We start from the raw sequence: 72,089 nt of genomic DNA, 5'->3' as shown, positions 1-72,089 counted from the left end.
GCCCCCTCATTTTACAGGCAAGGGAACTAAAAGGAGCTAAATGACTTGCCAGAATTTGAACCAGACCTTTCTGACACTAAGTTCAGCACTCTATTCATAACACCAAATGATTTAAACTTTCTCTAAGTTTCTCCATTTGAAAAATGAGAATAAAACTATCTGCTTTACCTACCTTGTGAGGATTAAATGAGATAACATGTGAAAGCACTAAACAAATATAAAACATATAACATAAGGCATTGTGTTCACCTATAACCTTCCAGATTCTAGATAAAACTGGGTAGAAAAGGAAAATTTATAATTGCCACAGTAACAATCTCTAATTAAGGGGTTCTTAACCTTTTTGTGTTTTGAACATTTTGGCAGTCGAGTGAAGTCTACGGAACCCTTTTCAGGATCGTGTTTTTAAAAGCATAAACTACAAAGAATTACAAAATAAAGAAATTGTCTTGAAAGGTTTTGTTTTTTTTAAAGTTCACAAACCCCAGATTAAGAATTCCCACATGAGGGGGCAGCTAGGTGGTGCAGTGGATAGAGCACAGGCCCTGGAGTCAGGAGTACCTGGGTTCAAATTCGACCTCAGACACTTAATACTTACTAGCTGTGTGACCCTGGGCAAGTCACTTAACCCCAATTGCCTCACTAAAAAAAAATAATAATAATAAAAGAATTCCCACATGAGCATGAATCTTATGGTTGGTCATTTCATTGGTCAATTTTTTCTTTCAAAGTTGCTTTTGTTTACAATACGTTGAATACAATGTATTCTGGTTCTGTTCCCTTCACTCTGCCATCAGTATGCACAAATCTTGCCACATTTTATAGGTACACTTGGGAAACAAATTTGCGATGGTGAGGTGGGCCTGGAGTTCAACAGAGAGAATAAGGTTCACGGGCTCATAGATTTAGTGTTAAAAAGGGACGTTAGAGGTCATCTAATGCAACACTGCATTTTACAGATGAAGAAACTGACGTCCAGAGAGGAAAATGATTGGTACAATGTCATAGATGTAACAGGTAGTAGCTGGCATAAGCAAAATTTGAATTTAGTTCCAAGGCTCTAGATCCACACCTCTTTCTGAGCTGTATCACTATTAGGTTGTGCATTGGATAAAAGGTCAGGAGCTGGACTCAGGAAAATGTGAGTTCAAATTTGACACATACATATACTAGCTGTATGACACTGGGCAAGTTATTTAACCTATCTGCCCTGTTTGTTCATCCGTAAAATAAAGATAATAACAGCATCTACCTCCCAGGGTTGCTGTGAGGATAAAATGAGATAATCTATGTGTAAAGTGCTTCGCAAACCTTAAAGCACTATATAAGTGCTAGCTTGCTAGCTAGTTAGCCAGCCAGAGGAATCATCTGCATGGAAATGATAATTAAATCCATGGGAGCTGAAATCAGGAAAACCTTCCCAAAGGACTTACCACCCAAGCAAAGCCTGAATGAAGCTACAGAGCCTGCACCGGTATGGGTGAGATCATTTGGAACCAGAGGCCTTAGAGCTGAAAGGGCCCCTGGGTATCGGGTTCAAACTGTCAAAAGCTCAAGTGCACAGAATGACCTGCCACGCTCACACGGGTTTCAGGAAGGAACCCCACCCCACCACCCCCGCTCGGACCCTAACTCCAGATTCTGCACAAGTCTTGCCACCTAGCTTTCGAGCCCTCCCTTGGCAAGATCATCCCTGGGGGTGTCCACCCTCGGGCGCAAGTCTGAGGGCCCTTCGTTGGCCGAGGCTCGGCTCCCGCGGGGGCTGGAGAAGCAGCCCGCAGCGCTCCTGCGCCACCCCGCCCTTCCGCCCCTCCTCCTCGCTCCCTCGCCCCACACTGCAGTCCTGCTTTTTTTTCCCCTAGCTCTTGTCCTCAGCTGAACCCGAGGACCACCCCCCCCCACCCCCCAGCTCTAAGTAGCGCGCCCTCGAGAAGTGACGTCACCCGGCGGCGTCAGACGTGAAGCGCAACAGGTCTCTGCGTTTCCCCGTCGTGAGGGCGGTGGCGTGTGTGCGTAAGCCAGTCTAAGTACAGGGAAGCCGAGAGGGGCGGGGTGAAGAGGAGGATGGAAGGAAGGGGAACTTCAGACGCGCGCGCTCGGGTGCGCGCTCCGGCTCGTCCGCGCGCCGGAAACAGCCGCTTGGCTACGGAAGTCGGGGCGGGTTGGGGGGGCGGGGAGGGGGGAGGGAGGTAGAGATGGGGGGGGGGCGGCGGCGGTTCGCGATGAAGAGCGGGAGCGCGTGAGCGAGCGGGGGAGGGGGGGTGGGAGGGAGGCTGGGGGGGGGGACCGGAGCACGAGCCGCAGGGGCGGAGGGAGGGGGGCGCGAGCGAGCGCGGCGGGCGGCGGTGGTGGCGGCGGCGGCGCGAGAGCAGTGGGGCCCGGCAGCGGCGGCGGCTGAGACGGCGGCGGCGGCGGCGGAGGGAGAGAAGATGGCGGATGGCGACAGCGGCAGCGAGCGAGGGGGCAGCGGGAGCGGCAGCGGCGGGGGTGGCGGGCCCGGCGGCGGCGGTGGTGGTGGCGGCGGCTTCCAGCCCCTGTCCCGCGGGGGTGGCGAGCAGGAGACCCAGGAGCTGGCCTCAAAGCGGCTGGACATCCAGAACAAGCGCTTCTACTTGGACGTGAAGCAGAATGCCAAGGGCCGCTTCCTGAAGATCGCCGAGGTGGGAGCGGGCGGCTCCAAAAGTCGCCTCACACTTTCCATGGCTGTGGCCGCCGAGTTCCGAGACTACCTGGGCGACTTCATCGAGCACTACGCGCAGCTGGGGCCCAGCAGCCCCGAGCAGATCGCGGCGGCCGCGGCGGCGGCAGGGGCTGAGGACGGCGGCGGGCCCCGGCGGGCGCTTAAGAGCGAGTTCCTCGTGCGGGAGAACCGCAAATACTACCTGGACCTCAAGGAGAACCAGCGCGGCCGCTTCCTGCGCATCCGCCAGACCATCAACCGCGGGCCCGGCGCGGGCGGTGGCTTCGGCGGCGGAGGCGGGCCAGGGCCCGGGGGAGGCCTGCCGAGCGGCCAGACCATCGCGCTGCCCGCGCAGGGCCTCATCGAGTTCCGAGACGCGCTCGCCAAGCTCATTGACGACTACGGTGGCGACGACGACGAGCTGGGCGGCGGCCCGGGCTACGGGGAGCTGCCCGAAGGCACGTCCATAACGGTGGACTCTAAGCGCTTCTTCTTCGACGTGGGCTGCAACAAGTACGGCGTGTTCCTGCGGGTGAGCGAGGTGAAGCCGTCCTACCGCAACGCCATCACCGTGCCCTTCAAGGCGTGGGGCAAGTTCGGGGGCGCCTTCTGCCGCTACGCCGACGAGATGAAGGAGATCCAGGAGAGGCAGCGCGACAAGCTGTACGAGCGCCGGGGCGGTGCCGGGGACGAGTCCGAGGGCGAGGATGTGGATGATGACTGAAGCTGGGGCAGCCTCCCCCACTCCAGCACCCCGACCCCGCTCCAAACCGTAAGCCCCCTCCCAGAAATCCCCCCTCCCCGCCGGAATGCTCCCCTTCCCACTCACCCCATTTAGCCGGGGCCTGGGAAAGGGGAGGGCCCTAGAGAAACAAACCAACAAGAAATAACAAGCAATGCTAATTAAAGAAATAACCACCAGGAAACTCGCGGACAACTAGAAGAGAGCGGCAAGTTCAAAGGAAATGACACGAGAGGTGAGGAGAAAGCACCTCTTCACCTGAGAGAAATAGCCTCAAATCCCCCCCCCCCCATTCTCCCCTTCGCCCACCTGAACTATCTAAACCTCATCCAAGATTACATCCTCACTCGCCTTTGACCTGGAGGTAGAAACACGTTTTGAATTGCCCAGAGCACCCACCCAAGGATATTTGGTTTTGAGTTGTGTTGTTCCTGGACTGCTTAAATCGGTTCTATAAATTCCCATTGGCCCCTCTGATTCAGTGTTGAATCCTTTCACTTTCTTTGAAACCAGCATCTTGGTGTCTAAATCTTTGCTAAGTCCATGAAGATAAGGAAGAGAGGCTGTTGCAAGTTACACATTTCCGGAGGTGCAGGTCCATAAAGGGAAATAAAAATTTTAAAATACATGCTAATCATGGACTCACTGGGCAAAAAAAGAAAATTCAAAAATTCTTGGGGGAATATGAAAACAAATTTGAATTTTAAAATAAGGTTTTGGAGGGAACCTGGACCAATGTCTATTGTCTTTTTCTTTGCAGAATTTCCTTCCTCCTCTTCCCTCCTTCCCCAAGCAAACTGATGGAGATATCAGTGTTTGAACTGGAATCCATTACTAAAATAGTTTTAAAGTTGGCAAGGTTTCTGAAGATTTTAATGGACATTTTTGTATTGGGGTGGGGGGTTGCATAAGAAGAAATCAGGCATAAAGCACAAGGAAAACTGTTTGAGTGGATTGGTTGCTACTCACTAAAGTTCTTCCCCTTCTCTCCAAATATGGAGGTTATTATAAAGAAATGGCTTAGGTATGAAGAAATGAGAGCCAGGTTTCTTATGGCTCCAAAAAGCATAAGCCTGTGAATAGTAGATAATTCAGCAATTCCATCCAATAGCTGACTGGATTTTAAACCATAACTTGCATGGGATCAGCAAAAGGAAACATGTGGCTACAAGCCTGAGCTTTGAAAGAATGACTGACATCCATACAAAAGTTGGAAATTAACAAAACTGAAGCCTCCATTTACCTTCAGTTTAATCTGTGGACTTGTTCAAATAACAACATCCTCAGGTCCAGAATTTCCAGCATCAGTTATTCTTTTACAAGAATTTTTAAAGGAGAACTTGATCCATTTTTATCAGTACCTCACAATCAAAGTTGGCACATGATGGATGAATGATTCAGAAGCAGCAGGCACTATGGAAGCTGAAATCCATCAATAAAAGGAGCTAAAGAGAAAATGAATAAGCTGACTATACCCTGGAAGCTTTTTTTATACCATCTTGAAATTTCAACATAAGCTGGCTTCTGCCAGTTCATCTTAGCTGTCTTTCAAGAATAAAAGTTGGGGTTTTCAAGGATCACCTCTTCTATATTTTAAATGGATTCTCTCTATAAATGGTTTTTAACTAATCAAGTCAGTCCTACCCCCCCCTACAAAAAAGGTATTTCTAGAAATGTTAATGTATCCTAGGTAACTTTGAACTGAATGGGATCTAAACTGTTCATTCCAAAGTTTTCAGGTATTACTTGTGCAAACACCTTCTCACACAGGAGGCAGGTAACCCCCACCTCCACAATCTTCTTAGTATTTTTTAACTGCATGCCTGCCCTTTATTTGAGCTGCCTTTTTAATTTATTGCATACCCTTTTTATTACCTTATTTTGGTATTACTCAATCTATACTATCTTTTTGTTTTGTATTTATTGGAAAATAAGGAATATACAAAAGGTCATTCTTATGCATTTGTGGCTGAGAGGGAGGAAGAAGATATTTTACATAAAATTTTGGCTGTTTAAAAGAATTAGATTATCCAGAATACTGATAATCACAGGTTAGAGTACAAGAGCCACAAACATGTACTTAAACCCTTTTAAAACAAATTCTCTTCTCCCATCATACACAATAGACTTTTTAAAAAGATTTTTTAAAAAACAGTTTTTGTTTTTTAATTTTTCTCCGTTGCAAAGAATGTTTCCTAAATTGTATGGGAGCAATAGTATTTTTTGATGTTTTAATTACATCTGTATTCTTGTACTGTATTTTGTACTACAAGGCAGCTGTTTTCAATAATGTCCTGCTGTATTTACCTTTGTATTTTGTTTGAGTGTGTTCAGTTCTTTGCTGCGGAGAACAAGTCCCAAAATAATGTTTGAATAGAACAGCTTTAGGGTTGCAGAAAACTGCTTTAAATAATTTCAACAATTTGAGGCAGCAGTGAAAATTAAGGTTGCAGCCATTCGTGTATATTGCTGTAACTTTTTCATTTTCAAACCATATACAATTTTTGTATAGACCAACTTGTTTTGTTGCTTCATTGGTGATCGTGTTGCTCAGCTGCTGTGAGCCAATTCGATTTTGCAAAGGTGCAGTACCTCTCCTTTTCAAGGGGTTGGGTTTTTTGTTTTGTTTTTCTTTGTTTTTTTTTTTTTTTGGCTGAATTGCAGTAACTAGCCTTGCCTTTCTACTCTGTAGAATTGACGAGGTCTTCACAATCCTTTACCCGTGGCTATTAAGCTATAATTAGCTGCATAGGAAGTATGTGGAAGTGGACAGAGGCATATATAGAGTGTATGCCAAGAACACTACCATATACGGCATCAGCTTTGGTAACCAGAGAAATTTTCTCTTAGTCATTAGACCATATAACAGTGATGTATCGTGCAAAAAATCTTTAGTAATCAATTTGAGAATCCTCCAAAAATAGGAGCAAAGAATGCATAAGCTATGTGTTGGAAGAAGTAATTTATATTAAAACTGTGACCTGCCTGGATAAGACTAGTTAAATGTCACCATGGTGGGTTTTTAAGTCTTAACCAATCTTGAGGATTTGATTTTCCCCAAAGGGGGTGGTTCATGGCCTTTCTTCCTAATGAAGGAAGATTGGAATCCATTCTAGCAACAGAAGGGTTATGGGTTAATTGTCCACTGATCGTCATTCCTGTCCCTTGGGACAATAGAAATCTGCAAAATATCGGGACTATACTTTTGGAAATTTTTTGCTGTTAGATGTGGCTGTATTAGCTGAGAAGGTACTTCAAAAGATCATGCATAAATATTAGCTTGTTAAAGTCTACAATCTTTGTTTTAAATCTAGTTGGAAAGAAAGCAGCATTGTACAAACTACAGGGTAGGAAACAAACCTCGTTGTTTTGTTACTATTGCTGTGAGCAGTGGCCTTTTTTACTTCATCGGGCATCTCAGTATTCACACATTCAGAATACCCAATCCTATTTGACAATCCTCCTAAAGCTACTTTTCAAATGATTGATGAAAGGTTTGTTACTCATACTACTGTTTTCTCAGCTTGTTTTCACTGTGGAGTTCCTGCAACTTAAAAGAATTAGAAACAAAATATTAGCAACAGAAGCAAAAGAATAAGAATCTGTAAATATGTCCCTATATTCTAGATTTCTATTGTCCTTATTCATCATTTAGCCAGTGGAATGACAATTCCAGTCTGCAAACATGTCAATGCATCTGCTGTACAAAAAAAGTAAGTCTGTATGGCACCAAAAAAAAAAAAAAAACCAAACCAAAAAACCAGACACCCTGTGTAAATATTTAAGGCATGTAGGTGGCATAAGTGACAGTAGCTATACTATACACATAGCTACTTGTCAATTCAGTTTTTATAATTAATTCAGAATGATTCTGAGGGTCTGTGGATTTAAGCAGTCTTTAAAACCTCCTGCTTTGTTTGTTACCTTTGGATCACTTTGCAGCAAATTTACAGGTCTTTTAAGAGATACGGGCTTCAGTTTCCTCCCCAAAAAACCAAACTACAAATGTTTATCCTGTTTTTTATTTGAAAATGTGCAGGGTAATGGGCAAAAAAGGCTGGTTACAATAATGCCCTCATATTGAGTGGTCTGTTAATGACTGCACACTTCAGGCATTGTAATAGCTGAAGATGACTTGTTAAATGTGATCTTTCCCCAATGTTACAAAGATGTAGAATGATCTACACAAGGTATTAAAAAGTGACTATTAATTTCCATCTACCTTGCTCTTCAGAGAGTGTCAGTTAATGAATTTTGGGGGAAGCTTGAGTGTATGTATAGCTCATGCACATAAGTATTCTTAACTAAGTTTTGTTATTTTTAACCAGATTATGGTACTTTATCAAATGCACAACTAATCTCTCAGTAGATATTCATTTGAAAATAGTGTGGCCTTGATCAGTGAGAAGGGGAAAAGACTTGTTTTTTGCCTATGTAAAAATGACTCATTTGCTGGGAGTCATAATTCTCTAATATTTTTGTGGTAGGTCTCCTTTTGATCAGGAACAAAATAAAATGTTTTTGTGTTCATTTAGGTATTAATTAAATTCAATTGTCTGTTGTGTTTAGGGACTATCAGAATTGTTCTGATGAATATCAAAGTGACTGCTTTGATGTCCAATCTCAGGTTTTAAAACATAGTGGTGTAAAATCCCACTGGTTACTGGCAAAACAATTTTACTTTAAAATACCTTAAAGCTCACATATATCGGGCCTGTTCAGACAGCAGAGCCTCCATCTTGTTGCTCTTTTCCCACTTTCTACTGGAGTTTGATACTTCCATGGCTTGGAAAGTATCAAGAAATTTTTGCATTGTATATTTCCATTTTGACCCTTGTATATTTTCTCAAAGGCAAAGCACTTTTGGTCACGTAAATACATAGATTATTTGTTTTATGTGGACCGTGGCTTCTCAGGCTCCCCTAATTCTGCTTATTAAAATGATTGTTCAGACTCTATGTAAGTGGAAATCTTTGCTAATGTTTAGAAAGTTTGTATTGGTCCTGAAAGCATCTGCTAGCTTCCAGTGAATGCAGTAATAGCCAATGCTGTGTTCATAACTTAATAAGTTACTTTCCCTTGAGCCTTAAGGTAACTCTTTTTTTGCTGTCAGTAGCAGCATTAAAGTTGTTGCTCTGTAGAAAATGAGACTATCAGTTGTCAGGGTTGATTTTTAAGAGTACTGTAAGTCAATTAGCTGTCTTCCTGATAAGTTAGTTAATGCTTCCTTCAAATAATTGTGTGGAGTTGTTTGGTTTTTATTTTTAAAGAAGGGGGTGGGGGGGAAGCACACTTAACTTAAAGCCTGACTAAAGGGGAAAAATTATATCACCTTTTGGGTTTGTTAGCCCCAGAGAAGAAGTAAAAATACCAAATTATAATTGCTTTATATTTTGACCGAGGTTGGGGGTGTGGGGGTGGTGTCTAAAATCCTAGTACCCTAAAATTGGACTCCTGAATGTTCTTGGGATCATCTAAAAACTTATGTTTTGGGGTGTGGTGTTCTAACACCCACCTTCCTTAATCTTTCGCACCAGACTCAGTTTTATTAAGAGGTTTAAATGACTCAATTTCCACAAAATGAAGTTTGATTCCTAAAACTCAAAATTAAAGTTGCAACATGAAGAATTTTACACTTCTAATTCCCAGATTTTGTCTGTGCCCCTTGTCTAAAGGCCTATACTAATTTTATTGTAGATTTCACAAAGAAATGGTAGAGAACAAAGGCAAGAGGCTTGTATTTATAGTTATCTTTTCTTCAAACCAAAAATAGCTTTCTTAGCCATTTATCTAGAACTATATTGCTCTTTAAAAAATAAATTCCATAATTCAACTAGCTCAATTATTTAAGGCCTGATTTTCCTGTTGGCAGGCTTTGCTAGGCCTTTACTTCTCTCTTCCAGCCTTTTGGTTATTTGACTGCTTCATTAGTGCCTCCACCAGAGGGTGGATGGAGGAAGGAAAAGGAGGGGAAAACTTAAATCTGTTCACTTTATCCTATTAGTGATTCTAGTAGGACTGGTGAAAGAATGGTGAAGCTTTTAGATAAAACAAGGTTTTTGCATAATCAGTTTTATTTTTCCTATTATTCCTGACATCTGTTGACATGAAAGGTTCATTTTGCCTTTTAAGTGGAATCTCACCCAAATGTTAACATTTAGTAGTATAAAGTGGAAGAAGTAGAAAGAGATGTTCAATACAAAATTGAGTAGTAGCTTTTTAAAAAAGGTTTCTAAAAAATTTTTCTCCAGGCTCTACCACATCCCTTTTGCTAAACAGGCTAACTCTTCAAAGAAAAATACAGCCTTTCTCACTGAATTATAACAATTTCTAAGGCAAAAAACCACAAACCTGGGGAGTAATGTATTTCTTTCCTTTCTCTTTCATAAGTGCAGCTTAGGTGGAACCTACTATCCTAAAGAGGAATCTGGGGAGAAATTTATATGAACACATGTGTGTCATAGGACATGGGGGAGGGGGTTCATTTTTAACTTAAAGGTCATCAAGCACCCATCTTTCTCCTAGCTACTTCTCACCCCTTTGTGATAGAAGTTCCCTTTGAAGTACTGAGAGTATTCCTTCCTGAACCTGGAATCTATTCTATCCTTGAAAAGCTAAATAGAATTCCTGAGTCAAAGCAGGGTGTAAATCTTGTCACTTGCCCTGAATGTTATGTTAGCAATAGAATGTGAGTTATTTTTAAATGGAATGGCCAGCATTAATAATAACATTTAGTGTTATGCTTCTTAGGCTGTTCTCTTACTGTCCTTTCTGGGCTGTCTGTAGAAATGACTTTTTCATGGTTATTTAAGAAAATATTTCTTCTGAGTAATTCCCAGATAGCATACTTTACCATTCTAGTAAAACTGCCAGCCACATCTGCCAGTGGCTAATGTACTACATGCCTCCTCCCCTAGAATAGCTTCTTAAATCCAACCCTAGGGTTGTTGCTCTGCCAACACAGAATCTGTAGAAGTAATCTGAATGAGCTAAATCCAAATTTAAAAGTTCGTTGGAGCAGGAGACAGCTTCTTGATTAGGATGTACTTGTGTGTTTAAATGGGCAGCAACTAAAAGGGATATGATTTTGAAATTTAAATGTCTTAGATCCATATGTAAATATCCACATGCTTGTGCATTGTAAACAGGTGTGTATTCATATGTATGAAATTACAGAACTGGTTTCTGCTTCATGAGAAACACAATACCTTTAATTTTATAAGATTTCCCCCACAACCTTATATGTATGTATATAGAACACTAAACTTGTAGTGATAGGATCAATTTGGGAATATCTGCTGAGAGACCAAAAAGTTCATTTTTTAAGTACCTTGGTTAAAGAATAAAGATTATTCCTTGTTTATTTAAAAAAAAAAGAAATGCACTTTAACAAGCAAACAGCTGCATGGTGAAACTCAAACAGATACATTAAGTGCAGCACCCATTCAAAATCTCCCTGAAAACAATTCAAAAGCAGAGTCAGAGCTGGCTGTAGGTCTTGCTGCCTAAGAGAGTGAAGCTCAGACTCTTATCCTTTGTGAGGTGAGCAGGGCTGCTTTTAAAGAGCAATGTGAATACAGCCAGGAGCTACAGACAGGTCTGTAAAAGGGCAGGTCCTGGATTTACCACTAGCTAACTAGCAAAACCAACCAGAAAAAAAAAAAGGTCTAAAAATTCATGCTAGTGAGCACTCCTTACAATAGCAGATTTTTGCAAATGGAGTTTTACAAGTCTATATTTAAAAAATTGTATGTTTGTAACAAATAAAGTATGCGGAAAAGTGAATGACAATTTTGTGCTGATGTCTTTGTGATTTAAGAAGTACCCTGGGATAGGCCAGGTGACCTACTAGCTGTTATCTTACTTTTAGACAGGTATTGTTGGAAGTGGGTGGGTGTGGACTTGATAGAAGATATAATCCAGATTGGAACCAAATGTCTGCCTATGCTGACCCTTTAGTATAATCTTTTGGTGTAGTCTTTTTTGTTTGCTGAAAAACCCAAGTTTAGGAAGTAGCAATGAAGCAAACCGGAAAAAGCAAATTCAAATTTAGGCTTACATCTCAGGTGTTCAGGAATAACAGGCCATCTAATTTTCCCCAAATTTTAGCTCTAGCCAGGATTATCTCATCTTTTTATCCTCTAAACTCATTTGGTTCTTATCCTGTCATTTTTTTAAAAAATGTATGTCTTCTATATTTTCGGCACATTTCTAAATCTCCCACACCACTACCCTTTGAATTATCCTCTTGTAACAGATTTTTTTTTTTAAAGGAAGGAAAACAGTTAAGTAAAACCAGCTGGCATGATAGTATATGTAATATTCCTTCCCCATAGCTCACTTGTGTAATTTAGGGAGGTGAGTTTCCTCAGTTCTTTGAATCCAAGCTTGTTCATGATTACACATCATTTTTGCATTTTTTTCCTTTCCAATCATGTTTTCATTGTGAATAGTTTTTCTGGTTCTATTTTACTCTGCATCAATTCCTATCTTCCTGTGTTTCTCACTATTCACCTATTTTCAGAGGTGTCTCAGGAGACCAAAGTGTTTTATGACCCTTAAGTTCATAGGCATTATGTTAGCTGCTGCTTCTGGTTGCCTAGGTCAGCTTCCCTCAGGAAAGTTTCAATTTTGGGAGTGGAGAGCACTTACTCTTTGTCACACTTTGATTTCCTATGCATAATGAGTCTACCTAAACCCAAGAGTTTAAATAACAGGATATGGGTAAGAAGGGTGTTAGCTGAGCTGGGATCCCACATTTGACCATCATTGCACACCCCCCTCCTGCCATGATTTGAGTTGATGGCAACATTCTACAAGGTGTTATTGTGAAGAGAGAAAATAAACCAATACTACACCAAGGTAAGACTGCTACTTACCACATTAAGACAGAAAAAACTCTGTCCAGGAATGAAGTCAATAAGCACTTATTGTTTACAAGCCCTTGCTTAGGGGGCAGCTAGGTGGTGCAGTGGATAAAGCACCAGCCCTGGATTCAGGAGGACCTGAGTTCAAATCCAGCCTCAGACAATTGACACTTACTAGCTGTGTGACTCTGGGCAAGTCACTTAACCCTCATTGCTCCACAAAAAAAAATAATACAAGCCATCTTTGCCTCCTGAAAGTACCTTCACATTGTGACTTTCTTGTGCCCAAGTTACCCAAACTGTTACTATATTCATTTTCTGGCTCAATCTCAAGATAAATTTCCTATTTAGCACTGAGATGGAGATGGTAGGGTTGAGTTCCATTCCATAAGCATTTATTAAGGACTTATGGCCCAAACAGGGAACTCAGCTTTCAAATAAAACATTCACCACCTTTAGAGTTTATTTTATTTTATTTGGGGGGGGGGGTTGAGGCAATTGAGGTTAAGTGACTTGCCCAGGGTCACACAGCTAGTAAGTGTTAAGTGTCTGAGGCCAAATTTGAACTCGGGTCCTCCTGACTCCTGGGCCGGTGCTTTATCCACTGGGCCACCTAGCTGCCCCTCACCTTTAGAGTTTAATCCTGTTTGGAGATGGACAGGGAGGTTACGTGTACACACACTGAGTGGCCAACTGGAGGAATAAAAGATTTCTTATAGGAATTGGTATTTGAATCTTGATGGGAGCTAGACATTCTAAGAGGAGATATGGGCAACAGCATTGGTGTTGGGAGGTTGAATGCTGGCTTACAGAGAACATCAAGGAGGCCAGTTTGGCTGGAAGAGTGAGAAGAAATGTGAAATTGCCCCACAGCGAGGTTGGAGCCAGACTAAAAGCTTTAAATGCCACCTGTGTTATCTTAGGGCTAAGAGCCACTGAAGCTTCTTGGCCAGAGGAGTAGCATGGTCAGGTGTCCTTAAATTAGGAGATTAACTGATAACCTTATGTGGGGGTGGGGTGGGGTATAGATATTCAGGACTGTCTTCATCAGAATCATCACGATTCCTCTGTAGCATTTTTAAATGTCTCCAAACATTTACCCTTGGTGCAACACCTGTGTTGAGTCTCAACATGCTTCTTGGACCATTCATCTTACTATGAATAATAAGCTCTGTAGTAGACTTCTGTAAGAAGCTGATGCAGCCAAGATTAATTTAGCCAATGGTTCTTGGGGCAGGGAGCATCAGTGTATAAATTATCTTGGTTCTTCTGGTTGCTTCAGACTCTGTAAGAAAAGTAGCTGCTAAAAAGGAAAAAAAAAAAAAAGGCGGGGGGAGGCAGCAAGGTGGCACAGTGGATAGAGCACCGTCTCTGGATTCAGGAGGACCTGAGTTTCAAATCTGGGCTCAGACACTTGACACTAGCTGTGTGACCCTGGGCAAGTCACTTAATCATTACTCAGCAAAAAAAAAAAAAAGCTGCTTCCTGAATTAAAGTTTTTGAGGGAAAGCAGTCAAGATCTAGAGAAGTAAAAGAGCCTTGACTTCTTTTAGAAGTTAAAACTTGGGGGACAGCTAGGTGGCACAGTGGATAAAGCACTGGCCTTGGATTCAGGAGTAGCTGAGTTAAAATCCCGCCTCAGACACTTGACACTTACTAGCTGTGTGACTCTGGGCAAGTCACTTAACCCTCATTGCCCTGCAAAAAAAAAAAAAAAAAAAGTTAAAACTTATCCAGCCAGAAGGGAACTGCTAAGTTTATAATGATGCCATAGTAATTGATTCTCAGATATGCATCTCTTATACAGAGCTATATTAATGTGATGGGAATAAAACCAGATGTTACCTCTAATGAGATGGTCCGCAAGGTCCATGAACTTTTTTTTTTTAAAGTATATTCTAGGGCAGCTAGGTGGCGCAGTGGATAGAGCACCGGGCCTGGATTCAGGAGTACCTGAGTTCAAATCCAGCCTCAGACATTTAAAACTTACTAGCTGTGTGACCCTGGGCAAGTCACTTAAACCCAATTGCCCTGCAAAAAAAAAAAAAGTATATTCTAATAACTTTCAACAATTGGGGTTTTTTTGTAATCCCAGCTAGCTAGCATTAATATGACAATTAAGAGAGAATCTTGACAGTGAATTTTATTCATTCTCTACTACTCAAATAGCCAATATCTATTATATTGGTTTGGGAATGGTGAAAAAGTGTTGGACTTGGAACCTGAAGAGATACAAGTTCAAATCCCACTTTAAATATCTGCTATCTGTTTGGGCATATCAGTTGACCTCCCTGAGTCTCAGCTTCTTTCTCTGTAAAATGGGGTACTTACCTTACAAGGATGTTTGGAGATCAAATGATAATATACATAAAATGTTTTGCAAACCTTAAACTGCTTTACAAATGTTGGCTATTATTCTTAGGAAGAATGTTACAAATTAGGTAATAGTAGCTAGTATTAAGAACTAAAATTTATGAAGCACTTTATATAATGTTAATTCATTTGATTTTCTTTTCAGAACTACCCTGGGAGGTCGGTGTTATTATTATCCCCATTTTACAGATTGGGAAACTAAAGCACAGAAAAGTTAAATAGTGACTTGTTCAGGGTCACACAGCTAGCAATTCATTGTTAAGGATTGAAACTCTGCCCTTGCTGAACCCCAAGTCTTGCATTTATCCACTATACTTGGATGAGAAGCTACTAAGGGAATTAGAGAAGTATAAATAAATATCATGTTTACCTAACAAGACGACCTCAAAAAGAGGAGCATAGTGTATGGGAATTATATCACCAGACCTTGAGTTCTAAACCCAATTGTGCTACCAACTAGCTCTGAGTTCTTAGGAAAATTCTATGGCCATCAATTTCCTTGTCAGGATAAGGAGGTACCCTCTAAAGCCCTTTCTTGCTTCAATATTTTGTGAGAAGTCATCTATTCCAACCCCTTCATTTTACAGATGAGCAAAAAGGCCCAGGGAGAATATTATTGGCCCAAGGTTACACATATAATTTAATGGTAAAGCTGGGATTTGAACCCAGGTCCTCTGACTCTAAATCTGGTGTGCTTTCCACGTGCCATGCTGCCTCCATATGGAAGGAAGTGTTGAGATGTAATGGGCTATTCTCAATGCAACTACAGCTATACCACTGAAAGACAACTGCTAACTCCCCAACCAATTCTTCATGCTAACTATAAAAGTTCCCCAGAATTCATGGTGACCATAATCACAGCAAAGAAAAATGGCTACTTGTAGTTTCTATTCATTTAGTAGTAAAATTATAAAATGATCATTGAACCAAGATCTTTCTCAAGGAACAGTGGAGTAAAATGCTCAAACAAAATGTAATTCCTGTCTTTTGAAAAAATGATGTTTTCTGATATCTTTTAAAGTTGTAAATCTTAGTGATAAAGTTCTTCCTTAGCCACATGGAAACATATTATAAATATGTGGAAGAGGGGGCGGCTAGGTGGCGCAGTGGATAAAGCACCAGCCCTGGATTCAGGAGTACCTGAGTTCAAATCCGGCCTCAGACACTTGACACTTACTAACTGTGTGACCCTGGGCAAGTCACTTAACCCCCGTTGCCCTTAAAAAAAAATATGTGGAAGAAATTACAATATCATCTACCCAGTGGGATACTGAATAAAAACATTCAGTGTCTCTCTAAGACCCTTGCATTTTTATTGGTTTCCCTAGATCTAGAATTCAGTCAGAAGCATCCATCATTTAGGGATCGGTGATTGTTGGCTTTGAGAACTGCTGAGTAAAATCCCTGAGCTCTGCCTTGTCTTATCCAGGCATTCTTGGACCTTCCTTGGCAGGTCCCCAAAGCCACTCTTTTACATTGCTGAAACCCTATGATGCACAAAACAACTTCCATACAAATCATTGGTATACCTGGCCTTAAAAAACAAAACAAAACAGGGCAGCTAGGTAGTGCAGTGGATTTAGGAGGACCTGAGTTCAAATTCAACCTCAGACACTTGACACTTACTAGTTGTATGACCCTGGGCCCCACAAAAAAACAAAAACAAAAACCAAGCAAACCCCCCACAAACAATGGCTAGAGTTGCCCATGGGCCATGACTACAGATGTCCTTTATTCCCCAAATCTCCAAAGGGTGCCCTAGAACAGAAGGGTCAGGACAAGTACCCACTATTGTGACTAGAAGGTTGCCATCTAGTGGTCAACATAAGAATGCCCCCTTCTACCCCCTTCACCCCCACCTTAGCTGCCTTGGCCAACAAATCATAAAGTATTAAGTGCCTACTATGTGCCAGGCACATGTTTGGAGATCATGTGCTAAACAATGGATATACAAAGAAAGAACAAAGACCATCCCTTCTTCCAAAGAGCTCACAGTCTAATGAGGAAGAGAACAGCTTGAGAAAAATCAGTAAACTTTGGGAAGGGTTTGAAGGCAGAAATAGACTTACTTCTTCTGACTCCTGTGGGCTCCCATATATTCAAGAGCCTAGGATGGGTAGGAGGCTAATTTTACAAAAGATAAAAGAAAGAAGTTTCTACTGAGGTAGGACACACTCTAGCTGTCTACCCTCTGCACTTGAAATTCTGTAGACCCAGTCTGTCCAAATTACAGGGAGAAATTTGGGCACCTGAAAAGAAAGGGGGACCAAAGTTCCAGCACTATACTCTTCTTACTACACCATGATGCCTTAGGAAAAAAGAAATGCTCTTTCAATCCCCAAGCATGTAATCTGAGAGGACTCTAAGCAAAGTCCTGGGATTATTAAATGGGATCCAGCAATTCTGCAGAATTTTCACATGGAGATTAAAGAAAAGAGATCAGATGCAGAAAACTGGGGTCATTCTTCTAAGGTCTTTAGAAAAAATAAAAAGCAGGTGGAGAAGCGGGGAATTACAGAGCAAACAAATCTTGATCTTACCCTATCAGGGAGTTCTGTTGTTGTAAGAGGGGTAAAATGTTATATTCTTAGGAGATTTATAAAGGCACTGTCAGTTTTGTTTTTGTGTTTTTTTAAGAATAAGATGGTAGTTTATTTAGGGGCAAGGGAAGGGAAGGGGGGAGGGAAGGGAAACCATGAAAGAAATCTTTGGACTTCTCATGGGGATATAGGTATGGAACAAAGCTCTGAGGTACCAATCTCCTTGAGCAGGAGACCAGTAGGTACTTTTATAGGGGACTGATGGGGGTGTGACCATCTGCCTGTGGAATGTTCCTTTAGTGAGGGAGGACCATTCCCTACTGGTGGTGGTGGCTAGAGGAATTGGGTGAGGGGTGGCTATGGATCTCTCCAGCCATCTCTCTCTTCGGGACACAAAGGCCGCAGCCACACCCAAATTTATCTCCCCTGGGGTAAGGGAGATCAGAATGAAGGGTGGAGGTCCTGAAGCTAGCTCAGTCGATTTGTTACAGCTTATCTCTCTAGGTGTATCTGTCCTCTGGTTTAGTTTCTCAAGGATAAGATTCCTCAGTGTGCCCCAGAGAACTTCTGGGGAACTTTGGGCCCACAACATTTCTTCTGAAACTGCTTCATGCTGACCGGGGGTCAAAGAAATCACGGCGCAAGGCTGGGGGAGGGGGGAGGAGAGAAGTGGAGAAGGCCTGGTCCCAGGTGAGGAGCTCTGAGGTCCAGAGGTGACACTTAGGCACAGGCACTGTCAGTTATAAGTCAAAGTGTAAGACTGTTCTTTGGATGATTGACAATGGTAGCCCTTCTGAGAAGCAAGAATATTAATTTTTCCTATCTTGTACTTAGGGAGTTGATTTTTTGAACCCAAGTATAAACTTTACATTAATTTAAATTCCATATTAATAGACACAAATTTTCTAGCTTATAATTTCTTTTTGAATCTTGTCTGTCCCAAGTTCTAGACCACTCTTCCCTTCCACATGCAAAATTAATTTACCTACCCTACTTCCTATTCATGCAAAATCATGTATTATAATGTGTGATGGTTGTTACATTGAGTGACCCTCCAAGGCTCTATTCCTGGGCCCCTTCATTCTCTTAATAATCTCATTAACTCCCATTGGTCCAATTATCTATATGCAGATCCTACCAAATCTATATATCGAGGCCTAGTATCTCTCCTATCATCTAAAAAAGGTAATAAGGATACTATCTATGCCTTTATCCAAATCAGTGATAAAATCATTATACGTGGCCAAGCACAGATCCCTGGGACACTCAGCTGCAGACTTCTTTTCACAATGACCCTGAACCATTTATGACTATTCTTTGAGTCAGGCCATTCAATGAGTTCCAATATACCTAACCTACATTTCTTCAACTTATCCATTGAGGGCAACCTGAGAAACTTTGGTATATGCTTTGCTAAAATCTAGATAAAGTGTATCTGTAGCATTTACTTGATCTACCAGTTTAAGGGTTACTAAAAAAAGGAAAAAAAACGAGGTTTGTCTGACATGACCAGTTTTTATTGATCAAGCCAACCCTTCAATAAAATGTTTTAGAATTTTGTTAGAACTGAAGTCAAGTGAAGTCACCAGCCTATAGTTTACAGGCTCCATTCTCTTTGCTACTTTGAAAATTGGGACATTTGTCCTTCCTTAATCCTGCTCTCCTTGTTCTTTCAGAAATTACTGACAATGGCTCAATAATCATAGCTACTGGTTCTTTTAGCACTCTGGGATATATTTTGCTTGGGTCTGGTGAATTGAACCCCTTTCCTGCAGTCAAGTCAACTAGCAGTTATTAAGTTCCTACTATGTTCCAGGCACTTGTGCTAAGTACTGGAGAAACTCAAAAAAGGCAAAACAAAACCAATCCTTACTCTCAAGGAGCTCACAATTTAATGGAGGAGACAGACAGCATGCAAAAAACTACATATAAACAAGATAAATTGGGGATCATCTCAGAATGAAGGCACTAAGATTAAGGAGGACAGGAAACAGCTTTTTTTTTTTTTTTAAGTGAGGCAATTGGGCTTAAGTGACTTCCCCAGGGTCACACAGCTAGTAAGTGTCAAGTGTCTGAGGTCAGATTTGAACTCAGGTCCTCCTGACTCCAGGGCTAGTGCCCTATCCACTGCACCACCTAGCTGCCCCAGGAAGCAGCTTCTTGCAGGTGAAACTTTATCTGAGACTTAAAGCAATCTAGGAAAACATTAAAGTGGAGATGAGGAGGGAGTTCCCCGTACGGAGGACAATGGCCAGAGATGGAGAAACATTATCTTGATGAGTGAGTGCAAATTCACTTAGACCACTATAGCTAGATAGGCCCAAATAGACCTTCCTTCACATTCCATCCAGATGTCCAACTGAAACATCTTACCATCTGTTCTGCCACTAGGTATTTTTCCCACCCCATACTTTCCATTTCTTGCTCTGGGTACAGTAATCAAATCAAAACCATTATTGAGTCTGTAAAGAGCATATCAATCAACTGCCCTAGAAAGGAGCTCAAGATCTGACTCCACATCAAAACTGCCTTCTCTGGCCACCACTCTACTATATGTGTTGTCTCCCCTTACTAAAATGTAAATGCTAAAAAAAAAATTTTAAATAAAATAAATTAATAAAATGTAAGTGTTCTTTGGGGGTAGGAAGTTTCTCATTTTTGCATTAATATCTCTAGTACCTAGTAAGTACCCATGAGTACCTCCAGTTCTGCTAGCCCAGCACATAGCATTTAAAAGTTTTTTCATTCATTTATTCAGTGAGAGCAAGCAATATGTTTACTTAATATTTCTTCATTCATCTTAGATTTCATTTCCTGTTAGTCATTTTGTTCTGTCCCTTACAGTGTAAAGATCATTCTCTTTGACAAAGAAATACTTCAATAATTAAAGGATATGCCATTTTGTCAGTGTATGTTTTCTCTCCATCCATGATGGTTTCTGAGAGTTGCTCTAGGCCTAAAAATTATCTGGTGGACAAATAAGGGACTAGCCTCTCCAGTCTTAGCGAGGCATAGTCCTAGAACAATAGACAAACACATTGTACCATACCTGTATTTACAGTGTTTCCAAGTTTGAAAGTGAACCTTAGACTCTGCTGTCATAGCCTTTGAGAACAGAATTACCTCAATGCCAAGTAGGGCTTTGAGGGGAAAAAAATCCATCAAAGTAAGAATTGAGTAGTTCTGTCATTCCTCAGCCTCATCTCATGCTGTTTGGGCAGTGATTCTGTTCCTTGTTAAATTAACCAACAAACATTTATTAAAAGGTGGCAAAGTAGATGAGCCATCTCCAGTTGTTCTGATGTATATCTTGCCAGTAGACCTAGATGGCTCCGGAGGAGTGACACTGGTGGAGTGAGCCCTGCCTCACTTAACTCCAACTAAGACTTTTTGAAAACACTGTAAAGATCAAGAATCTGTTTAGATGTGATAATTGATCCTATTAGACCTAATAAGGTTACTATGAAAGAAGAGAAAAAGGAGACCCCAGGACAGAGCCTTGGTGTATACCCACAGTTCAGGAGTATGACATGGATGATGATAAAGGACACATAGGAAGAGAACTGAGAACTGTGTAATGAAAACTTAGGGAGGAGAGAGTATCTTAGGTGGAGAAGCTGCTCAACAGTGTCAAATAAGAAATAAGGATGAGAAGTAGATTTGGCTATTAAGAGGTCATTGGTGATTTTGATGAGAAGAGTTTCAGTCAAGTGATGAGGTTGGAAACCAAATTGCAACATCTAAATCACAAAAGAACCAATGGACAAGAATGAGATGCCAGATCAACCTCATTTCCTTTCTAACTAAACAATAACGGGGCTCTAAAGATCACAATGTGGTAGGCAAACTATGTTGCAGTAGTCCTAGGGAAGAAGTGGACTTGTCAGAACTGAACTTCAGCATTCAAAAGAATTACTATGAGTATATTACTTACACCTCATGAAACAAGCTTGGATGGGTACAGTTTTATTTCATTAGATGAAATTTATATTCCCAAGATTTGGATCTGGTATGATGTGAGAAGATTGGTAAGAAGCCTACTCCAATGACATTAGAAAATTTGCAGAGTTAATCCCTCCACAATTTAAAATGGAATTTGGGATTCTGGTGTTTTGGATAAACTGCACAAAATGTCACCTTCAGGGGCAACTAGGTGGCGCAGTGGATAGAGCACCAACCCTAGATTCAGGAGGACCTGAGTTCAAATCCAGCCTCAGACACAACACTTACTAGCTGTGTGACCCTGGGCAAGTCACTTAACCCTCATTGCCCCACCAAAAAAAAAAAAAAGATTAAAAACAATTTTCACCCTCCAAAAGGGGCCCCACTCCTTGATGAAGGATGCATGTAGGTGGAGAGTAGAAAAGCTAGTCTGAAATTCCTATATGAAACAAGGGCCAAAACTGAGTTTATTATTCCCACTTACCCCCACCCCCCAAACCTACTTTTCCTTCTGGACTCACTATTTCTGCTAGTGAGTAATACTCACGTTTAACTCAGTGTCCCATGTAGGAAAAAACTGGTTTTGAAGTCAGATGATCTAGACTTAAATCCTGGTTCTACCACTTACTATCTGTAGAACCTGGGAAGGTCATTTAACCCCCCTAGGCCTCACTTTCCTTCATCTATAAAATTAGGACATTGAACTAGATGACCTCTAAGATCCCTTCCAGTTCTAAATCTATGATCCTATGATAATTCATCACCTCATAGTTAATTAGTTACCATGTTCCGTCAACTCTATCAGCTGCCCATTAAAGGTTTCCAACTTGATGTCCCGTAGGCATCTTGAACTCTACATGTTTAAAACTAAATTCGTTTTCCCCAAAACCTATCCTTCTTCCCTGTTTCTATTGAGGACACTACCATTCTTCCATTCACCCAGGTTTGAAACCTCATTCTCTGCTCTTCCCTTTCCCCTACACCATACATCCCAAGTCTTGATGATTCTACCTCAACATCTCTCACACCTATACCCTTATCTTGACACTCAAATCATAACAACTCAAATCAATCACAGCCTTATCATCTCTCACCTGGACTACTGCAATACCCTCCTAATTGGTCTCCCAGCCTTAAGTCTCTCTCCAATCCATGCTTCACATAGCAAAGTGATATCCCTAAAGCACAGGTCTGACCATGGAGCTGTCCAGCTCAAAAAGTTCCAGTGATTTCACATTGCCTCTAGAATCAAATATATATTACTCTGATAGCATTTAAACCCCTTCAAAACATGTTCCCAATCTACTTTTCCAGGATTATATATTATTCCCTTTCATAAATTGTTTGGCCCAAACTGGCTTTCTTTCTATTCTTCACACAGGATGCTGCATTTCCTATCTCTGTACCTTTCCCCATGTTGCCCCTCATGCTGGAATGTACTGTTCTCACCTTTGCTTTTAAGAATTCCTAGTTCCATTGTACACAGTATCATCAACATTGAGTGTTGATCTACTGTGATGGACTATATTCTTCTCACCAATGCAATGGTACAGAAGAGTTCCAGGGAACTCATGATAGAAGAGGATCTCCAAATCCAAGAAAAAAAAAAAAAGAACTGTGGAGTATAGATGCTGAATGAACCATGCTATTTCTTTTGTTTTTGGTACTGTTGTTTTTTCTATTTTGAGGTTTTTCATCATTGCTCTGATTTTTCTCTTATAACATGACTAATGCAAAAATAGGATTAATGTTATTATGTGTATATGTGTGTGTGTATATATATATATATATATATATATATATATATATATATATATAAAAACCTATATCAGATTACCTGCTGTCTAGGGGAGGGAGGAGGGAGGGGAGGGAGGGAGAAAAATCTGAAATTGGAAAGCTTGTATAAACAAAAGTTGAGAACTATCTTTACATGTAACAGAAAATAAATTGATTAATTAATTTTTTTAAAAAAAGAATTCCTAGTTCCCTTAAAAGCTCAGATCAGAAATCAGATCTAAATAATTGGAAAAAATATCAATTGCTCATGGATAGGACAAGCTAGTATAATAAAAATGCCAATCCTACCTAAATTAATTTACTTATTCAGTGCCATACCAATCAGACTGCCTAAAAATTATTTTATAGAGCTAGAAAAAGTAATAACAAAATTAATCTGAAAGAACAAAGGACCAAGAATATCAAGGGAACTAATGGGGAAAAATGCACAGGAAGGTGGGCTAGTCATACCAAATATGAAGCTATACTATAAAGCAGCAGTCATCAAAACTATTTGGTACTGACTAAGAAATAGCATGGTGAATGAATGGAATAAGTTAGGCACAGGGGACAATAGTTAATGACTATAGTAGTCTATTGTTTGATAAACCCAAAAGATAGCAGCTTCTGGGATAAGAACTCACAATCTGACAAAAACTGCTGGGAAAACTGGAAGATAGTATGTCAGAAACTAGGCAGAGATCAACATCTTACATTGTATACCAAAATAAGGTCAAAATGGATACATGATTTAGACATAAAGGGTGATACCATAGGTAAATTAGTTGGGGAAGGAATAGTTTATTTCTCAGATCTATGGAAAGGAGAAAAATTTATGACCAAACAAGAGATAGAGAATATTATGAAATGCAGAATGGATGATTTTGATTACATTAAATTAAAATGGTTTTGTACAAACAGAAGCAATGCAGCCAAAATTATAAGAGAAGCAGAAAGCTGGGAAACAATTTTTACAGCCAGTGTTTCTGATATAGGCCTCATTTCTAAAATATACAGGGAGGGACAGCTGGGTGGCACAGTGGATAAAGCACTGGCTCTGGATTCAAGAGGACTTGAGTTCAAATCTGGCCTCAGACACTTGACACTTAGTAGCTATGTGACCCTGGGCAAGTCACTTAACCCTCATTGCCCCCAAAACAAACAAAAAAATAAAATAAAATATACAGGGAACTAAATCAAATTTATAATATAAATCAATCTCCAATTGAGAAATGGTCAAAAGATATGAACAGGCAATTTTCAGATGAAGAAATCAAAGCTAATGCTCTATATCACTATTGATTAGAGAAATGCAAATTAAAACAATTCTAATGTACCACCTCACACCTATCAGATTGGCTAATATGACAAAAAAGGAAAATAATAAATATTGAAGAAGCTGTGGAAAAATTGGAACACTAATGTGTTATTGGTGGAGTTGTGAACTGATCTAACCATTCTGGAGAGCAAAATTCCTAGTAGGTCAGCATCTTGGATGTTCTCCCCAGGCAAACATTCATTTTTCCTTCATTTTTTTTTAAAGTTCTTAATAGCTATTGTATTTTCAATAGCATTTTTAAAAATTTTCCAATTACATATAAAGATGGTGTACTACATTCATTTTTCTAAGATTTTGAGTTCCAAATTTTTCTCCCTCTTTCCCTTCTCTTCCTCACCCCAAGACAGCAAGCAATCTCATATAGGTTATACAGTACAAACATCAAACATTCATTTTTCATCATGAGTTTTGTTATAACCCATAATCAACAATCAGGGTTTTAAATGTTAGAACAGGGGGCAGCTAGGTGGTGCAGTGGATAAAGTACTGCCCCTGGATTCAGGAGTACCTGAGTTCAATTCCGGCCTCAGACACTTGACACTTACTAGCTGTGTGACCCTGGGCAAGTCACTTAACCCTCATTGCCCTGCTACCAAAAAAAAAAGTTAGAATAGAAAGTATTAAGACCTCTGTTCCCCCAAATACTCTTTCCTAGTTTCTGAGATTCTATCCATATCACCCGAAACAAGTTAACAGACCAATTCTCAAATTGACTATTTGATATTTTATTGCAGTGAGGTGGCACAGTGGATAGAGTGCTAAGCCTGGAGTCAGGAAGACCTAAGTTCAAATTTGACTTCAGACGCTTACTAGTTGTCTGACCTGGAGCAAATCACTTAATTCTGTTTGCCTCAGTTTCCTTATCTGTACAATGAGCTGGAGAAGGAAATGGCAAACTACTCCAGTACCTTTGCCAAGAAAATCCCAAATGGGGATCTGAAGAGTCAGACATGACTGAAATGACTAAATAACAACAAAACTGCATAAGCATAGCATAGTATAGCATAGAGGGCTGGCCTCAGAGTCAAGAAGACCTGAATCCAAGTCCTACCTCAAAAACATACTGGCTCTATTCCCTTGGCTATTGTCCAAAATTATTATGTTGCAGAGAAGGGCCTGATCATGGCAGGCAAAGTTCTTCACAAGAAGCTCCCTAAGAACACAGGTCTTGGGGCAGCTAGATGTCGCAGTGGATAGAGCACTGGCCCTGGAGTCAGGAGGACCTGAGTTCAAATCCGGTCTCAGACACTTAACACTTACTAGCTGTGTGACCCTGGGCAAGTCACTTAACCCCAATTGCCTCACTAAAAAATTAAAAAATTAAAATAAAAAAAAAAGAACACGGGTCTTAAAATTTAGATGAATCTTCTATGCCTTAATTTTCCCATTTATAAAAAATGTGGTGGTTTTTAAATACATATCCTTGGGGGCAGCTAGGTGGCGCAGTGGATAAAGCACAGGTCCTGGATTCAGGAGTACCTGAGTTCAAATCCGGCCTCAGACACTTAACACTTACTTAGCTGTGTGACCCTGGGCAAGTCACTTAACCCCAATTGCCTCACTGAAAAAAAAAAAGAAAGAAATATAGTCAAAGGTTTTTCGACATAAAGACTTGTCTTACAATTATATACATAGTCTAGAAGGAAAATGGGTGCACACTCAGAGAGCGTATGTAGCAAAGGAGTAACTCACAGGTCCTAGCGGGATGGAGATCCTTTTCTCCTTCTCTGGCTTTTTTCTCTTCAAAGCACTCCCAAAGCTTAGAAGACTATTGAAGCAGTTGCTAGCATGTCCTTGCTGGAATCATCTTCTCTGATATATACATAAGCCCAGATATAGATCCAATTCTTTCAACTAGTCCCAATACATTTCATCAATTCATTTCATCCAAGTGAAATTCATTCCTTCTGGTTTACATGTTTGATTGACTGATTCACATCCAGGAATTTTTCACACTTCATTTATACATTTGATTGATTGCTTCTGTAAGTCAAAAAGGCTTCTGACCAGATCAAAGTATTAGAGGTTGGATGTTGTGAAATAAATATCCCTTACCTAAATATATACAAAATAAGTATTTCCAAGAAAGGACGCATGGCTTAGTGCAGAGAGCTGACTTTGGAGCCAGAAAGACCTCAGTTCAGGTCCCACCTCAGTCACTCAGCCTCTCAGTGTTATAGGCAACTTTATACATTTATAAGGTACTTGGAATGTACCAACTTCCATTAGAATAAGGAATTCCCTATGCCAGTGAAGTCTTGTATCTGTGTTTCTTCTAAGAAAGGCTGTATAGAAGGGGAGCTATGCCTTGAAAATAATTTCTGTAGGCAGAGATGGAAAGTATCTGTTTGAGACATGGACTAATAACAATAGCCAGCATTTATATAGCACTAAGGTTTGCAAGGCACTTTATATTTTATTTAACCTCACAACAACCTTGGGAGGTAGGTGCTATTATTATCCCCATTTTACAGATAAGAATACTAAGGCAGACAGGTTAAGAAACTTGTCCAGTAACTTGTCCAAGGGGAATGCTAGCAAGTTTTTGAGGCTGGATTTGAACTCAGGTAATTCTGACCGAGATCCAGCACTTTATACACTCTGCAAATGGATGAACAGGGGAGAGAGGCAAGAGATAATGTAAATTAGTAGCTACATACTATGTGAAGGGTAATGCTGAAACAATCCTGAAATGGAAGCTAAGTCAGACTACTGAAAGTGTTAAATGCCAAGCCAAAGTGTTTCTATTTTATTCTTATAAACATTTTCAGTATGGGACTGACATAGTTAAAATTGTAAATTAAAAAGATTTATCAACTGTGTGAAAGATACACACTGGAGAAGAGAGAAATTGAAGGCAGGGAGGCCAATTAGTAGCTCATTATGATTATCCAAGCAAAAAAAATGTGGGAAAGAATACATACAATAACAATTATGTAAATTGAAAATTTAAATAACAAAGCTCAGATCAAAAACAATAGAAAAAGTTGGAAAGGGCAACCTCTATTTTATGTTGTCTTACTTAACTATTTTGGGGGAATTATACTCCTGTGTGGATTTTTGCCAGGAGGGAATTTTGTGTCAAAATAAAATGTATACATATTTGTAAAAATATATTAGTAAGGAGGGTCTGAAAGGTTGTGGAAGTGTGAGTAGAGATGTAGGGATGAAAGGAAGGGAGAGATACTGTAGAGTTAAAACCAACAGGACTTAGCTACTTATTAGATCAGTGAGGGAGGAAAAAAGTAAAAGATGTCATTCAACATTTGAAAAAATGTTGGTACCAACTACCCCAAACAGGGAAATTGGGAGGAAAGGCATATTGTTGTTGGTTTTTTTTCCATAAAAATATTTTATTATTTTCCAGTTACATGTAGAGATAGTTTTCAACATTTGTTTTTATAAGATTTCTAGTTTCAAATTTTTCTCCCTCCCTCCCCACTCCTCAAGACAGCAAGCAATCTGATATAGGTTATATACATACAATCCCATTAAACATATTTCTGCATTAGTCATGCTGTGAAAGAAGAATCAGAGCAAAAGGGAAAAACAAAAAAAAAGAAAAACAAAAAAATAGAAATAGTATGGTTCAATCTGCATCTAGATTCCACAGTTCTTTTTTTTCTGGATTTGGAAAGCATTTTCCATCATGAGTTCTTTGGAACTATCTTGGACCATCATATTGCTGAGAAGAGTCAAGTCTATCACAGTTGATCAACACATAATGTTGTTGATACTGTGTACAATGTTCTCCTGGTTCTGCTCATCTCACTCAGCATCAGTTCATGCAAGTCTTTCCAGGTTTCTCTTAAATTTGCCTGTTCATTGTTTCTTTCTTTTTTTTTTTTTTTTTAGTGAGGCAATCGGGGTTAAGTGACTTGCCCAGGGTCACACAGCTAGTTAAGTATTAAGTGTCTGAGGCCAGATTTGAACTCAGGTACTCCTGACTCCAGGACCGGTGCTCTATGCACTGCACCATCTAGCTGCCCCTGTTCATTGTTTCTTACAGCACAACAATATTCCATTATATTCATATACCACAACTTGTTCAGCCATTCCCCAATTGATGGGCATCCCCTCAATTTCCAATTCCTTGCCACCACAAAAAGAAGAGTTATATTTTTGTACATGTGGGTGCTTTTCTCTTTTTTATGATCTCTTTGGGAAAAAGACCTAATAGTGGTATTGCTGGGTCAAAGGGTATGCACAGCTTTATAGACCTTTGGGCATAGTTCCAAACTGCTCTCCCGAATGGTTGGATCAGTTCACAGCTCCACCAACAATGCATTAGTGTTCCAATTTTTCCACAGCTTCTCCAACATTTATTATTTTCCATTTTTGTCATATTAGCCAATCTGATAGGTGTCAGGTGGTACCTCAGAGTTGCTTTAATTTGCATTCCTTTAGCAGTTTCTTTAGAGCATTTTTTCATATGGCAATAGATAGTTTTGATTTCTTCACCAAAAAACTACCTGTTCATATCCTTTGACCATTTCTCAATTGGGGAATGACTTGCATTATTATAAATGTGATTTAGTTCCCAATATATTTTAGAAATGAGGCCTTTATCAGAAATAGGGGGCAGCTAGGTGGCACAGTAGATAAAGCACCAGCCCTGGATTCAGGGGTACCTGAGTTCAAATCCAGCCTCAGACACCTGACACTTACTAGCTGTGTGACCCTGGGCAAGTCACAACCCTCATTGCCTCAGAAAAAAAAACAAACAGAAATATTGGCTATAAAAACTGTTTCCCAGCTTTCTGCCTCCCTTCTAATTTTGGATGCATTGCTTCTGTTTGTACAAAACCTTTTTAATTTAATGTAATCAAAATCATCTATTTTGCATTTCATAATATTCTCTATCTCTTGTTTGGTCATAAACTGTTCTCCTAGGAAAGGCATGTTGAGGAAGTTTTGGACATGTTGAATTTGGAAACCTGGTAAGTCATGGCTGGAATAACCCAGTAGCCAGCTGGTTCTGTGGATACTAATGACAGACTGGTGAAGCAATGTGGTATGACAGAAAGAATTTTATCTAGATTCATAAGTTATCTGGTTTCTAATTATAGCTCTATTACTTAGTAGCCTTTGACCCTGAGCCACTCACTTCATGTCTTTAAGCAGTTTTCAGATTTGTAAAAGGGGTTTAATAGTATTTGCAGCAGTTCCTGGGCACATGGTAAGCACTTAATAAACGCTTGTCGCCTTGACTTAACCTAAGACACAATGAAGCTGTTAAGGAAAGTACTCTGTCGAACTTAAAAGTGTTATTAAAAATGGGCTATCATATGATTTAGGAGTTACCTCTAGGATCAAATACGAGCTCCTTTAAATGGCACTTGAAGGCTTTCCCAATCTGGCTCTAACCTACCTTTCCACTCTTTCACATGCTGTATAGTCTGGTCTAGCCAAATTGACCTTCTTGCCATTTCTCACCAGGGACATTACATCTCCCTCCTATTCTCTGTGCCTTTGCTGGAATTCGAGCCTTCCTCATCTTGGCCTCTTAAGAATCCATCATTTGCTTCAGAGCTTATCCCAAACACCACCTCCTTCCTACACCAGGCCTTTTCAAAACTCCCAATACCTAGGACCTAGTCCGCAGCACGGACTGCCCTCTAAGAATAGACACACATGCTCCGGTCTCACTCTTTCGAACAGAAACTTCTTGGAGCCCTCCTTCCCCGGTGCCTAACACACAGTCGGCGATAAATAAATCCTCATTGAGAGATCTGCAACAGGTGAGAACGGAAGAAAGTGAGGGGAAACTTCGGGAAAAAGACTGGAGGAGCCTGAGAGGGACTGACAGGTCAGAGCAGAGCGCGCGGCCCGCCCGAAGTCGGAGAGGGCGGGTAAGGCCTTGGCCCTGGCTCAATGACCTCAAACCCGGAAGTTTCGGTGGGGGTGGGGTCAAAAGGCCGAGTTAATAGTAAACACTGAAAGCACTTAGGATACCAAGACTCCTGCCGGGACGTTAAGGGGAAACGCTTCTGTTTAGAGAGGAGCCAGACCGGAGTGTGTACCTAAACGCAGGGGGCAATGCGATTCTGGGGGGATGGCTGCGGGAAGAAGGAAAGGAGACCGAGGAGCGCGAGCGGGAGAAGGCGCTGGCGGAGAGAGGAGAGAATTAGGAGGGAGGAGGCCCAAGGGGAAAGAGAGACCGAGAGGTAGAGGGCAGCGAGGGCTGACAGGCCAGTCCCCGGATTCGCGCGGAGCCTCTGGCATCCGAATTTTCCTAGTGCTTTCTTGAGAGGAGCTGAGGAAGGCCTGAATGGAAAGTGGGCTCGACCGCCTTTTCCCTCTCAAACAAGTCAAGGAATAATGGGGGGAGGGGGAAAACCCTGAGAATGAGCGGGAAACCCACAACTGCCTCAATTAGCCTTAGCCATTGGACAGAACCTCAGTCCGTCTGGACAGCCCGCCTCTTTGCTCGCGGGCGCTGTCTTCATTGGCGACCTTCCCACCAGCTCTAACGCCCATTGGCTTGTCCTCTTGTCCGTTCCGCTGTGGCGCTCAGAGGCAGGTGGAAAGTGGCTCCCACTCGCACCGCCCCCGTCCCGCGCACAGATCTGTTGGGTGTTGGGCCGGTAGGCCCCGCCCTCACGCGCCGTGTGCAAAAACAAACAGCCGTTAGCGAGGAGGCGAAGCGAGGCGGAGCCGTGTTAGAAGAGAACGCGCTATTGGGTCGCTGAGAGGGTTCAAACCAGCAAGACGCGCGGGTATTGGTAGGGTGGAGCGCGCGGGGGGAGGCGGCTTATTGTCTGGGGCTCCGGTGGTGGCGGCGGTAGTTACAGCGGCTGGAGCTAGGGATAGTGGCGGCGGCGGCGGCGGCGGCGGCGGCGGGTCGAGACTGCTGTCGGGGTCGGTGCCGAGCGCTCGGGCTGGGGTGAGGCAGATCGGGCGCCGCATCCTAGCGGAGGGAGCGACAACTACGCAGCGTCAGGAACAGCGCCGAGACCATGGTGAGGGCCGGGCTGGGCCGAGCCGGGCCGGAGGCGGGGAGCGGAGCCCAGCGGGGCGGGGCGAGAGCTAGTTGGCGCTTCCCCTCCCCCGGCGGAGGGCCCGGGTGCGTCCGGACGCAGGTGCCGGTGGCAGCTCGGACGGCTCGTGTGGGTTGCAAAGGGAGCCCCTAGAGGGCGGACGGGGGCAACGGAGGGTTTGTACTCGGCTCTCGCCGCACCCAGCGGCCAGGGGACGCGCGCGTTACCTGTTGAGCCTGGAGTTTGCTGAGAGTCCTGCCCGCCGCCTGCGCTGCCCGCTGAACCCCAGCGCCCGGGCCGGGCCGGGCTCCCACCTTGGCCCAGACCACGCCCCCAAGGGAGGGGGCTCTCGGAGCAGCCCCGGGGAAGAGCTAGAGTGCGGCGGGGATGTTAATTATGAGTTGTTTTGAGTGGGTCCCAAGTGCTGGGGACCTTGCACTTTGTTTCCCTCGGTCCCAGAGGTCCCCTGCCAAGCTTTTGAAAAAGGCGCAGACACCCTGTAACTCACGGGTACCTTATCGTCATGATAAGCAATGTGTAGGCTTTTCCCAGCCAAATTCAGTCACTCTGTTTACGTCAGTGGTCAGAATAGTTTTATTTTTAATGAAAAGTGAGGAAATTCAGAATGCGTGCTTATGATAGAGATTTCCAAAAAAAAATTTTTAAAGGAAACTTGGAGTTTGGACAAAGAGAGGACACAAATGCATTTCTTTTCTATTTGCCCGAAATCGAGCGTTTGTTTTGCGGGTGGCAGATAACATCCTTTAAATACTGACTCCCCAAGCTAAACGAACAAAATTGCATTGGATTTATCATCAGAAAGATGCTTATATGCACACTGGTGCTATATGATTGGAGCTTATTCAGTGTCATTAAATTTTTCTTGCCAAAGGCAAGGAAAAAAAAAAGGAGCTGGAAGGACTTGTATGGAAATTGTATGTGTAGTTTTAAAAAGAGAGAGGTGAATCTTTACCACAAAAAACTAAATTGTATTTAAATGATCGTCAAATTGAAAGGATGCTGCTTCAGAAATGAGACCTCACGCTTGTTTTTTTGGTTTTGATTGTTTTTTTGTTTTGTTGTGTTGTGTGTTTTTTTAATGGGGCAATGAGTGTTAAGTGACTTGCCTAGGGTCACACAGCTTACCAAGTGTCTGAGTTCCTATTTGAACTTGGGTCCTCCTGACTCCAGGGCTGGTGCTTTATCCACTACACCACCTAACTGCCCCCAACACGTATATTTTGATGGCTTGATTTTTCAAGAATCTTTTGTAGAAGAAAATATTCTTTTCCTTCTCTCCCCCAAGACTAAAGGTCATGACTTTCTTTTAAAGCCATGTTGCATCACTGTGCATAAATTTCCCATCTTTTGAGTCCAAAAGCCATATATCTTGTCGAGCTTTATGTGGTTTTTTTGTTTGTTTTTTGCAGGGCAATGAGGGTTAAGTGACTTGCCCAGGGTCACACAGCTAGTAAGTGTCAAGTGTCTGAGGCCCCATTTGAACTCAGGTCCTCTAGAATCCAGGGCTGGCACTCTATCCACTGCGCCACCTAGCTGCCCCCAAAATGTTTAATTATGTTTTGTTTTCAGGGCAATGGGGGTTAAGTGACTTGCCCATGGTCACACAGCTACTAAGTGTCAAGTGTCTGAGGCTGGATCTGAACTCAGGTCCTCCTGAATCCAGAGCCGGTGCTTTATCCACTGCACCACCTAGCTGCCCCCCAGTAATATACTTTTTTTTTTCCCCTGAGCAATTGGGGTTAAGTGATTGCCCGGGGTCACACAGCTAGTAAGTGTTAAGTGTCTGAGGCTGGATTTGAACTCAGGTCCTCCTGAATCCAGGGCCAGTGCTCTATCCACTGTGCCACCTAGCTGCCCCATGTCTTTTGTTTTGTTTTGTTTTTGCAGGGCAATGAGGGTTAAGTGACTTGCCCATGGTCACACAGCTACTAAGTGTCAAGTGTCTGAGGCTGAACTCAGTTACTCCTGAATCCAAGGCCAGTGCTTTATCCACTGTGCCACCTAGCTGCCCCCCAGTAATATACTTTTGGACTAGATGATTTTTTTTTTTTAGTGAGGCAATTGGGGTTAAGTGACTTGCCCAGGGTCACACAGCTAGTAAGTGTTAAGTGTCTGAGGCCAGATTTGAACTCAGGTACTCCTGACTCCAGGGCCAGTGCTCTATCCACGGCACCATCTAGCTGCCCCCAGTAATATACTTTTAAACCCAGAAAGTACTTTAGTATAACTCCCCTCATCTTAGATATTTATACTTTATATTGCTATAACACTTAGTTTTCAAAGAACTTTAAAAGATAGACATCAAGGCCCAATTTATGTTTAATCAGACTTACTTAATTAGTTTGGGGTGGTTACCTGCATAAGATCTTTTTATCTACTCTCTAGAGATGTTGAGTATATGGTAATAGTTTATCGATATCAAATGCATTAGTATTGCCAAATAATGAGCACTGTATTGAGTTGTCACACTTGATTTAGGGTATTTTGTTCTAAACAGTGTCATTTTAGGGTCTGAAATTTAAGGGAAAATAATGTTTGTATCAATTTATAACCTGTGCTTTCTTTGGTTGGTATCCTGCCTTCATACTTAGAAGATCATATTCTATTCAGTTTAATATTTGAACTGTTTTATGAAAAAGTTCTTGTATGTATCTTATAGTTGGAATGTAGAACGAACATTCAGAACTAATTGAAAATCATAATTTTATATGATCTTGATAATATAAAACCTCTTAGCCCTTCCAAATTTTTAGGTTGGTATTACTATTTCCTTAACCTAGCTTTTCTCAAAATTTGCACTTGAATTATATTTATTTAAACTAAAATGATTTTTGTATACATTTCCTCCATTAAAGACGACTCAAATAAATGATAATTTAGTTCTTAAGATAAAGAGTTCCCTGTATTATTTTTGCAGCCATAGTAATCAATCTATATAAAAGTGAACAGGGCAGCTAAGTGGTGCAGTGGATAAAGCACTGGTCTTGGCTTCAGGAGGACTTGAGTTCACATCCAGCCTCAGGCACTTGACACTTAACTAGCTATGTGACCCTGGGCAAATTACTTAACCCTCATTGCCCCACCAAAAAAAAAAAAAAGAATTTTTTTAAAAAGTGAACAGATGAGATTATTCTGAGGTTTTTGTAGCTGTTTTGAAATAAAAGTTTTATATTTGATGCAATTTTATATAACTTATTCAACTTTTAATTATAAAAAGTTTATGCAATGATGTGGTAATAACCATTTAAAATAAAAATTTGGGGGCAGCTAGGTGGCACAGTGGATAAAGCACCAGCCCTGGATTCAGGAGTACCTGAGTTCAAATATGGCCTCAGACACTTGACACTTACTAGTTGTATGATCCTGGGCAAGTCACTTAACCCCCATTGCCCCACAAAATAATTAATTAATTTAAAAATTTTTTTTTATTAAAATGAAAATTTGACTTTAAGCAAATTTAGTACTCATGGGTCCTTTTATATTTTGGGTAGTACAACAAACATTAGCATGTGAGAAATTTACTAGATCTGTGTCTCTCCAGAACTGATACTCACTTTTGGAATAAATCAGTACAAAAACTTTATGAACAAACTTGCCCCCCTATTTGCCTGGCACCAGAAAAAGTTAATGGACCTTTTAGAAACTTAGTGATACCTTGCCATCTTAATTGCAAACAAAATAAATGTGGCAACAATAGATGCAGATTCCCTGAAAACACAGGTAAGCACAATTATCCAGGTACCCTGCTATACAACTTAAATTTATATTTTGTTAAATGCATATTTTATGATACAAATTGGGAAGAGAATTTCAAGATCAGTGCATTCCTGTACTTTGACAGTTTAAAATTGATACAGTTTAAGCTGCTCATTTACTTTGTTCCAAGCATCCAAATAATTTTATTACCAGGGCAGTTAGGGTAATTCCTTTTGATTAGAATAGTAAGATTACATTTGTAAGGAAAGATAAAACAGATTTTTTTTTAGTTAAAATGAAATAATGGATTTGGATCACATAAGGAAGGTAAGATAGTGTATCTTGTCCATGAGGTGACCTCAGATATACAGGGCATTATGAAAGTCTTAGTGGGGTTTTAAGCTATTCAAGCATAAAACCCTACTAAGACTTTGAGGACAGTATGTATATATTGCAACTTCCTTTTCACATACTGTATCACTTCAATATTAGCTATGGGGGGGGGCAGCTAGGTGGTGCAGTGGATAGAGCACAGGCCCTGGATTCAGGAGGACCTGAGTTCAAATTTGACCTCAGACACTTGACACTAGCTGTGTGACCCTGACCAAGTCACTTAACCCCAATTGCCTCACCAAAAAAAAAAAAAAAAACAAGCAAAAAAAAAATATTAGCTACGGGATGTCTCCCTGAGGGCACCCTAGTTTAAATTTTAATTAAATGGTGGCACAGGATGGGGGTGTGGAGACAGGGAAGGAACTATCAGAGAAGTTTAAATCTCCCTGAAAGCCAGACAAGGTGATTCAATTTTGGTAAGAAAATATAAATTAATATTTGTGTTTTTAATTGAATCTTATCACAACCTCAGCTTTCGACTCCCAAATGGATATTTCTTTTGCTTATGTTAAGACTGTAAACATTAGTTTATATTAGTATGGGCAGGCAGGATAAGCCAAGCACTGTTTTGACAGATTTTCCTCTCAAGTGCGATGTAGAGACATTTAGTAACTTATATGAAATGAAAATTTTATATACAGGTACAAAGAAAACAATAGAAGGAACATAGGGAATAACTAGTAAGTTTTATATTTGTTGTGTTCATTTTTGAAAGTTTAAATAATTGTGTATATCTTTAAGTTTATTATTTAAAACTAACTTTTTAAAGAAAGTATAAAGAATTCTACAGTTTAAATTTTTATCTTAGGCTTTAAAGTTCTTGAATATCAAACATAACTACTTCAAGTAATATATTGTACCTTTTCTAATTTTGGTACTATTTTGATAATAGTTGTAGAGGTGTTTTTGCCAAGAAACTAGCTTTTAGAATGTTTAATAATAGTGTTTTAGGTTTTGTTTTAAGATTTTTTTTTTTAGTTCTGCAAGTCAATGGGGAACATTAAAACATTTTCTCTATGTAAATTCATAAGCTTAGCAAAACATTCAAAAAAGGACAGATCAATTTATTTTGAAAGTTTTAAGATTTAACCTTATTTTTGTCAAATTTTGTTTTATCACCTTCCTTTTCAAATGTATTTTTCTCCCCACCCACTAAGTTCATCCTTGTAACAAATAATGAAAAGTAAAGAAAGGGCAGGGAAATAACAGGTCAGCAAAAGTAATCAACATATCAAATAAATCTGTGCAGTATTCCATCCCCACCTCTTCGAGAAAGTAAGGGAAATAGTTTGAAGCTTTAACTTAGTTAGTTGTGATTTCATATTATCTAATACAAAGCTTCTTAAAGTGTGGGTCACGGGCAGCTAGGTGGCACAGTGGATAGAGCACTGGCCCTGGAGTCAGGAGTACCTGAGTTCAAATCCGGCCTCAGACACTTAACACTTACTAGCTGTGTGACCCTGGGCAAGTCACTTACCCCCCCAATTGCCTCACTAAAAAAAAAAAGTGTGGGTCACAAAAAAATTGGTAGTAAATGTGGGATTTGTATACCTATTTTATATACCTACATACCCGGAGTCATATAAAAATTTCTCAAGCAAAAAGAGGTCGAGTGGAAAAAGTTTAAGAAGCCCATATCTAATACACCACTAAAAGGGCCATAGAGGACACTGTTTGTTTGTTTTAACAGTATAGAGTAAAACTTCAGGAGTTTTCCCCTTTAAATGTTCAGAAACCGTTCTTTCCAAGTGATCGTTACATTAAAGTATTTTCATTTTTAGGCTGGAGGTAAAGCTGGAAAAGACAGTGGGAAGGCTAAGGCTAAGGCAGTGTCTCGCTCACAAAGAGCTGGACTACAGGTAATGTGTGCAAAATTATTTTTATTTTGAACCAATTTTTCTTTTATATTTATGAGTGGTATAGATATGAAATTTAATAAAGATGCATCTCTAATAAGTGTCTGGTAGACTTTTGGAAAGTCAGGGTTGGAGATTATAGATGTGGGGAGTTATTAGGGTATGGTGGATAAAAAGCATTGGACTTAACTAAATTCTAAATTCTATTCATACCTCAGGCATCAAGTAACATTGTGACCCTGAGAAGTTACTGAACCTCAGTTTCTTCATTTCTAAGATGGGTAATAATAATATTACCTATGTCATACATAGCATTCTTGTAGACACAGATGTCAGTTCATATTATTACCATCATGCATTTAGAAGTAATAATTAAATCCATGGGAAGATGATGAGAGCATATATATAAAAAAGCAGATGGACAAGGATGGTCCCTTGGAGAAGAAACTCACTTTTAGGAAGCAGGAGAAAGAAGATCCAGGGAAAGATACTGGGGCAGCTAGATGGCACAGTGGATAAAGCACTGGCCCTGGATTCGGGAGAACCTGAGTTCAAAGCCAGCCTCTGACACTTGACACTTACTAGCTGTGTGACCCTGGGCAAGTCACTTAACCCTCATTGCCCTGCAAAAAAACAAACAAACAAAAAGATAGATACTAGGAGAGTAGGTCAGAGGAAAGAGGAGAACCAGAGTAGTTAATAAAACCCAGGGAAGAGAATTTCAAGCAACAACAGGGTGTGGTCAGTAGTGCCAAGTGCTGTTTGAAGATCAAGATAGGGAAGTCATTGGGATCTTTTAAAGTTTTGTTTCATCTGGGTGGTAAAAACAGAAGCCACAGTAAGGTATTATGGGTCCTGAGGAAATTGTGCCCACATATCCAAAAGGTCTGACTGAAAAGGAAGAAGATAATACTAAAGCCAAAAAGGCTAATATTCAAGTTGAAGGTTCTTTTTTAGCTAGGAGATATTTGTGCAAAGAACCCGGTAGAGAGGAAAATGTTGAAGATGCTAGAGAAAGCAGAAATACTTTTTAATTGTTATTTTTGTAAAAGTTTTGAACACACACACACACAATTTCAGGAGAGAGTCCATCTGAAATCATGAATCTCCATTTCATAACACTTGGGTTGGGGGGGGGGCTTGTTTGTTGTTGTTTGGAAGTATATAATAAATGACACACATTACTTTTAAAACTGTCCTGCTTGTCTTTTTATCTTTCTGAACTTCTGTTCTCTTCTGAGCAATTTTTAAAATGTTTCAGTTGGCCTCTTGGGGGAAGGGGGATCAAAATTATTATTGCTATTCCCTTCTTTCTCGTCCCATTAAACAACCAAGAGAAAAAATATAAATGAATAAGTAAGTAGCCTTGTGAGAAATAAGCTCAGTCAAGCAAAACAAACTTACACACAGGCCATGTCCAAAAATGTATGTCTCTTTCTGAACCTTGAGTCCTTTTATGTCAGGATGTAGATAACCTATTTTGCCATAGGTCCTGTGGAGATGATTGGTTATTGCACAAATTGGAGTTCTTAAATCTTTCAAAATTGTTTCTTTATAGTGTCCTTGTATAAAATGTTCTCCTTGTTCTACTTACTCATCGTCAGTCCTACCAAGGTTTCCCTCTAGTCAGCTTTCATCATTTATGATGCCATTTCTTGGGGCTCAGTATTGCATTACATTCATATGTTACAGTTTGTTCATCTATTCCTTTCTATTTTGCTTTTTTCCCCTTCTTTTTATTGCAGAAGAGGAAATATTTGAAATTTTTACATATTCATAGCATTTTGAATTTTACAGTGATTTTTTTTTCTCACAGTAACTTTATATAGTAGGTAGTTTTTTGGGGGGGGGGACAATGAGAGTAAAGTGACTTGCACAGGGTCACACAACTAGTGTCAAGTGTCTGAGGCTGGATTTGTATTCAGGTTCTCCTGAATCCAGGGCCAGTGCCTTATCCACTGTGCCACCTAGCTGCCCCTATTTTATAGATTATTTCGGTCCAGTTAGGTTAAGTGATTAGCCTACTATCATGCAACTAGTATCAGGTGCAGGACTCAAACCTAGGTCTTTTTTGAATCCAAGTATAGCATTCTTTCCACTATATGATACTACCTCTTTTCCTTGAAGGAAACGTGTCTAAAAGAAATTGGAAAGAAATGCTGACATGGAGCATTGGTAGAGAAGTTAGCTTTGGAGATGGAGAAGGGACCCTATAAACAAGTAATTACAGGCAGGAATGGCTAATGGGTTCATTCAACCAATGAATCTTGGAGCAGATCCACTCTGAGAACTTTACTTTAAATGAGCTGTATCTCATCATGGGATTAGCTCCTTATAGGCAAGGACTGTTTTTCTTTTTCTTATATCTTCAATGCTTAACACAGAGCCTAGCACATAATAAGTGCTTTAAAAATGCTTATTGACTAATTAATAAGAAAATTACCTGAAAAAGTAAAGGGACTACTCTTCACTGTACTCTAAACCTTGTTTTCTGTCTTTGTCTCTGGCCCCTTGCAAGGGTTCTGTAGTATTCTGATTCCTAGCCTGAGCATCAATCCTTTTTCCTGAGTTCAGAAGCAGTGGGATTTTGTTTGTTTTACTTCTTAAAATAGACTTTTCTTGTATCTAAAGAAAGTAAGATTTAAAAAGAAATGGGACCAGTTGACAGACTGGAATTGACAAGTTATTGAACTTGGAAATCTTATGTTAAAGTATCTTTAAACTATAAGTACCCTGCATAACTTTGCAGACTGACTCCTATTACTATTTAGCTATCATCTAAAACTGACCTTGACCATGTAGCCCATGGAGTTAGAGTGTTTGTTTTGGTTTTTATTTTCAGTTCCACATTCCCTCCCTCTGATCCCTCCTTATCCATTAAGAAGGCAAGAAATACAATATTATACATATGAAGTCATGTAAAGCATTTCCACATCGGCCATGTTGAGGGTAGGGGAGAGAGCAAGAAAAATAAAGTAGGAAAAAAAAATTGCAATCTGCACTCAAAGCTTATAAGTTTGTGATGACATACTATTGTACTATAAGGAATGATGAGCAGGGTGTTCTTGGAAAAACCTGTAAAGATTTACATGAACATTGTCATACAAAGTAAAGTAAGCAGAACCAATATTGTAGAATGATTAACTATGAATGACTTAGCTGTTTTCAGTAAAACAATGGTCCAAGACAATTTCTAAGGATTTAGGGTTAAAAAATGCTATCTACCTCTACAGACAGAACTGATGGACTCTGGATGTAGATCTAAGCATGCTTTTTTTTTTTAACTTTCTTTTTCTTTTTTTGCCTCTTTTCTTTCACAACATGACAAACATAGACATGTTTTGCATGACTACACATGTGTAACCTATATCAAATTGCTTGCCTTCTTAATGGGAAGCTTAGGAGGAAGGAAAGTAAAGGATTTAGACCTCAAGATTTTAAAAAATTAATGTTTAAATTAGTTTTTATATGTAATGGGGGAATAAAATAAATAATTTTTTTAAGAAAGAGTTATCAGTTCTCTCCTTGAAGTTTGATAACACTTTTCATCATGAGTCCTTTGAAACTGATGTGGAACAGAGTGTACAATGTTCTTCTAGTTCTGCTCACTTCACTTTGCATCAGTTCATATAAATCTTTCCAGGTTTGTTTTTTTTTTTTTTGAAACCATCCCCTTCATTATTTCTCACAGCACAGTAATATTCCATCGCAATCAAATACCACACTTGTTCACCCAGCCAATTGATAAGCATCCCCTCAGTTTCCAATTCTTTGCTACCACAGAACTGCTATAAATATTTTTGCACATGTGAGTCCTTTTTTTTTTTTTTTTTAATTTCTTTGGGGTACAGACCTAGTATTGATTTCACTGGTTCAAAGGGTATACACAGTTTTCTAGCCCATTTTGAGTGTAGTTCCAAATTGTTCTCCACAGCTCTTGGACCAGTTCACAACTCTGCCAGTAGAGCATTAGGGTTCCTATTTTTCCACATCCTCTCCAGCATTTGTCATATTTTTTTCTGTCGTTAGCCAATCTGATGGGTGTGAGGTGATACCTCAGAATTATTTTAATTTGCATTTCTCTAATTATTAGTGATTTTTAAAGCATTTTAATATGACTTGATAGCTTTGATTTCTCCTGAAAACTCCATTTATATCTTTTGACTATCAATTAGGGAATGACTTATTTTTTATAAATTTGGCTCCGTTCTCTATTTGAGAAATGAGGTCTCTATTAGAGAAACTTGCTATTAAAAGGAAAAAATCCTATTTCTAATTTTGGCTGCATTGGGTTTTATACAAAATTTTTTAAATTTTATTTAGTCAAAACTATCCCTTTTACTTACTGCAATCTTCTCTATCTCATTTGGTCATGAACTCTTCTCATAACCCTAGATCTGACAGGAAAAATTTTCCATGTTTCCCTAATTTGCTTATGATATCACCCTTTATGTCTAAGTCATCTATTTTGAACTTATTTTGATATCCATGGTGAAATGTTGGCCTGTGCCAGACTACCTTCAAGTTTTCCCAGCAATTTTTGTTCAAAAGTGAGTTATTACCCCAGTCGTTTCGTTTTGTTTCGTTTTTAAAGGAAAAGAACCTAGAGTGGGATTGTATTTGATATACAACTTTGAGTTGCCATCCTTTCCCTGCTTGTTATGGGGGGGGGGGGACCGGACAGCAAGGGTTAAGTGACTTACCCAGGGTCACATAGCTAGTAAGTGTCAAGTGTCTGAGACCGGATTTGAACTCAGGTCCTCCTGAATCCAGGGCCGGTGCTTTATCCACTGCACCACCTAGTTGTCCCCCCTGCACCCCGCTTGTTATTTCTGATAAACTCTTCTTCCCTTGATATAAGGGAAAAGATAGAATATGTGAAAACAGTTCACACTAAAAAGGAGGAAAAATGAGAGGCCATTTATGTGATGACTCTGCTCCACAAAGAAACAATGTGACATAACAGAAAGTACCTTAGATTTAGAATTAGTACAACTGAATTCAAGTCCTGGCTCTTACTACCTGTGTGACCTTGGACAAGTCACTTAAACTCCCTGTACCTTGCTTTCCACATCTCTAAAATTTAGGAGTTTGGGATAGATGATACCCAAGGTCCCTTCCAGATCTACATCTATGATTCCTTTGTGTACTCTCATTAAATATATGTTTTCACTGAAATAGATGGGAAATAAATAGGATAGGAATGCTTGGAAATGGTCACTGTAGAGTGTTAGGGAATCAGCAAGAGATGACATGGTTCTTGAACATCCTGTTGATTGCATTAATTTGTTCATGAATGAATGAAAGTCAACAAATATTTATTGAACACACTCTTGTTTATCTTGTACTCTCCCAAGTGCTGGGGATATAAAGAAAGGCAAAAACTGCCTCTGCCCTAAAGGAGTTTACTATAAAAGATACTTATAGAGTAAGTAGAAGGTAACACCTTGAGGGCAAGACTTTAGCATTGAAAGGATCTGGAAAAGTTTCCTGCAGAAGGTGGCATTAACTCTAATTCTTGAAGAAAGTTAGGGAGTCTTAAGAGGCAGAAATTTGGAAGGGAGAAATGTTGTAAACATGGGGGGACAGCCACTTAAATGGCAGAGAGAAGGGAAATGGGCTCTGTGGAATGAGGAATAGCAAGTTATAGACTTTATAAAGGGAGTAAAGTTTAAGAGTGGAAAGGTAGGGGGGCAGCTAGGTGATGGAGTGGATAGAACACCAGCCCTGGAGTCAGGAGGACCTGAGTTCAAATGTGGCCTCAGACACTTGACACCTACTAGCTTTGTGACTCTGGGCAAGTCACTTAACCCTCATTGCCCCACCCAAAAAAAAGAAGAGTGGAAAGGTAGGGCAAAGTTATGATACATTTTTTGTTTGTTTTTTGGGATAAGCTTCAAGTGTTAAAAGATTTCCATGTATGATCCTGGAGATAAGAAGCTACTGGAGTATATTGAGTAAGGGGGGGACGTTGATATGATCAGACTAATCACTTAGGAAAATCACATCTGGCAGCTGAGTGGAAGATGGATTGGAACAAGGAGAGACTTGAGATGAGGAGACAAAATTAGAAGGCTTTGGAATAGGGGAGATGAAAAAGGCTTAAACTAGAATAGTGACTGTGAGAGAGGGGGATATATAAAATATGTTGTGGAGCTAGAAATGATAGGATTTGGCAGTGAATTGGATATATCAGGTCCGAGTAAGGCGTAAAAGATAGCACCAAGGCAGAAAGAGAGGAGGGTTTTGAGCAAAAGATAATGAGTTCTGTTTTGGAGATCTTAAATGTGAGGTGCCTATAGGACATCTAATTCAAGATACCCACTGGGCAGTTGGTGATTTGGGTAGAATTCAGGAGAGAGGTTAAAGTTTAATATTTTAATCTGGGAATCATCTCCATAGAAATGATGGTTGTGGGGCAGCTAGGTGGCGCAGTGGATAAAGCACCGGCCCTGGATTCAGGAGTACCTGAGTTCAAATCCAGCCTCAGACACTTGACACTTACTAGCTGTGTGACCCTGGGCAAATCACTTAACCCCCATTGCCCCACCAAAAAAAAAAAAAAGGAAAGAAAGAAATGATGGTTGTACCCTTGGAAGCTTATGAGAATTAAATTCAATTTAACAAGAATTTATTGAGCACCTAATAATATATAGGTGCTAAAGATACAAAGACTAAAATGAAAATAATCCCTGCCCTCAGAGATCTTTTAGCCTACTAGGAAAAATAGCATTATTTCACAGATAAGTAAAGACAAAATAATTGGGAGAGAGAAGAAGAGGAGCAACAATTGGAGTGTTTAGGAAGGGCCTTTTAGAGGGGGTTATTTATTTAATGATTAAAGCTTTAAAGGTTCTGCTCTAATAATACTTGCTCCTTAGAACTTTGCCACTTGTTAGTGAAATATGGAGCTCTCTAACATATTAGATTTTTTTTTTTACTTTTCCTATTCTCAGGAAGAAAAAGGTAAGACTTATTCTCTCCTTGTCAGAAATTCAATCTCTAGGCCAGACCTTAGGGATCAAGTCCTAGGAACAATTAATTGCCAAAGGGACTAATCTGAAATAGTTAACTTTTTTATAGCTGAACTGTTTTCTCTTTTCATATTTTATTCCAATTATTGTTCTAACAGTTTATTCTAAATAAATAAAATAAAATTCAGTAACCCAACTTTTAAAAGTGTTTTTATAATGGGTATTGTTTCTATTTTAGTTTCCTGTGGGCCGTATCCATCGACACTTGAAGACTCGTACCACAAGCCACGGACGTGTGGGTGCTACGGCTGCAGTGTATAGTGCTGCAATTCTGGAGTATCTCACTGCTGAGGTTTGTGATGGTTTTCTTAAATATTACTAGTCATTTAACAAACCTTTTTTTAGGTACTATGTACTTGTTTCTAGTACATTCACAGTCACCAAAAAAGTTATTAATTAGGTGTTGGTAACCTAGAGCATGTCTGCCAAACATAGCATACGTACAAGCTATTTTCACATTCCCCAGGTCGCAAAATGCTACCTCCTACTCCATTTCCCATGTGTACCCACATGCACACACATTCCTCAGATCCCTCTTGCAAAGATAACACACACACACACACACACACACACACACCCAAGTCATATGTTTTGCCTAAAAGATTGTAGGGGGCAGCTAGGTGGATAGAGTAATGGAGTTCAAATCCAGCCTCAGACACTTGACACTTAACAGCTGTGTGACCCTGAACAAGTCACTTAACAACAATTGCCTCACCAAAAAAATTTTTTAAATAAGATAGTTTGTAAAATTAATGTTGAAAACTGTCTTTGCATGTAATTGAGGAAAAAATAAGATACTATTAAGTGGGGAAGAAAAGATAGTTTGTAATTCATTTGTTAGGTCCCCAATTCATTTTCCAGTACAGAGTGTCATGTGGTTCCAGGTTACACTGCAAGATAATAATAATAACTTTTATATAGCACTTACTGTGTGCCACACAATGGTAAATACCTATTTAATCCACAATTTAATGGTGGTACTCTACATTTGTATGGGGGGAAACAGTATTAAAATTGTTTTGAAATTAAATGTGAGGAATTATGTTTTATCTTAAGCTTGAAGAAGAGCAGATTTAATTATTCCACAGGTCAAATTCTGGGCACCTTCAATCTGCTGGAATCGATTTCTGGGAGCCCTCTTATTCCTAGCACGTTGCATAGAATGATGAACCTGAGTCTTCAATGATGGACCTGAGTTCAATGCCAGGTCTGGGTGAACCCGGGCAAGTCACTTAACCTCTCAAACCATTTTCTCTTTTATAAAATAGGTATCATACTTTGTAATATAATTAACTCCCAGGGTTGTTGTTAGGAAGGTGCTTTAAACTATAAAAAGCTTAAACAAAGGGAAATTTTATGTACCTTCAAGAGCTATAAGTTATATTTCTAAATGGTTCTATCTATGGTTCTATTATTCTGACTGGTACTGTAGTAGGTCTCTAAATTAACTTGCCTCAAATGGATCATGAAGAAGAAATTATTTGTTGATTTCTATAATAGATTCCGATTACAGTTATTCTAAGTGTATATGGAGAGGAGTTTTGAGACTACTGAAGCCCAGCAAAAGAAGTAAGGATAAGTTTTATTACATGGAAACAAAAGTAATCGAATGATTTAAAAGCAGAATGGGAGAAATATATTCCTGATAAGTATGATTTAGAAAAACAATTTCTGCAATTTAAAATAAGCTATTCAAATTTTAATTCTAATACTCAGCTCTGATGATCAAAAGCTTTGAAGAGGAAGTTCATAAAAGCAAATAAGTTAAATATTTTGAAAAATGTTTGTTATACCCAGTAAATTGTTCCCCAAAAAAGATATGTAAATTTCTGAGAGTTAGCTTCATGTAATGGTTAGGGTGCTAGCCTCAGGAGGACCGGAGTCCAAGATCTAATAATATGAAGTAAGAGACTGTAAAAACTCACACCCTTTGACTCAGTCGTCTCACTGTTGGAAATATGGCCAAAGGAAAAAATTGAAAAACAAAAAAGGCCTATTTGCACCGACATTTATAGTTGTTCTGTTTATAATCATCAAAAACAGGAAACAACCCAAATGCCTGAAAGCTTGGAAATAGCAAAGCTGTGGAATATTGTATAATGATAAAGAACAAAATATATAAAATGCAAAGAGGAAGAATTAGAACCCATAGTATTACATATACACTGACTCTTAACTTTTTTTAAAAAAGATTATTTAAACATTAAGATTGGGTGAAGTTATATTAAATATATTTAAGTTGGTTGTGTAAATTTTTCTTGATTTTTATTTTTAAAGAGACTTTTTAAATACAAGTTATCAGTGAAGATATTTATATCTTATTGCTTTATATGACTAATTTGCTCCTTCCTGTTGCTATTCATTCATAGATTAGAAAAGAAATATGACTTTCTTGCCCTTCCAATTCCAAAATGACTTCTTATTTTGGAAAGGACCCATCTAAAGGGCAGAAAAAGTGTATCTTTTCTACACGTGTCAGAAGAAAGCTGACAAAAACTGGATTATCTTCCATGATAAATGCAGGTGTTTGTGACTTTATTTAAACCCTTATTTGTGAATACATTTTTTTCCCTAAAACATTCAGGCTAGCCTTGATACTTTGCAGTTGGTATTATACTTGCAGTGATTAGATAGTCTATTCTTCAGCTATTAAAGATTGATCCTAGAGGAGGCAGCTAGGTGGTACAGTGGATAAAGCACCAGTCCTGGATTCAGGAGGACCTGAGTTCAAATCCAGCCTCAGACACTTAACACTTACTAGCTGTGTGACCCTGGGAAAGTCACTTAACCCCAATTGCCTCACCAAAAAAACCCAAAACAAACAAGTAAAGATTGATCCTAGATCCAGATATTCAAAATATTGACAAGACCCATGTTCAAGTATAGCCTCAGACACTAGCTGTGTGACCCTGGGCAAGCCATTTAACTCTGTTTTCCTCAGTTTCCTCATCTATAAAATAGGAATAATAATAGCACCAACCTCCAAAAGTGGTTGTGAGGCTCAAATGAGATAATAATTGTAAAGTGCTTAGCACAGTGTCTGCCATATAATAAGAACTATATAAATATTAGCTATTATTACTAAGTAAATCAATTTCACATATGGTTATTGATCTTTTAGAAAACTAATATGGGGGCAGCTAGGCGGTATAATGGATAAAGCAACGGCCTTGGATTCAGGAGGACTTGGGTTCAAATCCTGCCTCAGACACTCAACACTTACTAGCTGTGTGACCCTGGGCAAGTCACTTAACCCCCATTGCCCCGGCCCCCCAAAAAAACCCATAATATGAATACATTGTTTCATATATTATATTCAGCTTTAAAGTATTTAGTTTCTCTATGTGCCTAGCAATATTCTGTGTTCTCTAGGGCAAAGTATAAGAAATATATGACAAGATATTGTTCCTAATCTCAAGTAGCTTACATTTCCTGGGGGGAGGCAGCGGGGGAGGGGGGGATAATATTGCGTTATCAGGCAGTGTATGATTAGATACTAGAAAGTTAATGTAGGAGTTTGGATTCAGAACTAGAAGGGGCCTCAGGGGCTATCTAGTGTACACCTCCTTTTACAGATGAGCAAACTGAGTCCTGGGAGGAGGGGTAATGGGTGGGGTATCTTCCCAAGGTCACCTTGTGTATGTAGTGTCAGAGGGGGCAGATGATTTGAACCTGCCCCACTGTAACATGATCCTAAGATAATTCATTCTGGCCAACATAGTCATACCTTAGACGATAATGGGATTTGAATTAGACTGCCTTGAAGTATGAGAAGGATTCGGGTAGGTAAAGAAGGCCTTTTAGAAAAATTGGATGAGAGCACATAGGACTATATGGGATTGAAATGGGAAGTTCAATAGGGGATAATCATTGGACCTTGGATTTCAGTGGTATAGGGAACTTCTTGTCTGTGAGGAAACTACTTCTACTAATGAAAGATGGTATCTTCTCGGCAACTTAGAGCCATAGGAAGTTGTGTAGAGTACTGAATGGTTAAGTGACCTCCAGGGTCATTCAGCCAGGAAGTATTAGAGCTAGGACTGGAAATCAGGTCTTGCTCCAAGGATAGCTCTCTATTAACTACAGTAGTGTCAGTACGTATTAGGGGATAGTAGTGGAATATCAGGTTGTATGGGATCGAAAATGTTAAGATAGGAGCTTTGTAGGCACTGGAAGAACTCCTGAGAACTGTTAGAGAGTTATCATTATAATCCATGTAAAATGCTAGGTTTAGATTAGTGTTGAGGTAGCAAAAAGAAAAAGGTAAATCCAGAAGATGGTTTTGTTTTGTTTGTTTGGTTTGGGGGGGGTTGTGTGTGTGTGTGGTTTTTTTGGTGAGAAGATGTTTTAATGGAAAAATGAGCTGGCCTTGACAAGATATTTGACATAGTTTGACATAGGTAGTGATAGGTAAGAACCAAAAATGATTTTGAAGATTTCAATCACTAAGGGAATTAAGGTATTAACAGAACTGGGCAAATCAGAAAATTTGTGGGGCTATGGATTATAATCTGTATTCTCTTATTTAACACACCTTAAAACTCCTTATATAGGTTCTCTCATACACATACAAAAACATTTTAAAATATGGAACACTTCACAGATTTGTATGTCATCCTTGCATAGGAACTAATCTTCTCTATTGTTCCAATTTTAGTATATGTGCTGCCAAAGCAAGCACCAGAAATACATTTTAACATGAATATATATATATATATATATATTGTGTGTGTTATATATAAATTTATTTTTATCTGTCCTGGTACTAAGTCACTCTAGAAGATGCTATTAAGCTTCAAAGAAATGCTTAGTTCAGTTCAGTGGATTTATGCTGACAGATGTAGTGCTTGTTTAATATTATGCAGATAAAGAATCAACCTTATTGTCTCCTTGCAAGTGCAGAGTAAATCTCTTATCTCTAGAAATACAGAGAGTCAAGTGAATAGAAGATTGTTTGGAATGTAATAGATCTAGTCAAGTGGGTAGAGTGAGATAGGCTAGTGTACAGATTCCGTGTTTGGAAAGATAGAAACCATTCAGTGTTCAGGGAGCCAACCTAGACTCTACCCAAGCAGTCTCTCATTCAGTTACTAAATTCACTTGCACAGGTGGGGCTCTCCTCTTTTTCTGTTTCCTTTCAATGCAGTACAACCAAAGAGTTCACACAATCACATTGGGTTTTGTTTTTGAAAGAAAAAGAAAAACATGGGGCAGCTAGGTGGCGAAGTGGATAGAGCACCGGCCCTGGAGTCAGGAGGACATGAGTTCAAATCCGGCCTCTGACACTTAACACTTACTAGCTCTGTGACCCTGGGCAAGTCGCTTAACCCCAATTGCCTCACTAAAAAAAAAAAAAAAGAAAAACATAATTAAATCCACCATAAAGACCTCTTCACTTGAATTGAATGTAATTTCTCTTGGCAAATCATACGTTTATAATATTGCCTGTGGAACACACTGCTTCCAGTAATTTTTCACCTACAGACCCATTTTCTTGGAGGCAATCTTAATCTGGGATCACAGTGACGGTTTTAGGTATTCCAAAGATCTGCAGGAAGTTCTATGTGAAGATAACAGACATTTCTTTAAGTTGCAAGTAGGAAGGGGAAAGTATGTCAGATTGTCAGCTTGAAACATAAGGATTTCTTAAGGTTTGAAACACATTCCTTTAGCGTTGAAACAATTGTCCCTATATGTTTGAGCAGAAGGCTTTGACAACCTTGGTAAATAAAATGAATTCATTGATATATAACTTTTTTTGTTTTGGTTTGGTTTGGTTTGGTTTGGTTTTTTTTTTTTAGTGAGGCAATTGGGGTTAAGTGACTTGCCTAGGGTCACACAGCTAGTAAGTGTTAAGTGTCTGAGGTCAGATTTGAACTCAGGTACTCCTGACTCCAGGGCCGGTGCTCTATCCACTGCGCCACCTAGCTGCCCTATAACTTTAAAAAGCTTAATTAGGTTAACCAAAATTGCTACATATCAATTAGGGAAGTAGCCAGAGACCTCTAATGTAAAGTTGTAATTTTTTGGTTTTGGTTTTGGTTTGTTTTTTTTTTTGTGAGGCAATTGGGGTTAAGTGACTTGCCCCAGGGTCACACAGCCAGTAAGTGTTAAGTGTCTGAGGCCGGATTTGAACTCAGGGCCTCCTGAATCCAGGGCCGGTGCTCTGTCCACTGCGCCATCTAGCTGCCCCTAAAAGTTGTTATTTTTTATATCACTGTTTTAATTCAAATTATCTATATACTGAAAATATCTAATATAGGGAACTCTAATCTCCAGAACAGATCTCAGCTTTTATAAGACAAATAGATACAACATAGGGAATGACTTGACGTACAGAAAGATTGTGATTTGTCAGGGTTCACACATTTGGGAAATAAATTTCAGGGGTGGGGCTTGAACCCAAGTCTTTCTTATTATAAGTCAGTATTTTATCCACTACTCCTATTTCCCTCCTGTTGTCCAGTCCTTTTTCAGTTGTGTCCAATCCCATTTGGGGTTTACTTGGCAAAGATACTGGAGTAGTTTGCCATTTCCTTCTCCAACTTATTTTACACTTGAAGAAACTGAGGAAAACAGGGTTAAGTGATTTGGCAGGGTCACACAACTAGTAAGTGTCTGAAGCCAGATTTTTTAACTCAGGAAGAAGTCTTCCTGACTCCAGGCCCAGTACTTTACTGTGCCACCTAGCTGCCTCAACTTGCCTAAATGATGCAAATGTGGGGACTAAAAAAAACTTAATTTGTTAATTCATACTCAGTAAAAGTAAACTGAATAGGGGGCAGCTAGGTGGCACAGTAGATAAAGCACTGGTCCTGGATTCAGGAGTACCTGAGTTCAAATGTGGCCTCAGCCACTTGATACTTACTAGCTGTGTGACCCTAGGCAAGTCACTTCACCCTCATTGCCCTGAAAAAGAAAAAAAAGGTAAACTGAATAATTAGGGGAATTAACATAGGCGTTCATTTTAAAACATTGATCTTTAAGGTTATTGAGTTTAAAGAGGTAGTGGGGGTTTTTCCCTATTGTTTTTCTGAATGTATACTTCTAATTTTTTTGGTTTGTTATTTTTGTTTTTTAAACAATTAAGCATAGTATAGTAGATAAGGTGATGGATTTGGAGCCTGAGGACCTGGGTTCATATTCTGGTTCTTTTTTTTTTTTTTTCCCAGGGCAATGAGGGTTAAGTGACTTGCCCAGGATCGCACAGCTAGTTAAGTGTCAAGTGTCTGAGGCTGGATTTGAACTCAGGTCCTCCTGAATCCAGGGCCAGTGCTTTATCCACTGCACCACCTAGCTGCCCTCTGGTTCTATTATTATTATTTCGATGACTTCTTTGGGTTTCAGTTTCTTCATCTGTAAAATGAGAGAATTGGACTAGATGGACTCTCAGGGCCCTTCCAGCTCTAAATCGATTATCCTGTGGTTTTTGAAAAAAATCAGATGAAGTAATTAATAAATGTGAAAGAACTAGTTGGCTTCTATGAATTGTTATAGCTGAGAATCTTCTTTAATTTTCCTTAAATTCTTTCATTAACACTTTTTGTAGGTGCTGGAACTGGCAGGTAATGCCTCTAAGGATCTCAAAGTAAAGCGTATCACTCCTCGTCACTTACAGCTTGCAATCCGTGGTGATGAAGAATTGGACTCCCTTATCAAGGCTACCATTGCTGGTGGTGGTATGTAGTCCTTTTTAAGTAGAGGAAGTTTGGAGCCTGTATACATGAATATACTTATTTGTATATATGAATGGCCATTAATCTGGTTGCATTTGAGTGACTGATTGGAAACTCTAAGCAGCCCATTCATTATTGCTGCTACTGCTGCTGCTATTGTTGTGGTCATCATCACTATTGTTGTTGTTTCCATACTTTTGATTCTGTCTAAGTGGAGAGTTTCTAGAAGAAACTCACTCTACTTATACAGATGAATAACTTAACAATCTTGGTTCCTGGGGTTGTGATTTGCCCATGCTCACATAACAGTTTGTCAGGGCCAGGACTTGAATTTAGTAAGTCTTGCTGACCTCAAGCCCTGCATCTGCTATGCCATGCTGCTCCTTACAACCCATTAGGCCAGGTTTCTAACTAAACATTGTTAAGTCATTTTCCCTACATCAGACATGACCATGAGTTCTAATCTACTCCAGTCCCTCTCTCTTCTCTCTAGGATAACTATAAATCCCTCTGTTGAACTTTTAAAATTCTTCAAAACCTTGTCCCATCTATCTTTGCAACTTCTTTGGCCATTGCTCTCATCTTTTTCTTCAATCCAGCCAAATTGACCTCCCATTTATCTCTGAACCTTGGCTGTGGCTGTGCCTCATGCCTGGAATTCAGTTCCTCTTTACTTCCGCTTTATACAGTCTCTCTCTTTAAGAATGCCAATAACTTTACTGGGAAAAACTCGGGATGTACATTGGAACAATAAGACACCCAAAGCAATTAATCTGGTTCCAGAGGTCCCTAAACAACAACTGATGTCTATAATAACAAATATAGTCTACAAAGTCCAAAGGAGCAGAAAAGACACCACCTTACTATTGTCAGCTTGGAGAATTGCCCAAAGGTGATCAGGATTCCCTTAACTGTGATTCTTTGAATTTATACTTAGTGTATATAATTTTTCATAAAAATCAACATAACTTTGCTTCCATAAGTAACATTCCTCTCTTTAACCTTGCCTTGTGGCTATACAATGATTTTTATCAATTGTCTGTTATATAACACAAGAGGAAGTGTGGCATAGTATAAATTGGGCTAGCCTGTGAGTCAGGAAGTCCTGGGTTCAGATTTCACCTCTGAAACTAGTGACTTGACCCTGGGTAAAGTCATTTAAGCTGTCAATATCCCAGGTATTTCTCTATGATTAAGAGTTATAGGTAATTGTTGATTTTCATTGGTAAAGGGAGTTCCCTGCACAGATGAAATCACAGGTCTGAACAACAGCAAAAACTTTAAAAGTCTAATCCTCAGAAGTGTCATAATAATATTAACTTACAAGAACTATTTGTGGTTTTTAAAATAAATTTTTATTGGTGTTTTTTGTCTGCTGCCTAAGTTTCTCCTTGTATTTCTCCTCTCCCCTATTTCAGAGAACCATTCTATATAACAGAATAAAGCTAAGGAATTTTAATATGTTTTCACTTTTATGAAGTATTTTAAATGAGAAAGATATAGAATAACAGCTCCAGAATAGAAAAAGAAATTAAGTTATCAATTTGATAGTTTCTGTAATGTAACCATTTATTACTGAATTATAGCATACATTTATAGATACTGGAGAAGTCTCACCAATAATCTTTTTTTTTCTTTCAATTTAGGTGTGATTCCTCACATCCACAAGTCTCTGATTGGAAAGAAGGGACAGCAGAAAACTGCATAGAGTGTTGTTTTAACCAACCCTCTTCCTCCCTGTCATTGTACTGTAACTGGGACAGAAGAAATAATGGGGATATGTGGAATTTTTTTAAATAGTTAAATGGAAAAGCATAGACAATTGACTGTAGACTTGATAAAACATTTGTATGTTCTTTAGATTCCAAGTTTGACAAAGTATCTTGTCATGTGGCAGCAATTTGTGTGTTGATTGGCTAGGTTTCTTCCCATGTGTTTTATACAAAAATGGACCGATAAAACCATTTTTTACAAAATTGTCTCAACTGTTCTGTTCATACTGTGTTGACTTTGGTCACATATTTGGGAGTTTTTTGTTTATTTTTCTCCAACCTAAAATGGAAATTGTTTATCTCTAATGAACATCAGAGTAACAGATATGGAGATAATCCTTTGGCTTATAGTAAAGCTCTTGGAAGCTTAGTTTTTCAACTGCTCTTATTACAACTTCACTGGATTTTGAATGAAGATACGGACTTAGACATAATTAGGCAGTAATAGCTGTCATAAAATCTTAGGGCTGAAAGATTTTAAGGATGTCTGATCCACTCCCCTCATTTTCCAAATGAGAACGTTGAGGCTCCTAGACATTAAATGAGGTCACCGGCAGAACAGGGACTAGATTTAGGTTGGCCTTGGTTTCTTGGTTTGTTTCTTAGAGTGAGCTAGGTTCAGATCCCATTTAAGACATGAAACTTAACATCTCAGCCTCTCTAAGCATGAATAGCAACTTGAAATGGTAATGATAGCTAGATTCGAATGTAGCCTCAGACACTTGACACTTACTAGCAGTGTGACCCTGGGCAAGTCACTTAACCCTCATTGCCCCAGCCAAAAAAAAAAAAAGGAAAGAAGTGGTAGTAATAATAATGATAGGATCTCACTCATAGGGTTGTTTTGAAGCTCAAAAAAGTTGTAAAATGTTAACCCTAGAGCACTATCAAAGTGTCAGCTATTATCATACACGATCTTTCTGTCCTCATTTTCAACCTGATAACATACTCATTGTACCTTTAATTTTTCAAAATTCTATAAAATTTTCTTGCAGCAATCTATATCTAGACATACAGAAATAGATTATATAGTCATCCTGTTTGTATATCAGGGACTAGGAAATAATTCTTTACTTAAACTATACTTAAATTTAAAGCTTGCCTCTATTGCCTTTGATCTGCCTTGTTAATTGCAAAACACATTACATAACTTACTTCCAATATTCACCAGTGGCCCAAGTAATCCCTTTCTGAGAAGCAGTTTTTTCAGTATATTAAGTAATTGTTGACATTCTTCTCTAGTCACTTTTCTAATTACTCAAGACTAGACCTTTGAATTTTGCTAGCCATAATGTAATTACTATCTAATAATTTGTAAAAGGAAATATAATTTCTTCCCATTTCATTTCAGTTATTTCAGTTCTTTAATACCTTAAAAGAATTGAATTAAGCATATAGTTCCAAAACAGCAAATATTTACTAAGCATTTTCCATGAGGCACTGAGCTAGGTGGGAGATGGGAGGGGTGATGCAAATTAAACTACTTTAAGCTGTCAAGCTTATATGCTATACTGAAAGATACTATGTGTACACAGATAAGTAACACTAAGTAATTTGCGAAATGTAACCAAACAACTAGGAGGAATCAAGAAAGGCTTCACAGGGGGCGGCTAGGTGGTACAGTAGATAAAGCACCGGCCCTGGATTCAGGAGTACCTGAGTTCAAATGCGGCCTCAGACGTTTGACACTTAATAGCTGTGTGACCCTGGGCAAGTCACTTAACCCCCATTGCCCTGCAAAAAAAACCAGAAAGGCTTCACAGACAAGAAAGATACCTGACCTGAGTCTTTGAGCTAGTGATTCAAAGCCAAGTGAGGGGAGGGAGTTCATTCCAAGGATGGAGATCCAGCCTGTACAAAGGTACAAAGATACCAGGTAGAAAGACTGGAGAACAGCAGTAGTCCAGTTTGACTTGAACTTTAGAAGTGTGCTACAAAGAAGATTCATGAGACAAATTTGAAAAGGTAGACTGGTACCATATATTGTAAAAAGATTCACGTGTAAGTAATAACAAAGAGCCCATCATATGAGTCTGCCTTTTCTTAGAAGTCTTAAGATCACAAATCTGAAAGGAACTTCAGAAACTAATGCCCAGTCAATTTACAGATGAGAAAACTGAGGCCTAGGGAAATTAAATGACTTGTTGAAGGTCACACACAAAGCTTTTTAACAGTAATCTTACTGGAACTCCCCTTTGTGACTGAAACACTTTACAAGTAGCTCAGTACTATGCCTCATGTTAACTATATTATTAAAGTTTAGACCCAATTAGTCATTCACCTTGAAACTAAACTCTTGGAGGTCAAATTTCAAAATATTTTAATATATGAATAAGCTTTAAAAAAAAAAAGCAAACCAATTTACCTGAGTTTATAGTATCTGAAGGCTCCGTGATTTTACCAGCAATGGGAACTCTGATTTAGTAGCTATATCCTAAAGAATTGCCTGAGGTACAGAGAAATTAAGTGACTTACCCAGACTTACACAGCTTAGAAGAATAAGGGCTTGGACTTAAACCCTAACAGCCCTATCACCAGTATACCAGGCTGCCCTTCTTTGTCATTTATAATTTATTGTTCAGGTTTTTCCGATCACTCTCCATGATCCCATTTGGGTTTTTTGGGGTTTTTTTTGACAAAGACATTGGAGTGGTTTGCCTTAAAGCTATGATAGCTCACAGAAAGTAGGGCCTCTCCTACCATTACCTTCCTCCATTGATGTGGCATTTAGTCTAAATGAGAATATGTGGATATTGGCTAGAATCGGGCTAATACTAAAGAAGTAATCTTTATCATGATTAAATAAAGAATCTGAAGAAATGATTCAGAATATGGAAATGTCAGACTTAAGACCAAGCAAGTTAAGGACTCATGGTATTTATGTGTGAATTCCTTGGTGAAAGTCTAAAATAAACACAGCTTTGGTTTCTGTGCTTGTCAGCTATAGTGGAGGGATCAGATGTCCCTTGTGACCATCCTGGCAAAAAGGGGGCCCAGGTTCCTTTCAAGAGAGCTTGGATTTGGAAGGGAACTTGGAGGCCATCTAATCCAACCAGTACCCAAACCAGAATCCCCTCTATATCATAATCAAGTGGTCATCTAGCCTTTACTTGAAGACTGCTAGTCAGGAGAAAAAGGGAGGTGGGGAGACGACGCAACTAGGTGGTGCAGTGAATGCAGCACCAGCCCTGGAGTCAGGAGGACCAGCTTCAAAGCTGGCTTCAGACACTAGCTCTATGACCCTGGGCAAGTCACTTAACCCCAGTTGCCTCCAAAATAAAAGATAAAGATTGCCAGTCAGGCAATACCTCCAGAGCTAACCTACTTTTGGATAGCATTAATTATTAGCAATATAAACTCCATGTAGGTAAGGATGGTTTCTTTATCCCCACTGCCTGGCACCTAAGAAGCACTTAAAATACTTTACTAGGAAGTTTTCATATCAGTCTGCTGCTACTTCTTCCAAAGATGAACTTCCCTCAATTTTTTTCAGAAGTAATTGCATATGTAATTGAATGAGCATTTGTTAAGCACCTGTGCTTAAGGGCCTGAACAACTGACCAGGCATTCTCCTAGACAATGGGAATACAATGACAAATTTAAAACAATCTCTACCTAAAGAATTTATTTTATTTGGGGGGGGGAGAGGTGACACATAGAAGGTTTAAATAAAATAATTCAGGGATGTCAGGGAAGGACCCTTGTAAGATATGGATGGTGGAATGTCACGTATGGGGAATAGCAAGCAGAGATCTGGAAACCTAAAGTTCTGGGACACATTCTCAAGAGACCTAGTGCTTTGGGCCTCCAAGTCTCACCACCATCACTGAAAATGGATCTGCTGCTTGCTGCAGGAATTAGGATCATAGATTATAAGCATTAAAAAAGACCTGTGGGGGAGGCTAGGTGGCGCAGTGGATAGAGCACCGGCCCTGGAGTCAGGAGGACCTGAGTTCAAATCCGGCCTCAGACACTTAACACTTACTAGCTGTGTGACTTTGGGCAAGTCACTTAACCCCAATTGCCTCACTAAAAAAAAAAAAAAAAAGACCTGTGGATAGAGCACTGTCCTGGAGTCAGGAGGACCTGAGTTCAAATCCGGCCTCAGACACTTGACACTTATTAGCTGTGTGACCCTGGGCAAGTCACTTAACCCTCATTGCCCCGCAAAACAAACAAACAAACAAACAAAAAAACCACAAAGACCCTTCCCAAATTGGCCCCTGTGAGTGACCAAAGGTGAGGAAGTGGAGGGAGGTGGCTGGCATGCAGCTACCACACTGCCTATTGACATCTGACAAGACCTTGTAGTGATGCTGCCTGTGGCCAGTGGTAGTGCAGAGGACAGTGAATTATGACCTGGGAATTTGCAGAACAAATTATCTCTTCAGTCCATACAATCTGCCTATCTAAATGAGAATGATGGCTGCCCATTAACTTGCTGGGGCTTTCTACCCTCCCAAATTCCATTCAAGAGAAGTACATACTGTGAAACAAAATGTATTTTTTGAGAGGAATATGTTTTTTTTTTTTGGTTTTGGGGGATTTTTTGCTGGGCAATTGGGGTTAAGTGACTTGCCCAGGGTCACACAGCTAGTAAGTGTTAAGTGTCTGAGGCAGGATTTGAACTCAGGTACTCCTGAATCCAGGGCCGGTGCTCTATCCACTGTGCCACCTAGCTGCCCCTGGGCAAACAGGATAAAAAGATTGGCTAAAGGAGTCAAGACCCCAGGTCTTGGAGAAGACCCAAAGCACATGATGGGGCTATTGGGTGGAAGAGGCATTAGAGCTGTCCTTTGGCTCCAGAGGACCGAACTAGGAGTGATGAGTGGGATTAATAGTTTATGAATACCTACTATGTGCCAGGCACTATGCTAGTCCCTGGGAATACACAGAATAAGGCAAGAGACCTTGATCTCTGGAAACTTACCCCAAATACCAAACCAAATGCCAGAGAATCTTAAAAGGAAAAGGTACCAGCAGGTGGGAGGAGCGAGAAGGGCCTCTCCAACTAGGTGGCCCTTAAACTTCATCTTCTAGGTTTCCAGAAGATGGAGATGAGAAGGGAGAGCATTGCACACATGGAAAGTAGCCAGTGCAAAGACACAGAGATGGAGTGTTTTCTGTGAGGAACAGCAAGTAGGGGAATAAGCTAGATCACAGAGTAGGAAAGGCTGGGGTGGAAGGAAGAAAAATAGAAGAAAAGCAGAAAGGGAGGAGGGGGTTACATGCCAAAGGACCTGATGTCATGATCCTGGAGATAATAAGGAGCCATAGAAGTTTATTGAGGGGGGTGGGGTGGGTGACAGGATCAGACAAGTACGTTAAGAAGATCACTTTGGAAGATGAGTGAAGGATGGATGGATGGATTGGAAGAAGGGGAAACCAATTAGAAGGCTATTACAATTGTTGAGGGAAGAAATAACAATGGCCAGGATTAGGCCAGTGATTGTATAAGCAGAGAGAAAGGGACACATGAGATATATGGTGGAGCTAGGAATGATGGGATTTACCAGCAGATTGGCTGTGTGAAATAACACTGAGAGTCAGGAATGGTACCAAGGCTGCAAACCTGGGTGACTAGGATGATGGTGGGCTCCCTCAACAGAAACAAGGAAACACAAAGGGGGGGGGGAAATAATGAGTTCTCTTTTGGACCTGTTGATTTTGAAATGATTACTAAACATCCATTTCAAGATAGGCTGTTGGCAATATGGAACTAGGGCTCGAGAAAGAGATTAGTGCCAGATGTATGGATCTGAACCCAAGGGAGCTAATGATGTCACCCAGTAGAGAATACAAAAAGAAAAGAGAAGATGACCTTGGAGAGAGGCAGATTTAGGTCTGTAGAAGAAAGAGCACTGACTCTGGGACTAGGAGACCTGGGGTGAGAATACTAGCTGTGTGACCTTGGGTAAGTCAGCTTCTCTGGGCCTTAGTTCTGTCAACTGTAAAATGAGGGGGTTGGACTAGATAGCCTCCAAGGCTGCTTTCAACTCAGATTCTGTTTTTGACTCACTTGGGTGTAAGGATGTACCCATGCTGATAAAATCACAGGCCTCTGAAGTATGGATGTAGGTTTTGGTTTTGGTTTTTGGTTTTGTTTTTTTGGGGGGGTGGTAGAACCAATAAATAATTTGTGTTTTTGTTTAAAAACAAACCCTTTCCTCACACCAGATGTGGTATGAGGAATCAGCATTATCCCTATTTTATAGATGAAGAAACTGAGGATCAAAGAGGTTAAATAAATTTTGCAGCATCACACAGCTAGAAAGTGTTAAAAACTAGAATGCTAAACCAGAATCTCCAGACTCCATCTAGTGTTCTTTCTCCTCTATAACATATGCCCCCACCATCTTTCTGCTCAAGTGTAAAGGAGTAAACTAATTGTGGGGAATGACTGTGTGGCCCTCAGGAAGGGGCCTGCTTCATGCTCACATAATTCTCTATGCTTCACAAAATGTTTTTCTCATAAACTCTTAGAGGTCGCTGACAAGTATTTCTATGCTCATTTTACAGGTGAGGAAACTGAGACTCAAAGAAGTTAAAGGCAGGTTCATGAAGTATCTTTTGAAGCTGGGACCGAAGCCTAAAATTTAAGACCCCAACTCTGGGTATTTTTCCTGCTATCAAGTTATATGAATATAAACATGTAAGATAACTCCATGGGCCTCATTTTCCTCATCTATAAAACTAGAAGCTGAATAGTAGTGGAAAAAACATGGGCTTTGAAGTCAGAAAACCTGTTTTCAAATCCTGCCTCTTATTAATTGTGTGTCCTTGGACAAATCACTTAACATCTGTGGGGCTCGGTTTCCTTTTCTGCAAGGTGAGGGAGCTGGAATAGAAACCGCTCAAGTTTCTATGAACTTGAAATCTATGATCTCTGATTGTAGACTATCTCAGAGGCCCCCCAAAAGCTCTAAAATGTGTGAGTTTATAGGAAAACTTATCAGCATAATTGACCAAATCAATAACAAAAACAACAAAAATCATTTACTGTATCAATAGATACAAAAAAAGCCAATGCAAGTCATTCCTAATAAAAAAGATCAATAAAACACTAGGAAGCATGGGAATCAATGGAGCTTTTCTTAAAATGATAAGTAGTATCCGTATAAAACCAAGAGCAAGCATTATCTGTAATGGGTGTAAGGATGTCCATTATCACCACTATTATTCAATGTTGTACCAGAATTGCTAGCTATAACAATAAAAAAAAGAATTTGAAGGAATAAAATAGACAATGAGAAAACAAAACTATCACTTTTTGCAAACAATATGATGATATACTTTGAAGAATTCCTATGAAATCAACTGAAAAACTAGTTGACTAATACAGAAATGTTTTCCATGTCTACACATGTATAATTTTTTTTTAAAAACTAGTTGAGGGGGCAGCTAGGTGACACAGTGGATAAAGCACCAGCCCTGGATTCAGGAGTACCTGAGTTCAAATCTGGCCTCAGACACTTGACACTTACTAGCTGTGTGACCCTGGGCAAGTCACTTAAAAAAAAAATCTAAAAACTAGTTGAAATAATTAACAACTTCAGCAAAGTTTTAGAATACAAAACATATCCACATAAATCAGTAGCATTTCTATATACTATCAACACAACAAAGCAGCAAGAGATAGAGAAATTCCATTTAAAATAACTGCAGACAAGGGCAGCTAGGTGGTATAGTGGATAATGCACTGGTTCTGGATTCAGGACGACCTGAGTTCAAATATGGTCTCAGACACTTGACACTTACTATGTGATCTTGGGCAAGTCACTTAACCCTAATTGCCTTAGCCAAAAAATAATAATAATAACTGCAGACAATATAAAATACTCGGGAGTCTACCTGTCAAGATAAACCCAGGGATTATATGAACACAATTACAAGACACTTTTCACACAAATAGAGATCTAAACAACTGGAGAAATATTAATTGCTCATGGGTAAGCTGAGCCAATATAATAAAAGTGACCGTTCTACTAAGTTAATTTACTTATTTAGTGCCATACCAATCAAATCACCAAACAATTATTTTATAGAGCTGGAAAAAATAACAAAATACATCCGAAAGAACAGAAAATCAAGAATATCAAAGGAACTGATGAAAAAAATATGAAGGAAGAAAGAGAACCTAACTTTCCCAGATTTCAAACTATATTACAAAGTAGTAATCATCCAAACAATCTGGTACCAGCTAAGAAACATACTGGTGGATCAGTGAAATAGATTAGGCACACAATATACAATAGTAAATGACCATAGTAATCTAGTGTTTGATGAACCTAAAGATGCATGTCTTTATGGTAAGAATTCACCATTTGGGGCAGCTAGGTGGCGCAGTGGATAGAGCACCAGCCCTGGATTCAGGAGGACCTGAGTTCAAATCCGGCCTCAGACACTTGACACTTCACTTGTAAGTCACTTAACCCCCATTGCCCCACAAAAAAAAAAAAAAAAGAACTCACCATTTGACAAAAACTACTGGGAAAATTATAAAGTTGTTTGGCAGAAACTAGGCAGATACCAACATCTCACACCATGATCAAGTCAAAGGTATACCAAGGACATGATATACAAAGTTAAGATGAGAATGGATAAATGATTTAGACATAAATGTGATATAAGCAAATTAGGGAAGCATGGAAACATTTCCCTATCAAATCTATGAATAAGGGAAGAGTTTATTACCAAACAAAAGAGAGAGAGGATCACAGGATGTATCATGGATAATTTTGATTATGTGAAATTAAAAAGGTTTTACACAAACAAAAGCAATATAGACAAAATTAGAAGGAAAACAGGATACTGGGGGAAATTTTACAGCAAGTTTCTCTAATAAAGGCCTCATTTTTCCAATATATAGGGAACTGAACCAAATTTGTAAAAATAATAGTAATAAGAAGAAGAGCCATTCTCCTGTTGATAAATGCCCAAAGGATAGGAACAGGCAGTTTTCAGAAGAATAAATCAAAGCCATCAATAGTCACATAAATCTAAATCACTACAGATTAGAGAAATGTAAATTAAAACAACTTTGAGATACCACCTCACACCTATCAGGTTGGCTAATATGTCAGAAAAGATAAATGACAAATACTGGAAGGAATGGGGGGAAATTGGGATGCTTATGCACTGTCAGTAGAGTTGTTCCCAGTTTTGTTTTGTTTTTTGTTTTTTTTAAAATTGCTTGACTTCTTAAGAGATGGGGGGGGCAGCTAGATGGCGCAGTGGATAGAGCACCAGCCCTGAAGTCAGGAGTGTACCTGAGTTCAAATCCAGCCTCACTTAACACTTACTAGCTGTGTGACCCTGGGCAAGTCACTTAACCCCAATTGCCTCACTTAAAAAAAAAAGAGAGAGAGAGATGGGGGAGGGAAAAAGGGAGAGAATTTGGAACTCAAAAATTTTAAAAATGATTGTTAAAAATTCTGTTACATGTTACATGAGAAATATTTAATGAAATAAAAATGTTTTTAAAATCAATAATCTGTGGGTTTCTTTCAGGGTAGTTACTATTAAATCAGATAATCTTTTAAGTACCTAGAACAATGCCTGGCACACACAGTAGGTCCTTTATAAATGCTTATTCCTTTCCCCTTCCCCCTAGGTAGAAGTACAGGGCAATAATGAAACAGGTTAATGGAGGCACTTTGGGGATTCAAGGAGTCTTGTGGTGCCCCTTACTTCATACCATTAGACACCCACCTATTTCACCTCCACATAGGTCCAACCCTGTCACGCTGACACTTGGACCACAAGCCAGGCAGGGTAAAATGTTGGGAAACGCAATAGGCAGCTGAATCTCACTAGGCCAGTTTGAATGTGATCCTCAGCAGATACAACTCCTACCCTCAAGGACATAGGCCACCTTACAAAAGGAGAACTGGAGCGAAGGAATGGCTTATTCTGGAGACACATCTCTGAGTATGGAGGCATCTGTATTACTCTCTTTCTGGACAGCTTGTGAGGTGGGGGGCTTGACTGAAGCCAACATCAGGCTTTGGCTTGGTACCTCCATGGATAGCCTCATTGAAGGGCACATAAGCTAGAAGAGAAAACTGTGAAGTGTATGGGGTAGTAGTACCAAGAGCATATGATTTATAAGACCTGGCTCCAGATTCTGCTGTGTGACCTCAGAAGTCCTGTGGACCTTAACTATAAATGAAAGAGATTAGACTAGGTGATCTCTAAGATTCCTTTCAGCTCCAAATCCTGGCTCTTTCCAATATCTTTCCATATCTGCCTCCTTAGAATTCGGAGGAGTTCGGGCCATGGGCTCTTTATGACAGTTTCTTCCTCACTCAGTTTCCAAGAGCTAGTAAATTTTATACAGAGACATCCTAGTCTGGACTCTTATTTTCCTCTTGCTAGGGGGAGCAGGATGGCTTCTCACTGACCAGGAACCCAGGGCAGCTGTTTATCAGACTTCCTCTTTGGTGGACTCAAGGCAAAGTTCCCTCCCCCACCCCAAACCTTTTATTCTCCCCAGTTAGTGTCCCAGTGAAAGTTACTACTCTTGAGGGGCAGCTAGGTGGCGCAGTGGATAAAGCACCGGCCCTGGATTCAGGAGTACCTGAGTTCAAATCCAGCCTTAGATACTTGACACTTACTAGCTGTGTGACCCCGGGCAAGTCACTTAACCCCCATTGCCCTGCCCCCCCCCAAATTTACTACCCTTGGCCAACAGTGCCATAAGGTGGCTAGTTTAGAAGGCTAAAAACCTCTCTGCCCACCCCAATCTGATCTAGTATCACCCCATATCCAGTCTGTACCACTTCCTGCCCCACCCCCAAAGCTATCCACTCCCATTTCCTTTGACTCCTTTATTATCAGTATAATATGACTAGATTTATAGGGACCTTTGAGGATATATCCTAGGCAATTGTGCTTTCCTGGCAACAACCCTTTGAGGTAGGGTGAGGTATTATTATCCCCATTTTATAGATAAGGAAACTGAGGCACAATTTAAATGATTTGATTATGATCATACAGCTAATGAATGCCTTACATTAGGTTAATGGTCTGCTACAAATAATGCATATGTGAACCATTCTTAACCATTCATTAGAGTTGATATCTCAAAGGATGTCTACTTGGCAATGGCCAAGTTTGACGTTATTATACATTAAAATAATAAATCTATGTCACATTGAGCAAGGGAGGAAGGGAGAGAGGGAGGGGGGGAAGAATTTGCATTCCTCTTAACCAGAATGTAACTGGAAGCTTCCCAGTTTCTTTTGTCATAGAATTTAGAGCTGCAAGAAACTTTAGAGGCTATCCCATCCCTAGCTTCTTTTTTTTTTTTTTTTTTTTGCAGGGCAATTGGGGTTAAGTGACTTGCCCAGGGTCACACAGCTAGTAAGTGTCAAGTGTCTGAGGCTGGACTTGAACTCAGGTACTCCTGAATCCAGGGCCAGTGCTCTATCCACTGCACCACCTAGCCGCTCCCTCGTCCCTAGCTTCTTAAACTGTGGATCGTGACCCCAAATGGGTCTGAATGTGGGGGTCATGAAAAATTTGTCAATGGTAAAAGGTTATGGATATCTATCTTATATACCTATATACCCGGAGTCAAGTAGCCCTGGAACCTCCTTATTTTTTTGATGAGGAAACCAAGATGTAGGTTAAGTGACTTGCCCAAGACAGTATCAGAAGCCAAATTTGAACCCAGGTCCTCTAACCCCAGAGCCAGTGCTCTTTTTTTCCTTTTCTTAAATGCCTGAATAATGCTTACACTAACACTGTGGTTTCTCTCTGTCTCTGTCTCTGTCTCTCCCTCTCCCTGTGTCTCTGTCTCTGTCTCTCTCTCAAACTGCCTTACTTTGACAAATCCATACCACTTGATGATGGTAGCATAAGTTTCAGAATAGCAGGAAGAGTAATTGGAGCAAAGATTGTTCACCTAGAATCCATGGATAGATTTCATGAAGTTGGATAGGAAAAAAATGCATTTTTATTTCAATATAATTGATTCCCTCTGTAATCCTATGTATTCAATTGATTGCATTTAAAAACATGATTCTGAGAAGAGGCCCATAGGCTTCAGTGTACTGGAGTCCATGATACCCCAAAAAAAGGTTAAGAACTCCCAGATTCAAGGAAAGCAACACTTACCTTTTTAGGTAAGCCAGTATTGGTAAGGTACAACTCCCATCACCAGCTCTCCTTCAGGTTAATCCATTTCAGTTGGTAGCAGTGCCTATTCTCCCAGTCTCAGAGCCTTAAAATCCGACATTCCTGGGGGCAGGTAGGTGGCACCAGCCCTGAATTCAGTAGGATCTGAGTTCAAATGCAACACCTCAGACACTTGACACTTACTAGCTGTGTGACCCTGGGCAAGTCACTTAACCCTCATTACCCCAAGAAGAAAAAAAAAAGAAAAAAGAAATCTGACATTACTAACTCTTTCTCTTTTATCCCTCATATCCATCTGTTTATTTTTCTTTTTTTCCTCAATTAATAGTATTTATTTCCTCCTCCTCTCACCTCTATACAACCCCTCCCACCATTGAGAATGGTAAAACAAAACCTTTTTGCCAGATATGAATAGTCAAGGAAAACAAATTCTCCCAAGGGCTGAGTCTGCACCTCGAGTCCACTCTTTCCATCTCTTTTATATTTCTACTGCCCACTCCACAGATGGCAGCTGGGTGGCACAGTGGATAGATCCCTGGGCTTAGAATCAAGACTCATTTTCATGAATTCAAATCCAGCTGCAGAGACTTACTAGATGTGTGACCCTGGGCAAATCACTTAACCCTGTTTGCCTCAGTTCCTCATCTGTAAAATGAGCTGGAGAAGGAAACGACAAACTGCTCCAGTATCTTTGCCAAGAAAACCCCAAAAAGGATTCACGAAGAGTCAGACATGCCTGAAAGGACAGAACAATAAAACTCCACCCATAGACAAGTGCAGTCTTAACTAGTCTCCTTGTCTCTAGTCTTCTACACTTACCCCAGCGCCAAATGAATCTAACTAAAATAATGCTTTGATTCCCTACTCAAAAACCTTCAGTGGCTCTCAATTGCCTAGAAGATAAAGTCCTTAAGTTGTTTTTCAGGGTCCTAAACAACCTGGTCCCAACTCACCATTTCAACCTTGTTTTTCCTACTACATGCACTTAGGGAACCCCTCCAATCTCAGAGATATTTATTCATTGTCTCCTCAACTGATTTAGTTCAATAAGTGATAAACATTCATTAAGTATCCACTCTGTGCCAGGCACTGTACTAAATGCTAGAGATTCAAAGACAAAAAGGAAGCCTTCCAGAAGTTTACTAACCCCTTCTTTTTACAAATGAGGAACAAGGTCCAGGGCCTGGCATGCCCAAGGTCACAAAGGGAGTAAGTGACTGAGCCAAGATTTGAACCCAGGTTCAAAAACGATCTTCAGAAGTCTTTAAATGGTGACTCGATAAGTACTGTGCTGGGATATTGTAGAAGGAAAATGAAGAAACTAGTTTATCCCTTCTCAAAGACCTACCTACATTCCTTTGCTTATTGTCCTCTAACGTCCTTTCTTCTTTGTGGCCTACCTCCAATCTCATGTCCTCTGTTAAACCTTTTCTGCCCACACTATCTGGATAGCAAAAACTACTGCCGAGTGGTTGAAGCTTTGATTGTATGTATGTACACATAAAACACACACACACACACACACACACACACACACACACATATATACATATATATTCAACATGTGATATTAGCATATACTATATAATTACATACAATATATGATATGTGGTTGTCATATATTAAATATGTATGACAACAATAATAACAATAGCTAGCATTTATATAGTGCCCACTAGGTGCTGGATACTCTGCTAGGCACTTGAGATATGAAGACAAAAATAAAACAAGCCCCTACCCTCAATAAACTTATGTTCTAATTCATCATCTGAGTAGAAGCCACATTCCCAGATAAAGGATTATCCAGCCTTATCTTGAAGGCCCCTAGAAGTGAGGTACTGGCTATACACTGAGGCTGCCAATTCCATTTATAGATCTCTGTCCAATATTGAGCACTTAGTACCTCCATGATGTTGAGAAGTTTAAGCCTTCGATGAGCCTCACTTTCCTCATCTGTAAAACAAAGGCATTAGCTGATTGCCTAGATCCTTTCTAGATCTCAATCCTAGAGCTAAATGATCTAATTGTTGGGAAATTTTTCCAGATAATAGATTGAAATCTCTCTCTCTGTAACTTCACTTACTGGTCTCAGTTCTATGCTCTGAGGCCAAGCAAAATAAATCTTCCAGCAGTCACACATGACAATCTTTCAATTACTGGAGCAGAGTAATAGTCTTCCTCTGGGCCAAGGGTTCTTAACCTTTGTTAGAAAGATGGCTAATCACTAGCGTTAGCAGCTCCTCAAGTGTTGTTTGCAAAGAATCCAAGCAGGCAGCGGTTGGTGGGTGAAGGCTTCTTTATTCATCTTCATGAAGATGGACAGTCTTCTAAATGTCCCAGAGAGTGCACTTAAGTGAGGTCCCTCACCTCTGTTTATACCCCTCAAGGGTCCCTCTGGACCAATCACATTACAGTTCTCATTTACATACAGTAGCATTACAAAAACAACCAATCACAGCATATAGTACCAATCTCCCATATATGGTAACTGTAAGGACCAATCAGTTTGTATCAGTCAGCCAATCAGACTGCCCCAATAACAACCAATCAGATTGCAGCACTAGACCATAACCTTATTCTGGGCAAGAATATCCCCATTCCTCACTAGAACAGTGCTGTGTTAACACATATAACCATACATAACTTATCAAGAAACAAAACTTAAGGGGAGGCTAGGTGGCGCAGTAGATAAAGCACCTGCCCTGGATTCAGGAGTACCTGAGTTCAAATCCGGCCTCAGACCCTTGACACTTACTAGCTGTGTGACCCTGGGCAAATCACTTAACCCCCATTGCCCTGCCAAAAAAAAAGAAAAAGAAAAAGAAACAAAACTTAAGTTGGGGTTTGAACATCAGGGTCACATGGGGATCACCTTGGGTACCTCAAAGTGAACTCCCAGTTTAGCTCGGCTCCTAGGAGCCTGGAGAGCCTCGTTTGCCCAGTGGCCCCCTGCTGGGAGGTTTGGGTAACAAAGCTGTAGGGCCTGAAACCAGACTCACTCTCCACCTTTAGGGCTCTGAGAAGAGTTCAGATGGTCTTTTCTCTCACCTTTTTTGTGTCATTGATCTCTTGGGCAATCTGATGAAATCTATGGACCCCTTCTCAGAATAATGTTTTTAAATAATTAAAAGAAACACTAAATTTCAGTTTGAGGTTAGTGAAAATCAAGATGGGGGCAGCTAGGTGGCACAGTGGATAGAGCACCGGCCCTGGAGTCAGGAGGACCTGAGTTCAAATCCGATCTCAGACACTTAACACTTACTAGCTGTGTGACCCTGGGCAAGTCATTTAACCCCAATTGCCTCACCAAAAAAAAAAAAAAGAAAGAAAATCAAGATGGAGTTTTTTTTTCCCCCATCCAAGGTCATGGAGTTCCTGAAATCTATCCAGGTCATGATACCCTGGGTTAATAATCACTGCTTGGGGACAGCTAGGTGGCACAGTGGATAAAGCACCGGCCCTGGATTCAGGAGAACCTGAGTTCAAATCCGGCCTCAGACACTTGACACTTACTAGCTGCATGACCTTGGGCAAGTCACTTAACCCTCATTGCCCTGCAAAAAAAAAAAGAAAGAAAGAAAGAAACTTGCTGTAAAATAATCACTGCTTGAAGAAAGCTGAGAAGTAATTTTCACAGTCAGTGTTTCTGATAAAGGCCTCATTTCTCAAATATATAGAGAGCTGTGTGACCCTGGGCAAGTCACTTAACCCCAGTTGCCTCACCAAAAAAAAAAAAAAAAAAAGGAAGAAATCAAATATAGAGAGAACTGAATCAAATTTATAAGAATAAAATTCATTCCCCAACTGAGAAATGGTAAAAGTATATGAGCAAACAATTTTCAAATGAAGAAATGAAAGTTATCTATAGTCATATAAAAAAATTCTTAATCACTGTTGATTAGAGAAATGCAAATTTAAATTACCTTTTTTTTAATGGGGCAATGAGGGTTAAGTGACTTGCCCAGGGTCACACAGTGAATATCAAGTGTTTGAGACCGGATTTGAAGTCAGGTCCTCCTGTATCCAAGGCTGGTGCTTTATCCACTTCGCCACCTGGCTGTCCCAGAGAAATGTAAATTAAAACAACTCTGAAGTACCACCTCACAGCATATCAGATTGGCTAATCTGACTAAAACGAAAAATAATAAATATCGGAGAAGATGTGGAAAAATTGGAACACTAATGTATTGTTGTTGGGAGTTGTGAACTGATCCAACCATTCTGAATTTTTTTTTATTTTAATGTTGTTGTTTTTTAATTAATAAAGTATTTTATTTTTTTCCCGTTACATGTAAAGATAGTTCTCAACTTTTGTTTATACAAGCTTTCCAATTTCAGATTTTTCTCCCTCCCTCCCCTCCCTCCCACCTCCCCTAGACAGCAGGTAATCTGATATAGTGATCCAACCATTCTGAAGAACAATTTCTTTCTACTGTCATGGAGCTGCTGGCTCAGGACATGAAAGTTTTCTCAGGACATAACAGACAGACAGTACTGTGGTGACTCCAGGGACAGAAGCTTACTGAAGCTGCAATGGCCAGCAAGTCCTGTGGGAGAGTAGAGGGACTGATGGAAAGGGACATTGTTCTGGCAGTGAGTAGAATAGTGGAATGAGGAGCAAGCTCTGTAAGGCAGTGGTAGATACTACTCAGGGGAAAGAACCCAGAATGTAGACCTTGGGAGTTTTGATTGAATGAGGAATAGAGAGACTAGATAAACATAGAGATCATGAAGCAGAAAATGAGTGTCTTAGAATAAGACAAAAAGGATGGATAATAAAGAATGAGAGAAATATTCTCTGGAAAGAGGCATCCAAAATGAAATTTTAAAAACTAATGAAAAGAGCAAAAAAAAAAAAAAAAAAAAAAAAGAAAAGGGCAGCTAGGTGGCGCAGTGGATAGAGCACCGGCACTGGAGTCAGGAGTACCTGAGTTCAAATCTGACCTCAGACACTTGACACTTACTAGCTGTGTGACCCTGGGCAAGTCACTTAACCCCCATTGCCCCACCAACAAACCAAAACAAACAAACAAAACCCCACTTTTATTATAGAAGATGAATCCCTGGAAGGGGAGGGGAAAGATACTTGTGATAACTTATGATAACTATGATGATGTAAGAAACAAAAGCTGTCAACAAAAACTTCCTTTTAAGAAACTGAATGAAAAAATCAATTTTTAAAATGTGTGTAAATTGAAAAAAGAAAATCATTTTTTCAAGAGATGAAAGCTGCTCTACTATCAGAAGGCTTTATGTTTATCAGATAGGGACATTAGGTGAGGAGGACCAAAGAACAAATGGAAAAATAAAATATTTTCCAAGTAAACCACCCGCAGGGAGTTTGATGATCATTGCAAAGCCACTGATTGGAAGGCCCAAATGTGTGCTGAGCCGCAAAGAACCCAGGTGCTTGGAGGCAGGCACAGAATCTCTAACAGGTCAAATCAGGTCCTCGCAGAGGGAAGGACAGCTCACCAGCTACAGGGATGGCACAAGGAAAGAAGACAGGGAAGCCTGCCAAGTGGGCAGGTCAGGAATTAATCAGGAAGGAATATGATGGTCAAAAAGATAACTTGAGCGGGGCAGCTAGATAGCACAGTGGTTAAAGCATTGGCCCTGGAGTCAGGAGCACCTGAGTTCAAATCTGACCTCAGACACTTAACACTTATTAGCTGTATGACCCTGGGCAAGTCACTTAACCCCAATTGCCTCACCAAAAACCCAAAACAACAATGTATGGGGGCAGCTAGGTGGCGCAGTGGACAAAGCACCAGCCCTGGATTCAGGAGGACCTGAGTTCACAATCTGGTCTCAGACACTTGACACCTACTAGCTGTGTGACCCTGGGCCAGTCATTTAACACTCATTGCCTTGAAAAACAAAAAGCAATGTACATAGCTTAATTAAAAAGTATTGCTAAAAAATACTAACCATCATTTAAGCCCTCAGAAAGTCCTAATCTTTTTGCTAGTGTAGAGTCTTGCCTTGATGTCTATGGCTGCTGACTAATCAGAGTAGTGATTGTTGGGGGTTGGGGTGGCTGTGGCAATTTTTTAAAATAAAGCAACAAAGTTTGCTGCTCCATCGACTCTCCCTTTCCCCAAAGATTTCTCTGTAATAACATTCAATGCTATTTGATAGCATTTTACCCACTGTAGGACTTCTTTCAAAATTGGAGTCAATGTTCTCAAACCCTCCTGATGCTTTATCAACTAAGTTTATGTAACAGACAGGGACACCCAAGGAGAGGGAGAAACATGG

At 39.9% G+C, this 72,089-nt stretch overlaps 2 protein-coding genes and 1 pseudogene across 3 annotated transcripts; 2 read left to right on the top strand and 1 right to left on the bottom strand.

Annotated features, from left to right (window-relative positions):
- Positions 1-2,423: 2,423 nt before the first annotated feature.
- On the top strand, positions 2,424-11,213 carry PURB (purine rich element binding protein B). Its single transcript, XM_043986808.1, has one exon. It carries the CDS (start codon positions 2,430-2,432, stop codon positions 3,402-3,404), a length of 975 nt encoding a protein of 324 aa, XP_043842743.1. The 5' UTR covers positions 2,424-2,429; the 3' UTR covers positions 3,405-11,213.
- A 19,868-nt stretch (positions 11,214-31,081) lies between these two features.
- On the top strand, positions 31,082-53,891 carry LOC122743476 (histone H2A.V). Of its 2 annotated transcripts, XM_043988438.1 has the most exons (5): positions 31,089-31,221; positions 37,131-37,208; positions 44,418-44,531; positions 51,789-51,918; positions 53,562-53,891. In XM_043988438.1, the coding sequence occupies exons 1-5, from the start codon at positions 31,219-31,221 to the stop codon at positions 53,621-53,623; spliced, it is 387 nt and encodes a 128-aa protein (XP_043844373.1). In that variant the 5' UTR covers positions 31,089-31,218; the 3' UTR covers positions 53,624-53,891. The 2 variants fall into 2 exon arrangements, with proteins under 2 accessions (XP_043844374.1, XP_043844373.1); XM_043988439.1 differs by lacking the exon at positions 37,131-37,208 and having other exon boundaries at positions 31,082-31,221.
- On the bottom strand, positions 48,821-48,920 carry LOC122744988 (annotated as a pseudogene).
- Positions 53,892-72,089: the final 18,198 nt, after the last annotated feature.

The sequence above is a fragment of the Dromiciops gliroides genome, chromosome 2 (genome assembly GCF_019393635.1).
Source record: "Dromiciops gliroides isolate mDroGli1 chromosome 2, mDroGli1.pri, whole genome shotgun sequence".
Classification (NCBI taxonomy): Eukaryota; Metazoa; Chordata; class Mammalia; order Microbiotheria; family Microbiotheriidae; genus Dromiciops; species Dromiciops gliroides.
Note: the sequence above shows the minus strand (reverse complement) of the source record. Positions and strands in the feature narration are given on the sequence as shown.

Bases quoted from the DNA above. Each gene is read 5' to 3' on its own strand.
- LOC122743476 (XM_043988438.1), top strand. The intron at 44,532-51,788 runs GTTTGTGATGGT...CACTTTTTGTAG, and splicing joins TGGAGTATCTCACTGCTGAG to GTGCTGGAACTGGCAGGTAA. The intron at 51,919-53,561 runs GTATGTAGTCCT...CTTTCAATTTAG, and splicing joins GGCTACCATTGCTGGTGGTG to GTGTGATTCCTCACATCCAC.
- PURB (XM_043986808.1), top strand. From the start codon at position 2,430: ATGGCGGATGGCGACAGCGGCAGCGAGCGAGGGGGCAGCGGGAGCGGC.